Source organism: Lynx canadensis, chromosome F2, assembly GCF_007474595.2.
Source record: "Lynx canadensis isolate LIC74 chromosome F2, mLynCan4.pri.v2, whole genome shotgun sequence".
Lineage (NCBI taxonomy): Eukaryota > Metazoa > Chordata > Mammalia > Carnivora > Felidae > Lynx > Lynx canadensis.
This window is the reverse complement of record NC_044320.2, coordinates 63,816,512-63,888,600: the sequence shown is the minus strand read 5'-3', so window position 1 is coordinate 63,888,600 and position 72,089 is coordinate 63,816,512. Positions and strand designations below refer to the sequence as shown.

Here is a 72,089-nt window from a genome sequence, read left to right as displayed (position 1 = left end):
CTCATACTTGCAGCTGGTACCCTTGGGGATCCAGGCTGCCCACGGAGGCAAACATGCCTTGCCAGCTCGTTTCCTCCTCTTTCTCATTGGCACTTTAGTTAGATTTGTGAGTGGAGGACTGGGTTCAGAGGAAGAAGTGTATTTTTTTTTTACCCTGAGCCTTATTCTTTGGCTGTCTTTTTCTTTACTGTATCATGGTGTCAGGAGGAGGGCTTGTACTGCTACACCTGCACCTTAAGACCTTCCCTGGGATGTGGGCCGCACAGGAGGATGGGAAGCAAAGGGATGGTTTCTTCTTCCAACAGAAGTGGAGGATTGCCCCTCAAGGCTGAAAGGAAGCAGCAAGAGAAGCTAAATGGAAATGGGTGCTCACAGGAGGTGTTAGAGCTCCATTTTCAGTTTGGGTATGTGATTTATTACAGGGGCTCTGGTTAAGTTAATGTGAAAGCAAAAATGGGTTTGTATATAGCTGAAAGTCAAACACTGCATTTTAGGAGGAAAACATTAAAAAAAGAATAATAACGGTTAACACCTACTGGGTGTTAATTGCCGAGAATTTACAAAGTGTTTTCCCTGCATTATCTCATTGAATCCCCTCCACCCTATAAGATAAATTCTATAATTTCCGTTTTAACAAACAAAGAAGTGAAGCAAGACGTGCGACAAGTTTGCATTGTACAAGGTAGCTAGTAAGTGGTAGTGTCAGGACTCAACAAAGGCTGACTATGAGTATAGTCTGTGTTAGGTACCACAGGCCCAGCTAAAGCCCCTTCCCTCCCACAAATATTCAGAGAAGTTACTGTTCCTCCTCACCAAATAAAACATTAGAAAGAAAAACAAATTATTTCATTGAAATCTAAGGCAATAGTGTACCTACACTTGAATGGTGTATACAAATCTGTCCCCTGTCTGCCCATTATTTACTTAATTAAATATAAACTCCTCAATGGAGACTTCAAGTCCCTGTATAATGTGTCTCTCACCTACCTGTATAACCATGTTTTTTTTTTCTTTTTCTGTATTTTATTATTTTCTGTGTATTCTATATTCTGTATTTTCTGTATATTCTGTAGTTCTTTGAGATCTGGAGCTTTGCTGAGCCAGGGGAGACTACCCTTCCCAGGATTCCCGAAAACCTAGAGAATAAACAACTCAACTCCAAGTGCAATTTTCAACGTTTATTTATTTTTGGGACAGAGAGAGACAGAGCATGAACGGGGGAGGGGCAGAGAGAGAGGGAGACACAGAATCGGAAACAGGCTCCAGGCTCTGAGCCGTCAGCACAGAGCCCGACGCGGGGCTCGAACTCACGGACCGCGAGATCGTGACCTGGCTGAAGTCGGACGCTTAACCGACTGCGCCACCCAGGCGCCCCCCAAGTGCAATTTTCAAATGCAAACCAACCAATCCACAGCCCACACATCCAGCCACCTCCTTTATCAGGCACTCACACTGCAGGCCACTATTCTGCTTTAATTACCCCAGAGTTAGGTGCCAGACAACTAAGAGAGCCCATATGCCCCAGAGCCCACTGAAATTATTCAAACTAGCCCATGCTAAATCTGCTTATCCTGCCTCCCCCATTCCTTTCCAGAGAAATCATAATAAAGACTCTTGCCCACCATTCCCTCCCGCTCCCTCCCCCTGCCTCCTGATGGGCTCCAGGGCTGCCCCTGTGCTCTCTGCTGCATAGCATGCCAAGCCTCTGGTTTCTAGTTGCCCTTTCTGACTTAACTTTCCCCATTGTTTAGAGAAACCTCCTTTCTGGCTTCATGAATCACAAAATCATAGTCTAAACTGAAGTCAGATGCCCAATTGACTGAGCCACCCAGGTGCCCCAGGAATACTAATTTAGTAGGCATGTCAATCAGGATCCCAACAAAAAAGGATTAGCAAGATAAAATGATGCCATTTAAAGAGATATCAATATAGGTACTCATCCGAGGGGTAGGCAAGGTTGCACCAACAAGAAGAAATAGTCCAGTACCCTAGCATCTTATGACAGCATGAGAGGAGAGAGGACCCTAAAGGGGGAAGGGAAGAGTTGTTGCCAGAACCCCAATTGATTATCCTTATAGAAGGAGCTGCCTAATCTTCAGCATTGGACTTTAGCCAAGGCAGAGTAACATCACAGGAACAGAAACTGAGAGATAATGACCTAGTCTCATTCTCCTCCTGGCCTTTTCCAGCCACCGGTTGAGAAAATCTGCCAGAAACCAGAGGTCTGCAAAGTCTCCTTTTGCAATCCATTAAATATCAATTTCCCAGGGTGCAGAGCATGGTGGAGAAAGGTGGGCAGTGGATCTGGATGAGTATAAGGAAGATCTTTAACACGGGTGTGGGAAGGACCCTGGGCAGACGTGTTTTGAAATAGTTCCCAGGAGATTGTCCACTTTTGTGGCTCCATGGCCAATTGACTCTGTCATTCATTTATTCATTCAAGAGATATAATTGGAATGCCTACCATTTGTATGACCCAATGCTGGTTTCTGGGGAAACAAAGCTCAACAGGACAGATAAAACTCTTTTTTTCAACCATTTCATAATACCCTGGGAAAATGGCCATTGCATAGCCCCAGGTATTGCATAGATACGTTCCTATCATTACACCTGCACAGCTGATATTTGCTTCTCGGTTGCCACAAACCACAACACCATCATGTCTCAAGACCACATCTTCTATGTAAGTCACTGGCAGCGAGGACCCTACTACTGGCATGCTATCAGTCTGCTCAGGACAGCCCCAACTCAAAATGGACAAAGAAGCTCTCCTCCTTCTCTGTTGTTGAGGTCTTTCAGAAAAGTCTCATAGCAAGATGACTTAGAACTCAGGTTGTTAAAGTTCTTTTAACTTTTTAAAGTAGGTTTCCTTCCCTCAGAGCATTCCCTTGTCATTAAGATGGCAAGATGATGTGAAGTTCAAATAATGGCCATAACACTGTACATGAAACCACCTCTGACTCCGTGGCTGACCCTAGCTATTTGTGCCAATCCTTTCTTCGGGCTAGGTTTTCTGTCAGGCACCGAATACCCTTTTTTCTTTTTCCTGGAAATAATCTAGATGTAATTCAGTTCATAAAATACATACATCACAAAGAGATTAGGAGAAGCCAAACTCTTCCTTGGGCTCAGCTGGGACACCAGGCGACTTACACTATAGTAGGCTTTATCCCATAGACAGTGAGGAGCCATAAGTTAGGGTCTGAGAGAGACATCTTTCAGAGAAATTTGCAAACATTCATGTTCTACCATTTAGTGATTTGAGTAAATTGTCTCCTGGAAAATGTTGACACTGTCTACATTATGACATAAAAAATTAGTCTAAAACCACTAACCTTATTTTGGCCCCCAGGAGAGATTTAAAAATCATCAGTTTTGGTGATGGTTAGGGGACTTCAGGCTTTTATGAAGGGGAATTTGTTCAAAGGTCTCCCACGTTCAAGATTAAAGTTAGGGAAGCAACCATGACTTGATTCTCTTTCAATAGCACTAAACCGGAGTAGAGTTCCAGGCCTTGATAGGGTCAAAGGGATGTTTACACTGGAAGCACCTAAGAGTCTGGTGAAGGTGGTCATTGGGAGAAAATCTCTGAAAGAAGCATTATCAAACAACAGGTTTGAGACACAAGTAGTAGGTTTAAACAAGAGGACGAATGATGCAAGTTAAAATGATGAAGTCTTTTCAATAAACTGGGACTACATTGTTTCAAGTTTGTGTTTATGAATTCTCACCAAAACCTGTTATTCCCTCCCATTGGATGGGCCTTCAACTTTAAACCTAGCGTGTAAATCCTAAGGCACTGCTATGGCAATTCCTTCCAATTGTGATCACACAGACTTCTCTTTAATCTTCAAGTATACATTTTCTTCATGTATATTTGATATTCACATCCTGTTATCCACTCAAAGCCCGGTTTGTCTTTAAAAATTCTATTGTCTGTATATTTCTTATATGCTTTTACATGCAAAATTCTCCCAGAAAGCAGTGTCCATGTGCTGTATCTAGTTCACTGACAATTGTAATCAGAAGTTTAATAAGTGGATTGTGATGGAAGATGCACACAGGGCCCCCAAGGCCATCCATTTGCCTGTTTTGGTGATTCCTACTTTTCCACCACCTGCAACAATATAGGCCCTTTGTTTACCTCAACTCATTTGTATCTAGTCTGTACTAGATGTCCCCATGGTATCACAGTCAGTACTTTTTATGTTAGTTTTCAGATTAGTTTAACAAATATTGCAGTCCCCAGAATATTGGTATATAAAACTCTGATAAACATTTTATGACCCTAAGGTTGTCGGAGACGTTTTATTTCCCTCAATAATATTGGTCTAACATTAATGTCTAAAGTCACTAGTTTTTATCTTTTGCAATTCGGTAATTCTCGAGAGTCCATTATCTAAGACTATGAGATTAGAATGTTTTTCTATTAAGATAACAAGGAACTAAATCAAGATTCTTTTTTCTGTTAAAATGACAGCCAGGCCCCTTTCCAAGGAGTTTAATCCATAAATGCCGCATGCCTTTTGGTTGAAAAGCTAAGTGAAAAATAATTGATCAGCATATTTTATTTTGCAAGTGTAGGGGGCCCAGAGCAGGCTGCCGGCAAATGTGCCCCTTTAGCATAAAGATTATTTGAAATTAAAAGCAATCAAAGCGCAGCAGTTGCAGGAAAGGTGCTCTGACTTCACCATAACTGCCGAAATTTACATCGGAAAGGAGAGCCTGCAACAGGAAGTATTAATGAACCCCCCCCCCCGCCCCTGCCAATCAAAGAAACTCATCTGCATCATAGAGCAATCTTGTTTTCCCCAACAACTGTTTTTACCTTCTTGCTAACGGCCTATCTCCCCTTTGTATCCTGAGACCATACCCCTCTCCTTAGTTCGTAAGCTTCATATCGCCTCATTGTCTTTGGAATTTCCAGGTCCGTGTGGATTCCCGTACAAAAGCCTCTTAAATTTGATTTTCTCCTGTTCATCTGTCTCATGTCAAGTTGATTCTAAGTCCGGCTAGAATGACCATAGGGCAGAGGAAGGTCTTCCTGACACAAGGATTATAAACTTTTCACAGACACTTTTATTTATCAGCACTTTTGTAGCCAGTATTAAAAAATATTTTGCAGTTGAAATTTTATCAAAGAAGTTTAACAACAAAGGCAAAAAGATTTAACAACGGAGGTTTGGTTTACTTAAAAACCAAGCATAAAGTTGCTCCTAAGTTCCGTTTTCCATTCTTACTTTTTCTTCCTCTTCCCCGCCTTTTTAAAAATTGTATTTTCTTCCTCGCCAATGGCTCATAATAACAGCTTTGTCTGGCCTCTGAATTCTTCCTTGTCATTTAATGCCAGCTGGAGTCTTGAGGAGCCCTGGCTTCACTTCTAGCTTTTACCTTCTCCAGACGGTAGGTCATTAATTGTTCAGCAAAAGGAGCTGACGATCAGATAAAGTTGCTTAACCCCTCCCAGGCCAATGGCCCTTGTAGCCAGCAATCTGGTCTCTGCAAGTCTTTTGGCTTCCCTCAAAGTTATTCTACGGTCAGCCCCGCAGGGTTGCCAACAGTACTTTTGTTAAACTCAATCTTCCTTCTCTAGGGCATTAAAAGGGTTAAGGAACATTAAAATCACAATTTATTTGGCCTTTACCCTTTCCATCAGTGGTACTCTGGTTTGGATCTTTATGGTCTTTCTCTTTCCCTGCTTTCCCTCTCAGAGCTTCACTTTTCTGGTTAATGGATCTATTAAAGCGGAGGGTGAGTGAAGAGGAGGGTATTACATACTTAGGCTGTAATTTAATATAGTTCTTTTGTTTACCTAATTAATTAACTCATTAACTGCCTCTTTCCCCCAAATTGTTCTTGGTGGCTTAGAAGAATATACGCTCCGGGAGTGCTTGGCTAGCTTAGTTGGTGACGTGTGAGACTCTTGATCTCGGGGCTGTGAGTTTGAGCCCCACATTGGGTGTAGAGATTACTGAAAAAAAAAATCTTTAAAAGTAAATTAAAGAAAAAAGATGGGGCACCTGGGTGGCTCCCTCGGTTGAGCATCGAACTCTTGGTTTCGGCTCAGGTCTTGATCCCCATGTTGGGCTCTATGCTGACAGCCCCAGGCCTGCTTGGGATTCTTTCTCTCTCCGTCTCTCACTGCTCCTCCCCTGCTTGCTCTCACTCTCTCTCTCTCCCTCATTCTCAAAAATAAATAAATAAACTTAAAAATATATATCGATGTTAAGAGTTTTAAAAAACTAAGGACAAAAGAATATATACTATGGAAAATGGAGGTAGAGTGTGTGTGTGTGTATGTGTGTAACACACTACAGAAAAAAGGAGAAATATGCAATGCACACTCTAGCAAGTAGGAGACAGAAATATATATATTTATATATGTAACTATGTGAAATTAATATGCTAATAATGTTAACAATACAGTATTAATTCTATAACTGATTATATAAAATATTTTTTATATAATTAAGAACACATTAAATAGAAAGAGTATAAGGTAGTATAATAAAACCACTTCTCATATGAGAAACTGAAAATCAAGTATCTGTTCTACCTCAAGTAGATTTTCATACTGTAGTAGAGTTACTTTTTGAACAAAACACTCAGGAAAACCTATGCCGGGCCATGCAAACTGAGAGACAAGTAAAGCTGTCAGATCCTTTTCCCCAGTTTCCCCTCACCTACTCACATTTAATTTCCTTAATAGTTCTACTTTTTAAAAAGAGTTAAAGGACTTTGCAAAGATAAGGGTACATTAGAGCCCATTAACACCATTAGGGCAAGTGTCTTAAAGAAAGTCTGTTAAATATAACAAAAATGCTGGATTTCTACTCTCTTAGGCATTTTTTTTTCACTTAGCTCTTAGGACTACAGCCAGGAGGGGTACGTTTTAAAGTACCCTAATACTATTTATATTTTACTTGTAGGATATCATGACCACAGATAAACCTCGGGAAGACAGAACTGTTCAGTTAAACCCTGCATCGGGCCCTGTGACATAAACTGCACACAGACATTTTCCAGCTGGGAAAACACTTAACTTCCATTTACAGCTGTAAACTGTGATCCTGTCTCTGAAAGGTCTCCCTAGACCCTCAGCCTAATGTTTGGTGGGTTACCTGTATAAAGACTATCAGGGATGACACCTTTCCTTTTCTTCCTAGAATATTCCATGGAGTCTTAACAGTTTTGCTATAGAGTCACAGGACTATTGTCACAAGGTCTTAAATTTAATATAATTAAAGAAGGAAAATACAGTTACATGAAGGGAATGATTGTATTTAAACTCTTACTTCTATTTACTGACACTTCACTACTTGTTAAAAACCACAGACAGAAAAGTTTTATTTTGACCTCTAAGAACAGGCCTATAAAATGACTATCTCATGTTTATGAGAATCAGATGCTCAAGAGTAACAAAGACAGTTTTAAAAAGAGAAAGGAGAATGTTATTCTCCACTGCTAGAAAAAAAAAGCTCATGTGATTATTGAAGTACCTCCTTGAATAAGTAAAATCCTGCCCAGATTTATTTGAACCTCAACACCTGGCATTGTATCTTTTGTTGTTTGTTTCGGTTGCTCTTGTATTCTCACTTTTTTTTTAATCAGTTATTCTTTCAGCTATAAATTTCTTATTAATCATTCATAATAGTTACAGTTTATAGTAGTTGTTTATGACCATTTTCCAGAGGTCACTCATGAAACATAGATTTATATGCAAAAGAAATTTCCATTATTGACTTTTAGATAAAACATTACTCTTATATGTCCCTTAAAAAAATATCAACTACAAATTAAAGAAAGTAAAAGAGGGACAACCTTGAAAATGGCCTGCTGTCTTTATTGTAATCATTTACAAACCTTATTTCTTTTAGTTGTAAGACATGCCCAAGGCAGAAAGACAAACCCACTATGTCATGACAGGACTGATTAGGAGTGTAGACTAGTATCAGGCAGGACTGGGTCTGAGAGCACCTGTGCCATTTACTAGCTGTGGGACCTTGGGAATTTTTAACTTCTCCTGTTTTTTTTTTTAGTCTATAAAGTGGGGAAAGGAATAGTGCATGCATGAAAAGATTCTTGAGAAGACCCAAAGACCTAATGCACATAACATGCTAAGCACAGTCTCTGGCACATACAATGAAATGCTCTATTAAGATCCTCTGGTTTAGAAAAGTTCTAACATTAAAAACCTTAGCTCAAAAACATTAGCTAGGCATTGAAAAACTTCTGCTTCCATCCGTAGACATACCGTTCTGTCATAATCAATTAAAAAAACTGAACCAAATTTATTTGACACCTATTTTCAGATATTGGACAATAGATGGCACAGGACTGTGATCTTTGAGAGTGGGAACAAGTGAGACGAATCCTTTGATTGCCCCAGCTTTTTACTTGAAGATATTTTCCAGACTGTAGTAGAAGGAGGGAAGCTGAGCAGAGAATGTGGAGTTACAAAGACAGAGTTTGGAGTTAAGTATCAAAGTGGCTGGAATTTGTGAGTCCTGTTACTCTAAGAAAGAGCTCCAGAATTCTGCATGATGTTCACCTGACTCTTTGGCTGATTGCCAATCGGCACATGCTTAGAGCAAAATTCCACAATGCTGGACAGAGAACAACATCTGGTAAAAGACTATTACCAAAAAATCTGTAATACAAATGATTCCCAAAGCTCATACAAGCCCAAGAACCAATCGCGTTTTCATTATCCAGAGTGGAGAGACCCCATGGAATATATAGGCTATTCTGTAGACTCTTCACAAAATCAAACCACAGTAATGGGACAGAATTAGACTTAGAGTATCATCAACTCTAGAACTGCCCTAGCCTCAAAATAACCAAACTGATCTTCAAGTAACTTCACTGTCTGCTCCAACACATTAAAAGATTTTTAAAGTTATTCAACAAAATCTAGTACTCAAAAACTTACAACTGTAAGGTTTAGCATGCAATAAAAAACTAAGCATCTAAAGAAGCAAGAAAATGTGATTCATAACTAGGAGTAAAATAAGAAAATAGTAATAGATATAGAAATGTTCGACATTATAGAATGATCAGACAGATGTTAAAAACGCTACTATGAATATGCTCAAGGATTTAAAAAAAGATGAACTTAATGTGAATAGAAGCTAGTGGAGCAAATGGAACCTCAAAAATGAAAAATAAATTTTAATTTTATCAAAAATTAATAATAAAAATTTTACTGGATGAAATTCATAAATCGAGCACTTCAAAAGAAAAGGTCACTGCATTTATAAATATAGCAATAAAACTATCCAAAATCAAACACAATGAGAAAAAAAAAGATTGACACCCCCCACCCCCCAAAAAGAAACCCAGTATCTTAGAGAACTTTAGGACAATATCAAGCAATCTAACATTTATATAATTGGAGACCTAATGAAGAAAAAGAGTGGAGGGACAGAAAGAAAATGGATGAACTCCTGGGTGACAATGTTCATAATTTGATACAATTTATAATCCTACAGTTGAAATAAGCTGTTGTTGTATAAACCAAACAGCAAACAAACACATGAGGGTATATCAGCACCAAATCACCTAAGACCATTCACAAGAGAAACTATTAAAGGCAATAGTGGGGAGGCAGAGGCATATGACACACAGATATAAGCAATACAGCAGATTTCTCATTACAAATTCTAAAACCCAGAACATAATGTGACAACACCTTGAAAGTGTTGAAAGAAGAAAAAATGTTAACCTAGAAATCTTTCAACTAGGAAGCCAAAATGAAAGTTTAGTTTTCAGAGAAACAAAAGAAAGAATTTATCACCAGCAGACCCACATTATAAGAAATGTGGAAAGATGTTCTTTAGTTAGAAAGAAAATGATACCAGGGGATACTTGTATCTACACAAAAGAATGTAAAGTGACAGAAATAGTAGATATAAAATAAATTTTCCTATTTTTAACTTAAGTGAAAAAACAATTTCTTAAAAACAAAATCAATGTATAGTGGGGTTTATAATATATGTAGAAGTAATGTGTGTGATAACCATAGCACACAGGATGGTAGGGGTGAAATGGAAGTACATTGTTATAGGATTTTCATGCTATAGTTGAAGTGGTACAATGTTATTTGAAAAATTATTGTAATATGATGAAATTATATATTATAAATACTGGCAAAAACCAGGACTTAAAACAATAAAACAAAGAGTTATAGCTAATAAGTTATCAGTGAAAATACAATGGCAACTCTAAAGTGTACTCAATCAAAAAAAGGAATAAATAAAAGGAAATAGGCAAAAAAGAACAAATAGTACAAATAGAGAAAAAATTGTAATTTAAAACAAACCACACAGTAGTAATTTTAACTGTAAATAGTTTAAACCACAATTAAAAGAAATAAATCTGTCAAATTGGACAAAAGAGCAAAATGAGCATAAAATATCTATAAGAAATTCATTTTAAATGTAAAGATACAATTAGGTTAAAAAATTAAAATATGGAAAAATATATCATGCTGCAAATGATTATCATTAGAAAGTACAGTGGTGATATTAATATTTGACAAAGTAAACCTCAGTACAAGGAAAATTACAAAGATGAACATTTCGTAAACATAAACAGTTAATTCATCCAGAAGATAAAGCAGTTCTGAATGTGTATACCCATAATAATGGAGCTTCAAGTTGTTACAGCAAAAATTGACAGAACTAAGCTTCAAGTTGTTACAGCAAAAATTGACAGATCAAATAGAGTTAGATATGTCAACATTGTTTTCTCAGGAGTTGAAAGAAAGAGAAAAACTGGACAGGAAATGAAAATGGCTCAAGAAAACATAACTAACACTATCAACTAACTGGACCTAAATGACATTTAACAGAACACTTTACCCCAAACTGAATTATACAAAATGTAGACTATTTACTGGGACTGAACATATGCTGGACCATAAATATGACATATTTATATTAGAAAAGAAAAAGTTCAATAGCAATGATCCATAGCTCAACTTTGGGAATCTATGGCATTAAGTAGAATAAAGGCAATAATAATAACAATAGAGAAACAAAGAAGCAGCAAACAGATGACATAGAAAACTAATAAAACCAAAAGCTGATTATTTGAAACAAGAATAGTCAAAACTTATCAATGTGAGAAATAGAAAGGAGATATCACTACAGACCCTAGAGACATTATGAGACAATAAGAATATATTATGAACCACTTTATGTCAGTAAATGTGAAAAACTAGATGAAATAAACAAATATCTTGAAAGATATAAATTACCAAAACTTAATTCATAAGAAATATAAAATCTGTAAAATTTTATTTCTATTGAAAAAAATTAATTTGTATCAAAACCTTCCCCCCAAATAAAGTTTAATACCTAGAAGCTTTTGAGGAAAAAATAAAAATGCTATGAGAATTAGTATCTGAGTAATTAAGTTTACAGTATAAAAAAATCACCTTACAAAAGTCAATTGCATTTCTACATATGAGCAATGCACAATTGAATATTTCAAAATAAGTACCATTCACAATAGTATCCAAAAAACACAAAAAGTTAAGGATAAATTTAACAACAAAGGGGCACCTGGGTGGCTCAGTCAGTTAAGCATATGACTCTTGGTTTTGGCTCAGATCAGGATCTCAAAATCCCGAGGTGGAGCCCTGCATTGGGCTCCATGCTGACAGCACAAAGTCGGCTTGGGATTCTTTCTCTCCAAGTCTCTCTCTCGACTCCTCCCCTGCTTGGGCTCTCTCTCTCAAAATAAATAAATAAACTTCTAGAAATTAACAACACTGAAAACTATAAAACACTGCTGAGAAACATTAAAGAAAACCTATATATATGGAGATATACACCATGTTTATGAATTTGAACACTGAATATTGCTAACAACTCAATTCTTCCAAAATGGACATGTAGATTCAACATAATCCCAATCAAAATTCAATTCAGTAGTTTTTTATAAGCTTATTCAAAAAATCTCTATCTAATGAAAAGGAACTTTAGTCAATGTATCTTGAAAGAGCAAAAAACACAGTCAGAGAACTCAGAACACTTGATTTGAAGATTTACCACAGAGTTATATTAACCAAGAAAGTGGTGTATTGTCATAAGGATATATAGATAAATAGGGCAAAATTAAGAAATCCATGCATATATATAACCAATTGATTTTTTGCTAAAGGAGACAAGATAATTAAATGAGAAATCAATAGCCTTATCAAAAAATATGTTGAAACAATTAGATATTTATACCGAAAAAATAAAATCCACTCTTACTTTTCCTCTTACACATAAATTCATTTGAAATTGATCATATACCAAACATAAAAGGTAGAACTTTAAATCCTGTACACCAGAATTTAGGAGACATTTTTGTGAGCTTAGGGTAGGCAAAGATTAGTTAGATAGAACGCAAAAAGCTCAGAATATAAAACAAAAAATTATAAAATAGATTTTAAAATTAAAACCTTCTGCTCTTTGAAAACAACAGACTGGAAGAAAATATTCATAGTATGTTTTCCTGACATATGGCTTGTATCAGGAATATGTAAATGCAAACAACCCAATAAAAATAAGGCCAAAGATTTGAATAGACACTCATAAAGAAAGTATCTTAATAGACAATAAATACATTAGAAAATGCTCAACATCATTAGTTATTAAGGAAATGCAAAGCAAAATCCAAATGAGATCCCACTACACACCCACTGAATGACCAACAATAAAGGGACTGACATTACCAGATGTTGGTAAGAATGTAGAATAATCTTACATGCTTTAGTAGGAATTTAGTATGGTATAACTACTCTCAAAAATAGCTTGGCAGTTTATTAAAAAGTTAAATATACTCACCACATACCCCAGCATTTCCACTCTTGGGTATTTATCCAAAACAAACAAAAGCATATGTTCACCCAAAATCTTGTACACAAGCATTTCATAGCAAATTTATCCACAATAATCATCTGGAAGATAGACTTTACAGTGTCCCTTGTGATCCCCATCCCGGATGTTATGCCCTGGATTAATTCCTTCCTATCGAGTGTAGGTGGGGCCTGTAACTTGCTTCTAAACAAAGGAACATGGCAAAGTAATGCAATATCATTCCCATGATTACATTATGCTATTTACGATTCCTTCTTGACAGCAGACTCTCCCTACAAAAAGCATTGTTCTCCATTTCTGGCTTCCAAGAAGCAATCCACTAGGTCTTCTATAGCAAGGAAAAACCCGAGTTTGAAAGATAATCCTTCCCCAGTCAAGCTTTCAGATGAGAACCCCGTCCTGGCTGACATTGCAGGCTTCATTGCAGGCTTGTAGAGGACTGTGCTGAGCTGTGCCCAGATTCCTGACCCAGTATTCCATGAGACAACGAATGAGTATTGTTTTAAGTTGCTAAGTTTGGGACAATATGCCACACAGTCCTGGAAAACTAACAACAAGCCAAAACTTGGAAACAATCTAAATATCCAACAACTACATGGATATATGATATATCCGTACTATATAAAGGAAAATTTTACTAATACTAACAACAAGGATGAATCTCAAACACATTATGCTGAGCAAAGAAGTAAGAATCTAAAGAGTGCACACACTGCAAAATTCTGTTACATGACATTATTCAAAGAAGACAAATCTTATCTGTACCAGAAAGAAGATCAAAGCTCATCAAACTGCACCCATAAACCACACCATAACAGATATGATTTTTAAAACTTTATGGGGCGCCTGGGTGGCTCAGTCGGTTGAGTGGCCGACTTCGGCTCAGGTCATGATCTCGCAGTCCGTGGGTTCGAGCCCCCCATTGGGCTCTGTGCTGACAGCTCAGAGCCTGGAGCCTGTTTCAGATTCTGTATCTCCCTCTGTCTCTGACCCTCCCCTGTTCATGCTCTCTCTCTCTCTCTCTCTCTGTCTCAAAAATAAATAAATGTTAAAAAAAAATTTTTAAACTTTATGAACTCAGTAATTGTACACCTATTTCTAAATATTCAAATTAACCAAAAGATAAACAGTTTACATTTCTGTATGATACAGTATATCTGGCCATGGTTACCATTTTTAAGACTAGCAATCTTGCTCCTGATAGAGTACTTAATAAAGAATCACTACACGGGAATTTTAGAATCTTAGATAAAATTCTATATTGACTTTAGCTACACAACAGCAAATATAGAAATCTCAGGCTGAATAAGGGCTTTCACTTAATTTCATTGATTAGTAGCATTTAGATATGATTTTCTCCTGATTATTGATTATGTAAAAGACACACTAGATCTTTTGGACCATGAAAAAGATATAGACCCTGTACTCAAGAAGCAAAAAATGTTAGTAATATTAAAGGAAAATTGAGGGTATTAGGATAAAATACAGTACTATAAGTCATTCTTTACCAAATAGAAAATGAGGGTACAGATAAAGTTCTAGGTTCATTCACAGGAAATAGTGCTTGTTTTTGGAATCGCAAGCTCAAGCCAAACTAACGTAAAAGTGAGTGTTTGAGCTAGAATTTGAAGGCTGTATAGGATTTGGATGTTTAGAGAAGGAAAGAAACTGAATGAAAGGATATTTAAATGCAAGAATACTGAGAATAAGAAAAGTTTCATTTTAAGAATCATAGTATAGGGGCGCCTGGGTGGCGCAGTCGGTTAAGCGTCCGACTTCAGCCAGGTCACGATCTCCCGGTCCGTGAGTTCGAGCCCCGCGTCAGGCTCTGGGCTGATGGCTCAGAGTCTGGAGCCTGTTTCCGATTCTGTGTCTCCCTCTCTCTCTGCCCCTCCCCCGTTCATGCTCTGTCTCTCTCTGTCCCAAAAAAAATAAATAAACGTTGAAAAAAAAAATTAAAAAAAAAAAAAAAAGAATCATAGTATAAATAGTAGGAAATAGCAATGCAGATTATGGAGACATTTGAAGGATTCTACTCTAAATACACTATTTGTAGGTGTTTTTATCTAATTTCATGGCATTAGATAGACATTTATGCCAATGATTTCAAATTATGTCTTTATTTGGCCTCTCCACTGACCTCCAAATTCAATATCTAACTGCCTCCATGATACTATCTTGAACGGCTAATAGTAATCACAGGCTAACATGGTGAAAAAGAGATTTGATTCCACCTATCTCCCAAACCTATACTCTCAATCTTCTCCTTCTGAATAAATGGCACAATTTTCTACCTGCTTGTTAGGTCAAAGAACCCAGGAGTTCTGATTCTTTTCTTTCCCTCATATCCATCGCAAAGATATGGAAAACATCTTTTCCTTGAAAAGATAGCCTCAGTATCTGTCTCCAATGCTAGTGGCCTAGTCCAAGTAGACCTACTGTCTTATCTGCCAACTGGTCTCCCTGCTTTCATTCCTGGCTTTGGCAATCTCCTCTCTCATAGAAGCCAGAATAAGCTTTTTTAAAGTTAAATGATATTGTGTTACACCCATTAAAACCTTTTATCAGCTCCACATTGCAGTTGGAATACAATCCAATTTCCTTCTAATGTCTTCAAAGTCCCATGTGGCTGGGCCATTGGCTACCTCTTTATCTTGTTTCTCATAATTCTGCCCCCTACTCACTCAGTTTCAGACACGCTAGTTCCAGCTCAGTGTTGCATGGGCTTTTGACTTCCTATTCCCTCTGCCTGAAAACTAGCCCCATTTCTTCAAGTGGCTACTCTGCCTTGTCATTGTGTTCTCCCTCAACCAGGCTCCTTTTGATCAATGCATCTAATTAGTCCCCTACATAAGGTTGACACCAAAACATAAATGGTTTGGGGGACCCTCTTTAGAATCAGAGTGGAATGAGACAGCCAGGATAAAATATCTTACTTTGGTAAATATGACCATGTGAATACATTTGTAGAGCTCTCCAAGCTTTAAGAAAGGGTCTTTGTAATGGAAGGACACTTCAGCTTTAGCTATATTAGCTTCACAGTAAACCTTCCTTTAGTCCCACCTCGTCAATCTTTGTCACATCACTGTGTTTCTTCTCTTCATGGCACTTACTACTTTTCAAAATCAACCTTCCATTTATTTGCCTATTTTTTAAAGGTCTTTTCTCCCTTTCCCCATCAGAAGGTAAACTCCATGGGAGCAAGGACCTTACTGAAAATGTACAACCATAAATTCAGACCCTGGAAAAGTGCCTAATGCATGGTGGACCTTGTCCAACCTCCCACCAGAAAGAGGAGGAGGCATTTGCATAAACATAAAACAGACGATTCTGACTCAATAAAGCAAAACTATAAATTGATAAGATAGAAGAGATAAAGACCTGGGATGGAGCTTCAATAGGTCCTCATACAATTCACAGATTATCAGTGAAATATGAAGGACCCATCTTTCTCAACCCCTAATTTCACCTCTACAATTATGAGTATATAGAGACTCTAGAAACAGTCACTGAGACCTATCTCTGCCTTACATACACCACTTCCACCCACACCTTTCAAATAAACTTGATTTATTTTTCTATTCATATCTCAAACCCATGGGGCTATGAAGCCAGCTGCTTTGTGCTTTCTCAGAGGCCTCCATGTTCCTATCCAGACCATGATGCTTCCACTTGATGCACGCCTCTCCTCCATTGAGATGCATTTCATCCGGCTATAAGGAACCTGCCAAACTCTCTGTCTCTCATCCCCTCAACTCACCACCAATGAGTCTAACTAAGACTTTGACATTCATCTTACAACCTCTGCTTCAACACAATCCAAGTTTCATGATAAACGACCTCTGAATTCATATGTACAACTCACCCAACTCCCTGGTCACAAAACTTCTTGCTCTTCAAGAAGCCAGTGAACTTCATCTCCATTCTACTTCAGCAAACCATTTCCTTGAGGCTGGGATTTCAGGTTCTCTGACCATAACTCTCATCTCTTTCACCTTCTCACTCTGTAATTCACAACATAGGAATATTCACAAGACGAATAACTAAAGACTAATACCCCACAAATCAATAAGAAAAAGTTAAATCACCGGGTGATAATGGGCAATCAGAGCAAGCAATTTAGAGAAAAGGAAGGACCTCAGAATTCTCTTTTAATTCCAGTTCATCATCATCATCCTGTAATTTAGATCATTTCCATTCTGTTATTTGCATCCTCAAAACCCTCCCCACCACCTTCTCTACCAACCACCACATCTTTTAGTAACCCACCTACCATTTTTCCCAGTACATCATTCCTTGCTGATGGTACCGTTATAAAACTTTGTGGTTTGGTGCCCTACAACCTTAAGGCTTTTAACCTCAGATGGGGCCCTGAGCCCCACAGAAGCCATTCTAAGCTTTTACCACCTTACTAATATTTATTTGCAGTCAACAGATTACATTTCATGTTGTTTCATGGAAAAAAAGTGTAATTATCAGGTGGGAATGCCTTTTATTTCCTTATCATAAATCAACATTTTATATCCATTCAACAAAACAAAGTTTTTCGTAAAGGATCCCACACATTCATATTTTCTGCCTCAAATAAAACCACTTTTTGTTTTGTTTTGTTTTGGCTTGTGTCTTGAAATTCTTTGTGTGCATTTCAAATATATGTATTTGAAGTATATTTTATGTGTTTATGTTTCTACATAATTAGTATTTGTCTTAGTCCATTTGGGCTGCTATAATAAAATACCACAGACTGGTGACTTAACAACCAACAGAAATTTATTTCTCACAGTCTTGGAGTCTGGAAATCCAAGGTCAGGAGGCCAACGTGGTCAGGTTACAATGAGAATCCTTTTCCAGATTGTGAATTTCTCCTTGTATCCTCACATGGCAGAAGTGGGTGAGGGATCTTCCTGGAGCACTCATGACCTAATTACCTCCCAGCCCTCCCCACCCCCTTCCAATACCAGTTAGGTTTCAACATATGAAGAGGGGACAAGCACACATATTCAGACTAGCAGTGTTCTATGGATGCTACTATGATATTTCCTTTTTTCTGCTCACCCATATAGTATGAAGATTTTGCTACTTGAGTGTTTTATAGCTTCTGCCTTGTATTTCACCACAGAATTATACCACAGCTAATTTAGCTGCCATGCTATGTATGGACATATAGGTTGTTTTTAATTTCTTACCTTGGCAAATGAAGCTATATTAGAATGTTCTTTTATATACCCCTCTATGCACATACGAAACCATTTCTCTCTGGTAAGTATTTGGAAGTGACAATGCTAGGTATGGGTTATGTGACCTTTAAAACAATTTATTTGCTATTGCTGACTTGGTCTCTAAAGGGCACTTCCACTCCCATAATCAATGAATGAGAATCACTGTTTTCCCACACCTTCCACATCACTTGATATTTTGTACTTTTTGCTAGTCTGATAGGTGAAAAATGGTATTTCAGTATCTTAATTTGCATTTTCTTGAGAAGTAGCATGCTAACTTCAATTGTTACACGGACATTTATATTTTGTCTCCTGTAAGAAATTTATATCCTTTGCTTATCTTTTTGGAATGTTCTTTTTTTCTTATTGTTATAAATATATAATAGATAATATCCTGTGAATATTTTGAATATTATAGCATCTTTCTCCCAGTTTTTCAATTTTCTTCCTCTCTGTCCAGTGACAGATCTCTAACTCCATTCATTATGTTGATGGTTGTATGAAATTTAAAACTTTTGATTTTGATGTAGAAAATTAGACCAATCTTTTCTTTTGGGGCCCTGTTCCCTGTTGAAGACAAATTTTTTTAGCTTAAGTCAAGAAACAGAAACCTATACATTTTCTTCTAATTCTCTATGTATGTGCACATGCATACATGCACACACACACACACGTGTGTGTGCATATTGGTCTTTACCCCAGTTGAAATTTATCTAGTTAACAGTATATAGCAGATATCAGACTTAGTTATTTTTACCAAATTGTCACAATACTATTTCTTGAAGAATCCATCCATTCCACAGTGATTGATCACATTTGAAGTTGTGTTTATACACAAGTTTATTGCTAAGCTCTCTGTGCTATTCCACTGATTTATTTTATACAACTGCCATACAATATTATGTTTCCAAATTTTCCTAATAATTTTTCTCATTGCTTTCTTCAGATAAAGTTTGAAGTTTCCTTACCACATTCCTGTAAGAAATCCTATAAAATTTTCATTTGGACTGCATTGAATTTATAGATTGTTGTGGTGAATGTTGAAATATTTAAATATTGTGTTTTCCTATCCAGGAATGAAAATATCTTTTTCCATTCAGATTTTGTTTTGATACCTCAGTTTAATACTTTTCTTGTGCATTGTTTTTTTTTCCAAAATATTTGGAAAGTTGTGCTAGCTTGTGAATAAATTTACCAGTTCCTGCAGGTTCATAAGAATGCGTTTCTAAGCATCCCTAAAAGGAGTCTCATCATCCCACTGTGTCTGAGCTCCTCTGGGAGCACACTGCTTTCCCACGGTACTTTCTCTTCCTCTGGGTGTGGAGGACATGCCAAGCTGGCCTACTGTTGTGTTGTTGGGCACGGACACTCCACACTCCCTCCTGAGCAATCTCAGAAATGCAGTCTGATTATGGAACTCCTTTGCTTGGATGCCTCCAATGACATCTCATCACCTGCAAAATGATGTCAGAAATGTTTGTAGGGCATACACATGAAAACTTCCACATTCTGGCTGCTGTTTTCTCTCTATCTTTTTCTCTAGTTGTGACCTGTGTCAGGCACCTTGCAAGGCATTCGGTTCAGCAAACTCTTTGCATACTCCTAATGACACCATGCCCTTTGACTTCTTTTTATCTTAGCACACACATTGTTCCTTCTCTTTGAAATGGCACTTGTCAGCTTAGGTCACCTACCTCATCTTGGAAACTACCTCCTCTAAGAAGCTTCCCCTGCTTTTCCAGGGATTTTTCTCACTTCTCCCTGCCCCTCCTGCCCCAATGTACCAGGTTTGGGTTGCTCTTTCACACCTTTCTCCATACTTCCAACATCTGTATACATATCCCACCCACACTACACCATGCCTCTAGGTCTAGCATAGTGCCTGAAAAATACAGGAAAAAAATCTTCTGAAATATGTTATTATGAGTTTGCCTTTTTTATAGTACCTTATTGTTTGAATAATTCTGTCATATATAAAACTGATATGGCCAAGCTCTTTCTACTACTTAAGGAAAACAGATCATAGTTATAATGATATCACTAAATTTTAGCATTTCAAAATCACTCACTCACAAGTCACATTTTTCTTGAAATCTTTCTGTTTTACTCAGTATGAGAATCTTCCAGGGGTGCAAATGTCCCTGGGCTCTAACAGCTTATTGGTTCTAGGGGTGGACTCTTCCTTTGGCAGAGTTTCTCAGTAGGGTGGGGAGAAAAGGCACGTTGTCTCGAGTGTTAACAGAGTCCTTGCCTGTGATTTGTAGATCCTTCTCCTTGGTAGACTACAATGCTCTGCTCCACAAATGGGTCAGAACCATTCCACCTCAGGAGGCTCCAGACTCCAAGCTCTGCTGCTTATCTCCTCACCGACTCAAGAAGAGATTGCCACCTGGTGAGCAGCTGTTTCAGGGTTTGCTCAATAGGACTACTTAGACAACAGCGCATTGCCCTTCTCTTTAACACATAGCATTTTTCTCCCAGATCACACACGCATTCTGAGGACAGGGTAGGGTGGGGAGAGAGGGAGGGAGATGGTGGTCATGACCGAGCACAGACATTTTCCTAGGCATCACTCTTCACACATAGAGTCTGGTTCACCCAACTGTATCACTTCTTTATTCTTGGTGGTTTTCTCCTAAGGGCCTATCTTTCCTCCCAGGGAACCTCTCCAGTCTGTCCAACAGATCTGCCTATATTTGAATCTTACTTATGAACAAAGCTTGAAATCTTTGTCCCAGAGTTCCTGAGTCCCATGAGAGTCTTTTATTTTTATTTATTTATCTTTTTTTTGCGAGACAGAGAGAGCACACAAACAGAGGAGGGGCAGAGAGAGAGAGAGAGACAAAGGATCCCAAGCAGACTACTCACTGTCAGTGTGGAGCCCAGTGCAGGGCTCAAACTCACGAACCGTGAGATCATGACCAAGAGTCAGATGCTTAACTGACTGAGCCACCCAGGCATCCCTCCATGATAGTCTTTCTTAAATGAACTGAACTTCCCTGAACACATTAAGTTCCTTAAACATAATATAATGGAGGAACAACCTGCACAGAATATAGAGGACCTCTATATCTTGTGGAGATTGTTCTCTACCTCCACAACCCACCTCCATGACTTAGCTAAAACACACTATTGCAGATGGACATCTAGATTTTGACCCTCACTACAGTCATGACAGATATAACTGATATCCATAGAGTTTAAATGATTTGATCTAAGATAGCCAGTCAGTGAGAGAAAAAGCAGGGTTGACAACCAGGCTGTTAAGCCTTATAAAGCTTTTTAAGTTTAAAGCATGGGTTTTGTGGGGTGACTGGGTGGCTCAGTTGGTTAAGCTTCCGACTTTGGCCCAGGTGATAATCTCAGGGTTCATGAGTTCGAGCCCCATGTCTGGCTCTGTGCTGACAGCTCAGAGCCTAGACCCTCCTTCAGATTCTGTCTCTAACTCTTTCTACCCCCCGTCCACTTGCCCTCTCTCTTTCTCACTCAAAAATAAACATTAAATAATAATAATAATAATAATAAAGCATGGGTTTTGTAATCTGATTGGCAAAATACAAATACAATTTAAAATGTTCTAACATTCACATTAAAAATTATTTTAATTTATGAATTTAATTTAAATGATATATTTTATTTAATACAATATATTCAAGATGTTATTATTTCAGCATGTAATTATTATAAAAACTTATTGAGATGATTTAACATTCTTTCATTCATACTTTGCTCATTTTACACTTACAGAATATCTCAGTTTAGACTAGCCACATTTCAACTGCTCAACAGCCCCATGTAGACAATGGCTCTACTGAACGCCACAGTCAGAACTTACTGATAAAACAAACAATTTTATGTAGGCAGGAATGAGATGGAGATCAAAACTCACTTATTTCCACAGGTAAGTGGGAGGCTCAGTTAAGCATCTGACTTCGTCTCATGTCATGACCCCACTGTTGCTGAGTTTGAGCTCCACATCAGATCCTCTGTCTCCCTCTTTCTGCCCCTCCCCTGCTCTCTCTTTCTCTCTCAAAAATAAACATTTTTTAAAAATTCCTTACTTTTGATTGGAAAAAAAACATCCACGGTGATTCACAATAATGGAAAATATAGAATGTGGCCTTTTGTCTTTCCACCTTTTGCCACATAGCATGAGTAAGAAAAGACCTCTAAAAAGATCAGCATAAAAACGTCTCTAAGGAATTAATTCCAAAGTTAAATGAGAACACGGCACTGCAATTTGAGATGTAGTGAATATAGCTGACCCTTGAACAACATAGGTTTGAATATGCATGTGCATTTACAAATGAATTTTTTACAGTCCAGTATTTTTAATGTACTTTCTCTTCCTTTTGATTTTCTTAATAACATTTTTTTCTCTAGCTTACTTTATTGTGAGAATACAATATATATATATATAGAATACACGTACGTAATACGTGTTAATCAACTGTTTATGTTATCATTAGGGCTTCTGGCCAACAGTAGGCTCTGAGTAGTTAAGTTTTGGAGGAGTCAAAAGTTATACTTGGATTTGCAACTGTGAGGGGGGGGTTGGCCCCCCAACCCCTACGTTGTTCAAGAGTCAACTGTATGGTGAAGATTCTAATCATCTGGATGAATTGATTAGTAATTACCAGGAAGAGAGATCCCTTCTTGTCTTTATCACAAAGATATGGAGACACCAGTGCCTATGCCTGTTCCACCTACACAAAATAGGATCAACAAGACCCTAATGTTCACTGGATCACAGTTATATTCTTGAGACTGTGACTAATTCACAGTAATTGATGTTTTTTGTACTCTTAAAAAAAAAGATTGTAGACAATTGGGAATCTATTACATACATGTCATGAATAAAATTGATAGAATAAAAGCCCACATTTCCTTGAAAAATGATTAACCCTCAATCCATAGGTAGCCATCTTTTGAATAAACAGAATAAAATTTGGCGTAAAGACATTGCCGTGTCTGAAGTAAGTAATGCTATGAGAAAATGCTTGAAAGTTACACCTCCCCAGTGAGTTTTTCAGGCATTTCAGAACCACCCAATGATTATAAAATATGTCTTTCATTTCAGAGCCAGCACCAAGGCAAATTTATTGATTTTCTCCAAACAAGTTAGTCTATACTGCTTTCTCTTGAATTGGTTTAAAAATTAGAAGATTCTTTGCTTGGCTTTTGTGCATAGGTATCTAGCAATGTGATTTTTTCCTTTTAAAATACGGTTTCTCTTCCACTGGTTTCCATTGCCATAAAGGTCAGTTTGTTAACTGATGACAGCCTGCCCCTTGTGGCAAGTGTTCAATAAATGTCAGGATGTGAACAAAGAGAAGAGATACTGGAACACTTAGCCTTAATAGACTGAGAAGGTAGTAGTGAACAGAAAGTTAAATTCATTCAGAATAAAGAGGCCTTTAGAGTCAGTTTTTCTGGTTGAGAGATCAGAGCAAATGAATCTAAAACCTAAAATAGAAGTTGTTTTATTCTCACAGGTTCTGACATTTTAGTGGTGAGCTGCAAGTTATAACAACTGCTACTAAAAGCCAAATTGCTAGCACCATATGGAAAACAAAATTCTGCAATATGTCTTTTATCATTATAATATATATATGTAGAAAGTCTTGCACTTGAATTCTTTCAGAACTTAAAAAAAAATAAGCACAATAGCAGGAGGGTTGAAATATTGGGAGGCCGTACAGACTTACAAATAATGGGATAGCCACAGACCACATGCTTGCGTTGAATGTTTCAGCAGGCTGCCTTCACCTGACACTTAGTGAACTTGGTGAGTTTTAAGAGACTTATTACATCTCTTAATCAAATATCTCATGGCTGACTTGTGTCAGGTTACTTAGAGAGAATGTAAGGAATTTGAGCCTTTATTTAAACCATCATCAGCTGGTATTGGAGTTAAATAAATGGCTAATGCCCGAATGAGCTTAGTATTTTCTCACCAGACAGTAAATATTTTGAAAACTGGATAGATTTACTCCTTGCCTTCCCTTGGTAATGCCATAAATAAGGAATAAAAGTTTGAGACCATGCAATTCAACTGCACTATGAGATAATCAGGAAAATGATGCACAGAGGAGAATTTCAGAAAGCAGGTAGTTTATAGGTAGCAGGAGTGAGTGGGTACTTCGACAAATCTCATTTGGTGCTTTCACTCCTTCAAAAGCAACAGCATCTCATTCCTGTATGGGTGTAGGGCTTAGCTCTTTAACACTTTGGGGGAGACCCCCTCCTACCCTAGGATATACTTTGGGCTAGATTCCCAAGTAATCATTTCTTTTAGTGGTAATAATATCTGTAAGTTATTGAGAAGTAGTTAGATGTAGTGGTAGCTAATGAAAGAATAGGTTCAGAGCTTCTAGAGAATCTTTACCTTTGCTGCACATCAGACTCATCTGGGGAGCTTTTAAAATACCAATATCTGAGTCTCAACTCAGAACTAAATCATTCTGGGAGTGGAACCCAGGAAACAATATTTTTTAAGGGCTCTCAAGGTGACTCCAAATTGCAGCTTAGATTGAGACACACTAGGCTAAACTAATTCATCAAGCTAGTAAGTAAACTGGGAATAAAGTGTCGTTTTATGTCACTGCAAAGCCCTAGCTTTGCCCCCAGGGATTTCCCACCAAACCTCCTTGGGCATTCTTAGGATTAGGGCCAACATCCCTAGCAAACCTGTAGGACCATTACACATCAGTCAGCTACTGGCCCTGGGGAGAATTAGAATGTTGCACCTGCCATCAATTTCATCATCCCCATCACAGTAAAGCCATTTCTGGGCCAATCTAGGACAACATATACCATATTTCCCAGAGCTGTCTTCATAATAGATGAGGTTATCAGAAAATGCTTTGTATACTAAGATTCTGCCATCTCATGCCCTTGATTCCTTCCTGCCAAAACATTTGTTTATCATTGGGCAGATATTGCCTAAGGGATTCGATGGGGTGGCCAAGTGCTTCGAACTTAAAAGTTTATTATTCAGGAGTGTCATGTAGCTACCAAGGGGCAATGCTGAGAGTGGAAAAGCTGCGGTGCTTTTATGTAACTACCATAAAACTTTCCATATGATGGAAATTCAAAATCAGGCAGTAAAATCACTAACGGCTGAAAACAATAAATCTAATTAACTTTATTTCTTTAAAAAGAAATAAGCTATACCATTCCTAGCCATAGTTTGGTTTTGAAAGGTTTACTCTGAAAATATGTTCTGGCTGATTTAAACAAAAAATTATCAATGTCAATAATTTTACTGAGTAAGAGCATAAAAATTAGCAGACATAGACTAGCTATTTCTTTCCAATACTTAGCAAGAATGAAAAATACTTAGGAGGAGAAACTTTTTAAAGTTTAATTACAGTATTTGGCTGAAAGATGAAGTTGTAAGTAAAGAGCCACACTGGTGAAAAGAGTAACTATTGAGAAGGCTTGAATGCTTCTTACAGTATCTTTAGGTCTCATGTAATTCTAATCAAAATTCCATTTGATATTTTTAGAACGCGAGAATTTGTTTCTGACAAAAAAAATCACAGGTGGGTATTTTAAAGAAAATCCTCAAAAGAACATCACTGAGAGAGAATTAATTCTGGGAAATTAAACATATTATAAATCTTTCATTAAGATAGCATTGAACAGCAGCGCCTGGGTGACTCAGTCATTTGAGCATCGGACTCTGGATTTCAGCTCAGGTCATGATCTCACAGTGCGTGAGATGGAGCCCCACATGGGGCTCTGCACTGGCTGCGAGGGCCTATTTGGGATTCTCTCTCTCCCTCTCTCTCTGCCCACCTCTGCATCTGCATGCGCTCTCTCTCTAAATAAATAAACTTTAAAAAAAGATAGTGTTGTACACATAGAAGAAAAGATATAAATTGTAAAACAAAGAACCCAGAAACAGATTTTTTTAAAAATTTTTAATGTTATTTATTTTTGAGAGAGAGAGAGAGAGAGAGGGAGAGACAGTGTGAGCTGATGAGGGGCAAAGAGAGAGGGAGGCGCAGAATCCAAAGTAGGCTCCAGGCTCCAAATTGTCAGCACAGAGCCCAACGTGGGGCTCCAACCCTGTGAACTGTGAGATCACGACCCGAGCGGAAGTTGGACACTTGAACCAACTGAGCCACCCAGGTGCCCCCAGAAACAGATTTTAAGTAGGATTAATAGTATTTATTGTTTAAAAGTACAAAAAAATTGAGGGGGGAAAGATTAGAATTATTTAATGACTAGAAAAGTTAATTAATTTAAATCAGTTTAGACCTTGCCTTGTAACATGTAAATGAAACACTAAATACTAAAAATAAAATTAGAAGCCCTAAAGAGGGGTGCTTGGGATGACTCATTCAGTGGAGCCTGTGACTCTTGATCTTGGGGTTGTGAGTTCGAGCCCCATGTTGGTTGCAGAGATTACTTAAAAATAAAAAATTTTTATGGGCCTCTGGGTGGCTCAGTCAGTTAAGTGTCTGGCTCTTGATTTCCACTCAGGTCATGATTTCTTGGTTCATGGGCTCGAGTCCCAAGTCAGAGTATGTGCTGATGGTGCAGAGCCTGCTTGGGATTCTCTCTCTCCCTCTCTCTCTGCCCCTCTCCCGCTTGCCAACATGAGCGCTTGTGCACACAATCTCTCTCTCTCTCAAAATAAATAAACAACGTTAAAAAAAAAAAGAAACAGCTAAAGAAACATTGGTTAATATTTATCTTATTTGTAGATGGGATAAGACTCTTAAGGTATAAAAATAATAAGAGTTTCAGAAATAAAAAGAATAATACATTTTTAACTTTTGTATATCAAAAACTCAATAAACAAAATCCAAAGAAAAAAAGGGAAAATAGTTGCCAAATATACAGCAAAGAGTTAATGTAGAAAGTACTCAATTCTGCCCATAAAGAAAATTACTTTCATGGTAGAAAAGTAGGCAGCAGATAGGGACAAATAATTCACAGAAGAGGAGGAAATACAAGGAAGTCATAAGCAAAGAGGAGAGGGACAACCTCACAGTAATCTAAGAAGTATAAATTAAGGGACAAGATGGTACTTCAGTTCCACTGACAAATCAATGTTTTTACAAATCATAATATTCAGTGGTGATCAGGGTATCTGAGATTACTGCTTCCTCCGACTGCTAATTTACCTAGAAAACAATTTGGCAATCAGAAGACAAGCAGAAAGGGGAGACCAATGTTTATGCACCATGATCATAATCACATTACTATTTGTAATAATAATAAATTACAAACCTGAGAAATATTCAGTAACTGAAGAGCGGATGAAAAACGTGAAACCAAAGAATGAAATCACCCATTTGTTATATACTGAATGTTAGTATTTCCCCCTCCCATTTCCTATGCTGAGATCTAACCCCCAGCATGCTAGTATTAGGAGCAGGGGACCTCAGAGAGGTGATTACGTCATGAGGAAGGAGCTCTCGGGAATGTGGTTGTGCTCTTTACAAGAGGGCTGAGCGCGCCTCTTTCCGATCTCTTTCCACCGTGTGGGGACACAACAAGAATTTCAGCAGGGCTGCACCCCAGAAGAGGGCTCTCATTAGAACCTGACCATGCCAGCACCATGATCTCATACTTCCAATCTCCAGAACTATAAGAAATAAATTTCTGTTGTCTATAAGCCACCTAGTTTATAGTATTTTGCTATAGCAGCCCAAGCTAAGATAGCAGTTAATAAAAATCATGATTTGGGGGGGGAAATGTTTTACAAAAATAGCAGGCTATAAAGTGTAGTAAGAGAAGCTAGGTATAATAAATGCCATATACGTAAATCAGAGCCAAATATTTTTTTAAGTGTGTTGGGTCCAACAGTGTACAAATGCTCATGAAATGTCTTAGAAAAGGAGTACACTGAAGGAGCTCCCTGGGAGTAGAATTGGAGATTTTAATTTTTTCTTATCCTTTTCTACAATTTGCACGTGTTTTTTTTTTTTCTGTGAGAGTGATTAGATTTTTAGAAAAATATAAGAAAAATAAAAGCCATTCTATTTTTAAAAAAATTAAGTTTATTTGAGAGAGAAGCAAGAGAAGGGGGGAGGGGCAGAGAGAAGAGGGAGAGAGAATCTCAAGCAGGCTCAAGTACTGTCAGTGCAGAGCAAGATTTGGGGCTCGAACTCATGAACCGTGAGATTCATGACCTGAGCTGAAACCAAGAGTCGGATGCTTAACCAACTGAGCCACCCAGGCACCTGGATAAAAGGCATTCTTAAACTATAGATACCATGATGGATTTTTCTTAAGGGATCACCTAATTAAGGAGTCAGAATGAAAATGACCATTTACATCACCATTAGTTAAATCATGCCTTGAGAGTAATCACTTTTGGCTTCCTTTGCCACGTTATTCATACCTGATATGAATTTGAAAGAAAGTATTTCTTTCCTAAAGAGTCAAAAAACCTCCGTCACTGTAAACACCCCGCTACCCACTCTCGAGAAAACCCAACCACCGAGAGTCGCCAAACAGGCTACCATTACTAGATTGTTAGAACATGTACACGTGGTAGATCCTAATGACGAGGACCCAAGGAGTTCCCAGCACTGGCAGAAGGGTCATCCCTCACTCCTGAAGCCAGCACAAGATGCCAGATGCAGTAGCACAGTCTGACCAGTTTCCCCACTAAACAAGAGCGCTCTGCATTCGTGGAGAGTGGAGAATTATCTAGGGTCAATTTGACTTGCTGGCTATCTTCAGAAATACACAGAGTGAAAGGTAAAAACCAGACTTTTTCCACTCCCATTTGCTGGTTACCGACTGATGGTTGATTGAATTCTTGCCTTGCAAAATTACAAACTCAATGACCATGTGGATTTTAATAAATGATTTCTGAAACTAAAATGCTTTTGGATTTGCTTAATAACAGGTCAGAAATATAGGTTATTTCAATATGTTGTTCCAAGTAACGACAGATAGATAAATCGCCTATTAAAGGTCTATTTTCTTTTTTAAGATTTTTTAGAATACCTTTTATTTTTTATTTTTATATATATATTTTAAATGTTTGTTTTCAGAGAGAGAGAGAGAGAGAATGAGGGAGGGGCAGAGAGAGAAGGACACACAGAATCTGAAGCAGGCTTCAGGCTCTGAGCTGTCAGCACAGAGCTGGATGCAGAGCTTGAACTCACAAACTATGAGATCATGACCGGAGCTGAAGTCAGACACTCAACCGGCTGAGCCACCCAGCCACCCCAAAATGCCTTGTAAAAAGCAATGAAAAACATTGCTTGTATTTATTTAAATTGTTGTCTTATATACAATAATTTAACTGAATATTATATTATAAGCAGCACAGAACATTAAATTATGAAAACAAATTTCTAATTCTCCCACTTTCATTTTTCAAGATTCTTAAAGAGGAATTGTATATCTCCCCAGATATCTGACTGTCAAAAAATGTGTGATACATACATCTTATCAAAAGTAAGCCACTTGGTATATTTTCTTTAAAAATTTGCATTCACAATAAACATTTGACAATTTTTCTTCCACACACAGCTGGAATTATTTAATCATTCTTTTAATAACTGTAATTAATTTTTTTCATTTTTGTATTTTTTTATTTTAATTTTTTTAATTTACATCCAAATTAGTTAGCATATGGTGCACAATGATATCAGGAGTAGATTCCTTAAGCCCCTTACCAATTTAGCCATCCCCCCTCCCACAACCTCTCCAGCAACCCTCAGTTTGTTTCTCCAGATTTATGAGTCTCTTCTGTTTTGTCCCCCTCCCTGGTTTTTATATTATTTTTGCTTTCCTTCCCTTGTGTTCATCTGTTTTGGTCCTCTCAAAGTCCTCCTATGAGTGAAGTCATATATTTTTATCTTTCTCTGACTAATTTCACTTAGCACGATACCCTCCAGTTCCATCCACGTAGTTGGCAAATGGGCAAGATTTCATTCTTTTGAGTGCCAAGTAATACTCCATTGTATATATATACCACATCTTCTTTATCCACTCATCCATTGATGGACATTTGGGCTCTCTCCAGTACTTTGGCTATTGTTGATAGTGCTGCTGTAAATAACATTGGGGTGCATGTGCCCCTTCAAAACAGCATACCTGTATCCCTGGATAAATACCTAGTAGTGCAATCGCTGGGTCATAGGGTAGTTCTATTTTATATTTTTTGAGGAACCTCCATACTGTTTTCCAGAGTGGCCACACCAGTTGCTTTCCCACCAGCAGTGCAAAAGAGATCCTCTTTCTCCGCATCCTCGTCAACATCTGTCGTTGCCTGTGTTGTTAATGTTAGCCGGTTTGACAGGTGTGAGGTGGTATCTCATTGTGGTTTTGATTTGTATGTTCCCTGATGATGAACGAAGTTGAGCATTTTTTCATGGTCGGTTGGCCATTAAAGATCTATTTTCTTAATGCTTTGTAAGCATGCATACCAGTTGCCCTCAAATTTAAACTTGTGACTCATTACCCAAGCATTCTAGTTTACCTATATTGACTTCCTAAAAAGATTCCAAACTTCTTTAAAGCAGACAGGAATTCTTTGGTGTCCAGTATCCTCCTACTTTATGCAGTGTGATTGGAGCCACAGTGCCATGTTACCTTCCCTGGAATGTTTTCCTCAGATGAATGCCACCTGTCAGGAAATTTCCACTACTATTTAATTATTCATTGAGTCAGTCATTTACAAAACATTTATTGAACACCAAATGTGTGTGGCATACTATTGAATGACCCAGTGATACCAAGATGAATAAGACACGATTAAGTCTTGGTCTCTCCCTCCATATGATCACATCCAATCAATCCTGTTTGGCAGGACCAAAGACATTATCAGAACACATACGCTCATTCACTTGCATATGTTACTGGATACCTATCATGAGCAAAGTTGATGTGTTTTGAAGTAGAAAAGCAGTTTTATCATGCAAAAGGAATTCAGAAAATGACCCTACTCTAAGATAAGAAACATATCTTCATTTCTCTTACAGACAGCCAGATTTAAAAGTCACGTCCTACCAATTATGGGCCCATCTTACCATTTATGCTTTTGGCTTTGTGGACAGCACTTCTGTGACACTTAAAGTACACACTGATCGACATACTAGTTACTCTGGAATGAGACAGAATGCTTACAAATCGGCATCATTTATTTGTACATTTACTACAGTAATAAGATTTGAAGTATTTTTTAAAAATTCTTTTTAATGTTTATTTATTTATATTTGAGAGAGAGAGAGAGAGAGCACAAGCAGGGGAGGGGCAGAGAGAAAGGGAGACACAGAATCCAAAGCAGGCTCCAGGCTCCGAGCTGCCAGCACAGAGCCCGACACAGGGCTTGAACTCATGAACCATCAGATCATCATCACCTGAGCCGTAGTCAGATGCTTAACCTACTGAGCCACCCAGGAGCCTCAGTAATGAGATTCAACTAAAACCTCATGGCTCTGATGCTCATGAAATTACAGTTAGCACTTTAATCATCTTTAAAAATAATTGCTTTTTTCTGTAACACATTTCATTACATTTCAATTATCACTTCATTGGGATGGCAAAACATAAACAATTTTGTCAGTCCTCCCCTTTCCTAATCCAGGATTCTGTCTAAATGCTGAATTTTGAAAACGATTTGCTAAGAAATCAGCAGAAGACTAAGATGAAATTTATCCTACTGCAGATTTGATATGTTAATCTAAATTCATTTCTATTTATCTAAAAGGATGATTTCTGAAAGACCATAGTCTTTCTTTGTTAATTTTTTGATAATTCTATTTTTTTGCCATTCGAACTGTATTTTCTCAGAAGGAGTAAGATGCCAGCTCTATTCACTTATTTAATATTTTCATGTTATAATCAAGGAATTTAGGAATTATCAACTACTGTGTTTTGAACTAGTGGGTTTTGTCGTAACCGCCACCATCATTATTGTGCCATTGTGCAGTGATAACCCCGTAAATGAGCTCCTGAGGAACACACTTCTAAATCACAAACATTATGTTGTTATTGTTTCAAAAGACCCACCAAAGTCCTTACAAATTCTAACAAGTTTCTAGGCACTTCAAGTACATGTAAAGAGCACTAAATCAGTAAGAAAAAGAACATCCCCTATATTTAAAAAAATGGGCCAATGGACATAGAAAATAAATGTCCAGCTTTACAAGTAATGAAAATAATGCAAATTAAATCAAAAATTGTAATATTTTTTTTGCATAGGAAAAATACATTTTTCAAATGGTTACATGCAGTGTTTACAAGGATGTGGGAGAAAAGGAAATCCCTGATATTTGATGGCAGGCAGGTTTATAAATAGATACAGACCTAGTTAGGAGAAGTTAGGGAAAAAAATTCAAAAAGTTTAATGTCCTTCAGTCTATAAATTCCACTCCTTGGAATTTATCCCTTAAGACAGGCTGTTAAGTGTGGGGAAACAGACTTTAGGGCAACATTATGGTAACATTAATTATAATAATGTAAACTTGGAAATGAGTTAAGTACCCAATAAAAGAAAACTGATTAGTTTCATCCAATCAATCAATCAATCATGCCAGGAACTGTGTTTTGCTCACTCTTTCTGCCGCCACCTCCAGTAATGCTTCTCATAATGCAGGGATGGGTTCCCATATGACAGCAATGATTGGTATAATCTGCGTGAAGTCAATCTTCATTCCGCTGTGCGTTTTATAACCCACCGCTTCTGTACTGACTCTATTATGAGAGAAGGAGGAGTGGGCTGGATGGTAGAGTTTCAGAATCATTTCGTAATTATAAAATTGTCCTCTTGAGGGAGGGCTTGAATCCCCTTCGTGTAAACACAACCAAGATGTTACAATGACTCCACCTCCATTGCCAGTCAATTAGCCAGTTTTGCTTTCTTTCTGAAAATGTCCCCCTACTTCTCCTTTTTCCTCCTGGGACTATCTTGTACATCTGTGCTTAAAATAGTTTATTGAAGCATTTGAGGCATGTGGCTGGATTGATGGGAAATAAGGAAGCTTTCCCGGGCCTGATCTGTGATCCTTTCTTGCTCTTGGTTCTCCCTTATTTAGCAGTCTTTACTGTTGATTTGTACCAGGCTTCTGGCTATTCCTCTGTTTTTCCATGTGCACTGACAAATTTTACAGGGTACTAGCTACATAATTGCCCGCTGCTTTTATGAGCTCACTCATAGCATTGTTGGGGCCAGGTGCTTTTCCCAGCTAGCTGTTTTTTTCTTCTTCTTCTTTTTTGCTGTGGGTTTTAGATGTGGTTTCAATTTTTTCCCTAAGGCTTCAGAGGCAGTGTTTCTTTCAGTGTATTTAACTGCCTCATTATTGATCATTTTCCCTGGAATATTTAATATCCTTTTCTAGTGTCTAATGAGTTTGAACCATTCTTTCAGGTGTTTTCTTTTTTAAATATAAATGCCCCTTTGCTTTCAGACGCAGAATTAAAATTTATGGAGTCTGAAACTCTGCATGTCTCAGAAATGACAGCCATCCACTGCTACATGCCCTTTCCCTGAGTCTCATCTGTAATTAGAGAAGCAAATCTAACAAGGATATTTGGAAGAACCTAGAAATGTCATTTTATTGCACCTCAGTGGTCACATTTTTGGTAATTGGTATATATAAATATACAGACCTGCCACATGGGATGTGCCTTGAAGAAAGGGAAAGAAGATTTGCTTAAATAATTGCTCCTTTTGAGGATGAAATGTTAAAGAACACCTTAATCTCTTTTGAACCAACTTAAGGAATCTCTACACCCACGATGGGGCTCAAACTCACAACTCTGAGACCAAGCGTTGCATCCTCTACAGATTGAGCCAGCTGGGTGCCCCTTGAACCAACCATTTTTAAAATCTCCCTTGTTGAATCTTCAAGAACAGAAGCTCGGGGCGCCTTAATGGCTCAGTCAGTTAAGCATCTGACTTCGGCTTGTGAGTTTGAGCCCCATGTCGGGTTCTGTCCTGACAGCTTGGAACCTGGAGCCTGCTTTGGATTCTGTGTCTCCCTCTCTCTGCCCCTCCCTCGCTCATGCTCTCTCTCTGTCTCTCTCACTCTCTCAAGAATAAAAACTTAAAAAAATTTTTTTAAAAAGAACAGAAGCTGTACTGATTAGCAGAAATTTGCTAAGAATAGATTTAAGGTGTTCTTATCACATACATACACACACACGATGGTAACTATGTGAGAAGATATGCTAATTAGCCTGACTGTAATAATCATTTTAGAGCATATGTATGTCAAATCATCATGTGTACACCTTAACTATATGTACAGTTTTTTTTTATTTTTAAAATGAAATTAAATAAATAGGAAGGACAGGAAAATGCTTCAATGGATTTCAGAATTGAGAACTTATTGATGGTCTCAAAATGCAATAGTAAGAATATAAAGACAGACTAGTTGCTCAAAATTATGTTAATTTTAAGAATTAAAGCACAGAGTGAATTTTTAAAGTTTAGTCCTATAAGAACAAAATTTATTTTATAACCTTATGAGAAACATAAAATTTAAAACAAAAACACTTAGGACATTATAGACTGTCACCCCTTACCAAATAACCCTCAGGAACTTTATAAAAGCATGTATTAGGCTTAAAATCTGATATTTTATACATTTATTTATTTTTGAGAGACAGAGAGAGACAGAGTATTAGTCGGGGAGGGATAGAGAGAGAGAGGGAGACACAGAATCCAAAACAGGCTCCAGGCTCTGAGCTGTCAGTACAGAGCCTGACGTGGGGCTTGAACTCACAAACCATGAGATCATGACCTGAGCCAAAGTCAGACGCTTAACTGACTAAGCCACCCAGGAGCCCCTAAAATCTGATATTTTAGGATGTGTATGACATTCCTTTATCATGTTCACTATTTTCTAATTTATCTCTTTAATTATTTCCCCGGATCATCAATATTTTAAAGAGTATATGTTTATGCATAAGGAGAAGATGCTAAAAATATTTTATTTAAAATTTCATAGAACTATTACATGTTTCTGCAGGAAGTCTTGTGGATGTTTTCATTCATTTATTTATTTTGAGAGAGGGAAAGAGCAGGGGAGGGGAAGAGAGAGAAAGAATCCCAAGCAGGTTCTGCAATTCCAGCACAGAGCCTGATGTGGGGCTCGAACCCACAAACCGCAAGTTCCTAACGAGCCAAGATCAAGAGTCAGATGCTTAACCAACTGAGCCACCCAGGCACCCCGGGGCACAAGTATTTTTTAAATCTTCCTAGGTTTTTCCAATGTATATTTAAGGTTGAAATTGCAGTTCTGGACAGTGAAGAAGGAAAGGCAACTCAAAACACCCAGAAAGAGGAACAAATGGTCCGAGGAAGTTTCAGTGTGAAAAAGTGTAAAGTAATGCATTTCGGGTAATAGACTTCCAATCACATTTACAGGCTGACCATCTCTGGAGTATCAATTTTGACTTAGGAGAAGGCTAGGTACACCTTGAGCTTGTGTCTACTATGGTATTTACACCGTATCAGAATTACATATTCATGAGTCTCTCCCACTAAGCGCCAGCAATCTGAAAGGGCAGGGGCTAGATCTTGTTTACCATTGAATCCTAGCTCTCAGCAGAGTACCTGGTGCAGGGTAGGCATTCATCAAAGAGTCACGAATTCATGGATGAAGTTGCCAGGTGCCTATCTGATGTCAGGCACTGTGGTGGTAGGTGTTTTGGCTATAGTAAGAAGTCACACAAGCTCCCATTCTGGGAGAGATTAGGGGGAAAGAGGCAGTGCACAACTAAGTAAGTAAGAAGTCATTCAGTATTAAAGCATGCTGGGCAGAGAATCCAAACCTGGTGATACGATAGAGAGTCACTGTAAGGCTACACTGAATTGAATGAAATTATACGCGAAAAACTGAATGCCAGCCATTGATATGAAGATCCAGAAGACCCATTGTAAATACTCACAGGCAGAAAGAACCTTAGTGTTGAATGAATAAAATAGAGGGACTAGAGAATAGAGGGCAAGAGAAATATGGTAGAAGACGAGGTCAAAGATGTACGTAGGTAGAGAGAGTCCAGATTCGGTAGGATATTCCAGGAAAAGGTAAGAAATCTGAATTTTACTGTAAGTGTGATAGAGAACCATTCGTTGGAGGGCTTTACTCAAGGGAAGAACTTCATTGATTTATTTTTCAGAGATCCCACTAGCTGTTGAGGAATAAATGGATTGAAGAGGAACCATTATTGGAAGCAGGAGATCAGTTAGGAGGCTACAGCTTCGGTCTGGATGAAAACAGGTGTGCCATTTTTTGAGATGGGAAAACTGGAAGGATAAGCCATGTGAGAAAAGGTGGAAATCAAGAATGCTTCTTTGACTTAAGTAGAAATACCAAGAAGAGAGCTTCACATACCAGTCTGGTGACCAGAGAGAGCTCAAGGCTGGAGAAAAATCGTTTGGAGAAATTGGTATGTATGGAGCATCTTATTCCATTGGGTTGGGTGACAGTACATATAAAAAGTGTACGAACAGACAGAGAAGGGATGCCAGTACCGAGCCTGCTGTGCTAATGCATTGGGCAGTAACAGGATCGCCGTCAAAGGATGAAGAGTAACTGGAAGAGTTACTTAAAATTTACTTAAAAAATTAATTTTAATTTTGTTAAATGCAGAAATTAATGAGAATACTAGAGAAGGTACACAGAACATTAGAGAGCGTGGAACATTTTTCTAGATTAAAAGTATTTCTTACGTGGGGCTCCGGGAGTGGCTCAGGTCATGATCTCACAGTTCACGGGTTTGAGCCCCGCGTTGAGCCCCGCGTTGGGCTCCGTGCTGACAGCTCAGAGCCTGAAGCCTGCGTTGGATTCTACGTGTGTCTGTCTGTCAGTCTGTGTCTCTCTGCCCCTCCCCCACTCGTGCTCTGTCTCTCTCTGTCTCTCAAAAAAAAGTTTAAAAAAATTTATTTTAAAGTATTTCTTAGGTGTTTATTGCAGAATACTGTGATTTTGTCCCTTACCCAAGGTGGCTTTTCGTTTATTAATAGCTGACACTTTCAATTTTGTGAAAAAAACACTTCAGTTTAACATCCATTGCCTAAAATTTTTCTAGGCTTAAAAATAACTCATATATCTAAATATAAGAAAAGAGAAAACTGTTAGAAAAAGAAAAGTGGGTATTTTCCCTCATTTTTTCACATGGAATGAGAATCTATTTGTATACTCCGGCACCAAGCTTAAGGCAATAATTATTCATTATTGTCAGGGTTAGAGGATGGGCAGGACAGTCAGGATTTCCCCTTAGGGAGGCAACTCAAGATCACTTGGCAAGTAAACTTCTCCTCAATATGCTTCCCTCACAGAGTCTCTGACACATCCCGTCTCCCTGGTCCGCTTGTCAATCGTTGTACTGAGCTGCTATCACTCATTTTGGAGTATGCCATATCATCAAGTGGGCTAAGATAGCAAACAGTTGATAACCACCGCCTTTAGGCATAAAGAAATAACAAAGCCTACTTTGGTACCTATTTTTAAATGTACAAAGAAGCACTAGGGGAAAAAATGGATTTAAATTTTTTATAAGAACAACAAAAGAACAGAGCCACTGTATTCTTAATCTGTATTTCATTTAAGGATAAAATATATATAAAGAATTCTTACCCCCTAAACTGCTCTCAGAATACAAATGCATAACAAAGCTTAGCAAAGAATAACTGAAATGGAAAACTTTTCATCACGGAAAAAGACATAGCATAGTGCAATATTAAAAAACAAGCAAACATTGGGGCGCCTGGGTGGCTCAGTCGGTTAAGCGTCCGACTTCAGCTCAGGTCACGATCTCACGGTCCGTGAGTTCGAGCCCCGCGTCGGGCTCTGGGCTGATGGCTCAGAGCCTGGAGCCTGCTTCCGATTCTGTGTCTCCCTCTCTCTCTGCCCCTCCCCTGTTCATGCTCTGTCTCTCTCTGTCTCAAAGATAAATAAACGTTAAAAAAAAATTAAAAAAAAAACAAACAAGCAAACATAGATTTGGGGAATGCTAATGGGTTGAATTGTATACCCAGAAAGATGCATTGAAGTCCTAACCCCCAGGTAACCCAGAATGTGAACTTCTTTGGAAATAAAGTTGTTGCAGATCTGCTTAGTTAAAAAGAGTCAGACTAGAGCTGGGTGAACCTTTACTCCAATACGAGTAGTGTTGTTATAAGGGAAGGATACAGACACCAGGAGTTGATGGCCATATGACCATGGAAGCAAAGATTGCAGTGTTACATCTGTGAGTCAAGGGACAACAAAAATTCAGGCAAACATCAGAAGCTAGAAGAAACAAAGGATTATCCTAGACATGTTCCAAAGAGAGTATGGTCCTACCAATATCTTGATTTTGAATTTCTAACCTCCAGACTGTGAGCATTAAGTTTCTGTTGATTTTGAATCACCTGGTTTGTGTTACTTTATCACAGCAGCCAGTGGTAACTCATACAACCTCAACTCTGTCACTTACTAGTTCTGTGACCCTGGGAAGTTCTTCTACTCCTCTATGCATCCATCTCTTCTAATGTGAAGTAGGGATGGTGGTAATGATCCTTAATAGGAATGTGGTAAAGATTAAAGGAGTGAATATATGTAAAGCAGTTAGAAAATGTCAGTTCCTTAGTAAGGCTTATATATATTTTTATTATGATGAATCTGCAAAGGACCTACCATAGTACTTGACCCATGGACGGGTTTCAATGAAGAGTTGTTTCCTTCAATAATTTACTAATTATTATTAATTTTAAAACATGGTAGCTTTTATAAAATAATAGGAAGTCTTTTACTATCTCAGATAAATCTTTTGTCTTTTGTCTCAGATAGATCTTTTGAAGTTTCTGGGTTTGGGGTTTGTTTTTTTCTCAAATTTTGAATCCTGAGCTGATCTCTGAAGACTGTGAGCCCAGACCTTACTACCCAGTTCCTCAGTACAAGCACATGAAATTTAAACTTACTTAACTACAAGACAAAGAAAGTTTTAATTACATAGGTAACTTTTCAGCCCCACCATATCCAAATAATTTTCATTTCACAACTTGAGTCCACAGAAACCTCGGAATTCGTATTTTTGTTGCTGTTCCTTTGAAAGTTGATGGAATTCTTTTTTTTTTCCCACCCCTGAAAGTTGATGGAATTCTTAATTTGCATGAATGCTAATCTGCTTTTGGCCTCACATCAATATTTGTTGAGAGCTCTGTGATCTCTTAAAAACTTAAGGACATGTTGATAAATTTCAGAAAGTAACCTCTTGTTGCATATAATGTCAACTATTTACACGTTAACTTTACTTATATGGATCACCTCATTCTTGCCTCTTAAATTCATTCAACATATATTCTTCAGAAAGCATTTATTGAATTAATTTGTACAGATCACTGTTAAGGAAAAAGAGAATAGAGAAATGTAAGTGACGAATAATACATAAAAGAACAAAACAACTAATAGCACATATATGAGTCATCGATCCCTCTTAGGGCAATCGATAAAGGCTCTATTGTGGATGCAGCATTTGTTGGGACTCTTGGAGAATATGGATTTTTTTTAAAATCTAAAATTTTCTTGTAACTTTTATGTTTTCATAATAGTTCTACTGGCTTGCGAGAACTACAATAGAAAACTAAAACACTGATAATCTAAAGTAGATGAAAAATTTGTCCACAGTAAATCTAAAACATTTGTCAGAATCCTATGGAGAGCATTTAAAGTCCCAAAGCAAAGTCTGTTCCTTAAAAGTCAGAGTTCCTGAGAGTAACGGATGATGGGCCGAGGGTAACGAAGGAGAGAAATGTGTCCTGCATGTGCCTGTGAAACTGAGGCGGCCACAGAAGAGACTCTGACATGTATTCACATATCACCTGAAGGAGTGATGAGATTCACAACAAAGGGAAAGTTTATCCTTGCTTTAATTCTAGTGGCATTTGAAAACTTAATGTAAAAGACACCATTTTAATACAGTCTTCGTTTTGGAGCTTGGCGAAACAACCTCATAAGAGATACTGGATTTGTTTTCTTTGGCAGAGAGGTGCAGTCTGAACTTCTTTGATCTGAAACTCTTTACCATCTTTGGAGGAGAGCAGCTGAGCTCATGGCTGACTTGAGCATTCTCCCAGGGACCCGAAAGGGAACTGGAACAATCCCTGAAAATTTGGTGCTCAGCAGGAAGTTTCAAGGCCCATCACCAAAAAAAGAAGGAAGGAAGGAAGGAAGGAAGGAAGGAAGGAAGGAAGGAAAGAAAAGAAAGGAAGAAGAAAGAGGAGGAAGGAAGGAAGGGAAGGAAGGAAAGAAAGAAAGAAAGAAAAGAAGGAAGGAAGGAAGGAAGGAAGGAAGGATGGAAGAAAGGAAAGGTAAGGAAAAAGAAAGGAAAAAAGTGTATAAATGTATACACTCTGATGTATTGGTATAGATTAAAAAGCCTTTAACTTGCAACATTAGTCATCTAAAAATGTCCAATATAGAGTATAAATAGAGGCACAGAAAGCTGCTAACCAATACCAATTAGTTGCTTAAATTATGAATTCACAGCTAACCACAGCGTCCCTAAGGAGAGCAGATAATGCTTTCGCGGTGCCTAAATTTTACACAGGCTGAATTGAGTAATAAATTAAGACAATCATATAGATAATTAAACAAACAAAAAACCTGGCTACAGAGTCTTGTAATTTGAAAAGCCCATTTTGTCTACTTATATTTATCTAGATATTGATTTTTTTTTTTGGTTCAATTTTCAATTTCAGTTTGAATTAGGGTCAGATAGGGGACCTTTGAGAAACGAGGTCCTAAAGAACCTGCAAGGTGTCACATGCAGGGTCAGCTCTTTACCAACCACGTGACTCTAGCTGATTTACTTGACCTCTCTGAGCCTCAGTGTTCTTGTCCATAAAATGGAGTAAACAACACCTAATTCTTGACTGCTGGTGAGGGGTAAAGCACACTGCAGTGCTTAATAAGTAAGAGCCATTATTATCACTGCGTGCTCAAGTAGCTTTTCGACTTCTTGATTTAAGTACTGTTCACTAAGAGCTGGAATTAATGTCATTTTTTTTTTCTGGTCTGCACTGACTTAACTAAGAAACAAAAGAACATGTTTCAGCTACTTTTCTAACAACCACCTAAAATCCTTGGAAAGGCCTCTCAATTTTAGGCTTGAGAACTGGCACGAAAAAGGACATTTTTTAATGATAGAAATTACATGAAAAGCAATCCCCTTCATGCAGTCTCACAGGCTTTGCAGACACTAATGATCCTGGGAATGAACAAAGCCAGCACCTGGACTTCCTGCATTTCGATCCAGCCACCTTCCACAACTAGGCACAAAGGCTGGGAAGAAATGTGTAAGGTCACAGTAAGACGTACATGAATGCCTCTCAGACACGGCATTTCCTTTGGATGGGACATTAAAAAGCCAGAGCATTCTACTCACTGGAGACATTGGAACGCTTCCACAGGTGAAGATTTTAAATAACTTTTTATACAGATTTTTGATGAAAAAGCTAGGCAGAGCCCTTTTTGGACTGGTTTGAAGAAAGTCCCCTGAAAAAGATATAGTAAGGAGTGGGTCACTCCTTGTTGGCTTTTCCAGTATTACTCCATCAATTTTATTCATATCTTTCTTAGACTTATGGTGCGGAGACCTCATCCACAATATCCTCATCCAAGACCTCTATGGTGGGAGGCTGGATATACACGGCTGCCCGCTCTCCTGTGGTGCCTTTTGACTTACAAGAACAGTAGACAGGGGCGCCTGGGTGGCTCAGTCAGTTAAGCATCCAACTTTGGCTCAGGTCATGATCTTGTGGTTCGTGGGTTCAAGCCCCGCGTCAGGCTCTGTGCTGACAGCTAGAAGCCCGGAACCTGCTTTGGATTCTGTGTCTCCCTCTCTGCCCCTTCCCTGCTTGTGCCCTGTCACTGTGTCTCTTTCTCAAAACTAAATAAATGCTTTAAAATTTTTTTTTAAAACAACAGTAGACAGAGATGAACAGAGCAGGCTAGAATAATGCCACCCCCTCCACAGCCATTGTAAATACTGGCGCAGGATCGTTCTCACCAATCTTACAGAAAGCATCCGTTGCCTTTAAAATTCCTCATACCAAGGCATTATAGGAAGTTATAGGAAGGGTTATAATGGTGAGCAAAAAACCGACCACAGACTCGGCTCATGCCCTCAGAGATCAGCGAACCATGCCTATCTGCACAAGACTAGAACATACTCTTCAGGGTAATTGGTACAATGCTTGGTTTTCATGATGCAATTCTTTGTGATTGTGACGAATCGGGGAAAATGTGAAATGACAACCTTCGCTTCCTCACTACTATAAAGGTCAGACCAAATTATTCAGAGTATTCATATTTCAATGGAAAATATTTTTAACGTAAGGCAATTTCTAATCACCGTGGATTCTGATCTATATAATTAGACAACTCTAGATTTGGTTAAGGGTAGTAGAATTTTCCATTCTACTATTAAAGAAGGAACTTCTGCTGAAAAAAAAATGGACATTTATCCAGTCTTTAATAATTTTTTTGTATTCTTATCTCTAAAACCTCTCAGTAAACAAAACAAATAGAAAACAGAATTAGTGAGCCCATTGGCTTTCTTCCCAGCCTGAGTACTCACAGCAAATGAGATTTTTATATTTCTAAACATCTGCATTTCATTCACATCTTCTCCCAAGTAGAGAATTTGAGACAGGATAAAAGAACAGCTCTTCGTCTACAGAACAAGGATGCCCTGGATTGAATGGGCCAAATGTCTTAGAAAGTCCATCCACTGAGAGAAAAACCGTAAACCACACCTCACAATTGTGTGGAGTCCTGTGTTTCCTCCTCCTCAGCAGACTGTCCCGGGTAACTGCTTAAATTCTTTAGATTTGGTAATAAACAGTTGCCATTTTGACCATTTCCTTTTGTAGACCCACAAACTACAGAATAAATGAATAGCTTTTTTCCTTTGATGGCCTTGTCCAAGGGCTGTTTTAGCACCCCATAAATCCTGTAATTGTATAGGATCATTTGGCAGTGTGTGGATTTTTCTGCTAAATCACAGTGAGAAGAAGATCAGGAGGAAACCCCCAAAATAAAGCATTATGGTGGCATTAGAAGATTTATAGTGGGAGCGAACAGCACTGGCAAAACCCCAGCAAGGCCTTTATTGCTGGTGCGGAGAAGGCACGGCTGAGTATTAAGCATCTTCTGTGTTCGCTGCAAGTGAAAGTTAGAGTTAGATGTAGTTCTTTTTTCCTCCACACTGCTGGTGTCGGTGAGAGTGTGATGAAATTCCAAAGCAGGCTTAGCTGTCAAGGATATTGACTGAATAAATTTATGTTCTTTTATATAGATGTCCTGAAAATGGACTTATTACATGGAAGTGGGGAAAAAACAGGCATGGGAAACAGGGAGCACCTAACCATTTGTGCATGGTGTGTGTGTGTGTGGTGGGTGTGTGGTGGTGTATGTGATTTCCCCAGAGGGTCTCTGTCAAATAAATGTGTGGAAGGGGCGTTGTAGCATTCTGCCAATTTTTTATAAACATCTTCGTGTCTGAACAAAAAGTCAGTGTGGGGTTGAGGAGGTTGGGGTTTACTCTGCTGTAGCATGCCAACTCTTAGGGAGATCCAAATTGTGCCTTATTTAATCAAATCTGTGCTAGTCTCCGAATAACAAACTGCGATCGCTGTATTTATAAATGCTTCAAGGACAGGGAAGTGCAAAAGACATATAGTACATGTTCAGTTATGGTATTAAATTTAAATGTTTTTTAGCAAGTTGAAACCAGTATAAAGCTTCAGTAATTAACAGATTAAGACCTATTGACAGACTGTTCACATCAGAAATTAAAAGGAAAATTACAGGTCTCTTAAGAAGTTAAGGCCTCTCATAATGCGATGGCAAGGAATAACTGCACATCTTAACGGAAATTTTTTTTGGCAAAATAAGCACTCCTAAATTATATGGAATGTGTAATTCTTTTGAACTCTCTGAGACTGGGAATCCTATAAAATAGAAGTTTCAGGTTTTTGGAAGTGATTACTAATACAAAAGAAATGTATTAGTAACAACGATAATAAATGTCACTTGTGTTGGAATTTATCCAGGGCTTAGTCCAGGGACTACTTCCTCTCCATCTACGTTCTTTCCCCGGGGGATCTCAAACACGCCCAGACCGAAGATCATGTATGGGCTAGTGAATCCCAAACTCAGTATTTCACCTCTGAGCTCGTACCTCAGATCCGAACTGGTGTTGCTCCCTTGCCAACTCGATATCTCCAATGTCTAATTTATTATGCATCTCAAAGTTAACTTGTCAAAAACGGAATTGCTTATTTTTAGCTTCCCTACACACAAATGCACACATATTAAAATCATTTTTAGAAACTCTGCCCTTGTCTTCCCCATCTCATTAAATAGTATCACCTTCCTCCCAGTTGTCCAGACCAAAACCTAAGAATTTCCCATAATTATTTTCTTTCTTTCATACCTAATCCTTCAGCAAGATCTACTAGCCCTAACTCTACAATGTATAACAAAGAATTCCACTCCTCTTCCTTTCCTCTGCTACTACCTAGTCCAAAGCACTATTACCTTCCCTTGGCTCCTGAGAGGGTCTCCTGCTTCTGTTTTTATATGCTGTACAAGGAAAAGGATTTGGACAGTATTCTGTAAGAATAAGGGATCCGTTGAAGGGGTTCAAATGGGTGTATAAATTTAATAGGCAGTAAAGTGAATTAGCAGAATCAGAGGATCCTACCATGACACAGAACAATTGAAAAGGTGCAAGGAAGAGGTGGGCTATTAGTAATTCAGACAGTGCTAACAAAGCATAACAATTTCACTAAAATAAGAAGACTCCTCCAAACTAAGATAGTCACAGAAATTAAGACATCTCCCTAACTCCCATCCAACCTGTCTATTGATTGGCAGGTCTTGAAAATCTCATTTGAGCACTGTGCATCTATGCATTCACTGATGCAGCCAAATTGTCAATCAACAAACACTTACTGAGCAAGGCTACACCCAAGCACTATGGTCTGTCCTAGTAGTACAGAGTTACAAACAGCAGAGTACTCTCTAGCAGCTCACAAGGAAGACAGAAGTGCAAGTGATTACAATTCGATGTGATAAGTACCATAATAAATGACAAGGACAAGAATCAGGAGTAGAAACATCCAAGAAGACTTCATCGACAAAGGGACCTTTGATTTGGGACATGAAGGTCAAATGGGGGGTTTCCAGGTGGCCAAGGAGGAGAGGAATATTGCAAGCAGAAGGAACATGTGAATAAGTAAAATCAGTGTCTTGTACGATTAGTGATGACTTAAGTGGTCAAAAAAGAAGTGTTTTTTAAAACTTTTTTCTCTTTTTTTTCTCTCTCTCTGTTTTTTTTTTTTTTTTAGTGGTAAGGATACTTTCTGCTTTGGGTTTCAGGGGGTAAAAACAGTTTCTTTTGAGTGCTCTGAAAATTTTTATGCCTCCTGTCTCAGAAGCATTACACTTTAATAGCTCCATAGCCAATCATATATTGCAAATTGATAGTACCCACCACGTGCAAGGCACAGAACGGGGTGTACAAAGATGCATAATATAGCCACTGACCTCAATCAAGTCACAATTTAAATAAGCCATCCCGAATAGCAAGACGAATTAGAAAGAAGCCACTCTTTTCCATAAAAAGCAAAAATATCACCAAGTTTTAGAGAGAACTGTGTACCTTGTTGATTAAAAATGTATAATATGGTCAGTTGGTAAGAAAAAACTGATAGATGTTAGCATTTTTGCCACAGGAAAGAGAGGCAAGCGTTATGCTTTTATAGCCCATCAAGGGACATGATGTCAGTTTTGTAGCTCCAGCCTGCTGCCTGCTGTCTCACACTGCCAGAGAAGATCCCACCTATCCAGATGGGGAGGGCTGGAGAGAGCACCTAGTGAGGGTGAGATCGGGGTGATAGGGCCCTGGGGCCAGCAAACCACCTTTTCCTCAAGCTTTGCATAGGAGAAGCATAAAAGCAGGTCCTCTCGCAAGTCCATGTGGCCTTGGCAAATGAGCTTATCGCTAGTGATCAGCACGGACTAACACAAGACCGCATGTTTACCGGGCTCTTACTATCCTGAGGTGTTATTCTCAGCCGTTGACGGACTTATTTATTCTCATAACAACCCTATAGGGTAAGCACTCATGCTACATTCGCATATAAACATCAGGAAAGTGACAGAGAAGGTAATTGGCCCATAGTTAACCCCCGTGTGTTAGTTTTCTATAGCTGCTATAACAGATTACCACAAGTTTGGAGGGCTTAAAACAATATAAATTTATCGTCTCACAGCTCTGGAGTCCAGAAGTATGAAACCAAGATGTCAGCAGGACCGTGTTCCCTCCAGAGTCTCTATGGAAGTGTCCTGCCTTGCCTCTTTGAGCTGCCGGTGACTGTAGCAATTCCACAGCTGGTGGCTGCACCACCCCAGTCTCTGCCTCCGCTTTCACATGGCCTTCTCCTCCATCTGTGTCTTCTTTTCTAAGGACACTTGTCACTGGATTTCACATCAGGGTGATCTCATCTCAAGATCTTTAACTTAATGACTTTTTTCTAAATAATGTCACATTCGCAGGGCTGCGGTATTAGGACATGGACACATCATTTTGGGGGCCACCATTGAACCCACTAAAACTGCTATTAAAATGTGAGCTGAAATTCAAGATCTGGCAGTCTGGCTTTAGGATATTTGCTCTCCAAACCACTCCGGGACACTGCTTCTCAAAGACCAAGGAAGGGGTGGAAGGTTGGAACGAAGGGAACTTCCGTGAAAGCTCCGCATTGCTTAAGATGCCGTAAATCTTAACTCAGCTCTCACCAGTGGGAAGAGTATCCCAGTAATGACTGATGTTTAATTTCTCGCCAGCCCAAGAGGACAGGGGCTTATAACAAATTAAATTTAATTTTATTGAAAGATAAGATGACGTATCTTTTACCCCATATTGTGGAGCTAAATTCATACTCACAGCTACAGAGGACTGACACATAAGGCTAGGTCATTTTTTCCTCTTTCCCAGGGAAACCAAATAAATGTTTAAAGATCAAAATTCACACTGTGTTTCCCAGGCAGTCCAAGTAGCTACATGATTTTGCCAATTTCAGTGAAAGAACTTCTCTAAGATGATGGAAAAATGGAGTCTTTCAAGCTGGGAAGAATTCCCAATCTCCTGAGGAACATGGAGCCTTAAGTTAATGAACTATAGGACCTCTAGTTTGGGAATTGAGGTGCCTACTTTTCTAGGCACTTTCCTACATGACCCAGGCTTTGGGGCCTCCAGTTCCTCATCAATTAGGTAAGATGGTTAGAATAAATAATTCTAAGGGTTTATAATATGTTTAAACATTTTTACTCAGAAGGATTTTTATGGCCTGCCAACTTCACTAAGCAATAAGATCTTGAAGAGAAAAAAACATTGCATTTGAATATTCACTTGCCCATATAATTATATCATATTCCACTTCATCTTTAGGAATAAACTTCAAGAGAAATTTTCTCTAGAAATTCTTTGCAAACTTGAAACTGATTCTGGTTACATTAGTTTTGTTCTGCATTGAAAGTTCACCAAAGAATTTCCTTGTAAATTAATGGTTTTAATGTCTTCTGAGAAACTTCAACCGTAATCTAGCCCCTCAAGTCACAGAATAACTGGTTACAATTCATAGCAATAAATGGTTTCAGGGATAAGAACTCCTACTTCCAGGAAATCATTGGTGATTCAGTTACAAATGCTAAAGTATTTGCATAAGAAATTACAGAAGATTTCTTGAATTATTTTAATGCATTCAAATCCCTTCATTTTGGGGGCACCCAGGTGGCTCAGTCTGTTGAGTGTCTGACTTGAGGTCAGGTCATGATCTCATGTGTTCCATCCCCGCATTGGGTTCTGTGCTGTCAGCACAGAGCCCGCTTGGGATTCTCTCTCTCCTCTCCCTCTCTCTGCCCCTCCACCACTCACGTTCTGTCTCTCAAAAATGAATAAACATTAAAAACAAACCAAATCCCTTCATTTTTGCCCGTCATTTATACATATTTTGAAGATAGAATACACTTTGAATGGACCAGTATGTGTATCAACTTCTCCTATGTGCATCTATAAATAGTAACTTTACTGAAGCCAGGTCACTGGTTTTAGAAAACTGTTCCTATTCCTTCCCGGCACTTACTGGAAAGAAATGTTTAGTGAAATGATCATGTTTCACTCTACACCCACCACCTCATTGTAGGCACTCCTAATATATGGATTCAGTAAAAGTGGTCATTGAGCAGACGACACAAAAAACATTTAATCTGCAGGTAACATATTGAAACTAAAACTCCCCCTTCCCCATTTTCTCTTGACTCATTCAGAACTTCAAAACTCAGCCTGTGAGAAATAAGAAAGAATAGATCTGCAAGAACAGGAACTGTTTGGATCCTAGGAATCCTGTTTGAACAAGTGCCTTCTTAAACTAACGTGAAGAGCTTCACCAGCTCAGACTGCAGAGCTCAAGGTTCCCAGCAATAAACAAAATTAACTGGAAAAATAATTTTTTATTTCCTAGGAACCAATTTCCCTATTTATCTCTCAGGCAACATTATAACTTCACCGCCATCTTTTTTATTTGTTTTTCCCCTGTCCCACCTTGATCATTCAGTGAACCTTCTTCACATTGACTTCCTGTAAACCCCTCCCCATTTCCACCACTGACCACCCCCTCCAGAGGAAAGAGGTGAACTTTTTAACTCTCTGTTTGCTTCCTTACCAGTTGTACTGTCTAGATATCATGGGGGAATGTTACATTTATAATCCATGGATTGCATCCATAGTAAACCTCTTGACTATATTACTGTGTGTATAATTTCCTTTTCCATATTCCTTAGAATATAAATCCCTTGGGGTGACATTTCCCTGTTTATGTCTAAAGCCAACCTCACCAGAATAGGGAATGAGAAATTATGTCATAATTCATAGCTTGGTATAGCTACACTTGTGAAATATAATTCTCTGTCTTTGAGAACTTAAAAATCTCCTCTGGGGTGGAAATAAGAACCTGGGGTGGGTTGGGTTAGAGAAGGCTTTATACAGAAAATAGGTCTGGAGTGACATCTGGAAGAATAAAGGAGACTCAGATCTGGTCTGCAGAGGTCTGTGTCTTCAACGGGTACTGGGCACTAGTGAAATTTATAGGAACAGCATGGAGTTGTTACCCAATCCTAATTTTAATCTAGCCTCTGCCACTCTGCACTTATCAACTTGTCATAAAACTTTGCGCCTCTGTTTGTGCACCTGTCAAGTGGAGATGACAATATCAAACACCATCATTCTAAAAATCCAGGTCATTGCTGTTCCGTCCTGGTATTACTCCGTCTTTCTGTGACTCTTGATATTTTGTTAGACCATAACTCCTGTTTGGAATAGTCTTTCCTCTTGGCTTCTGAGATACCACTGAGTTCTTGATTTCTTCTTGGTGCTAAGGTGGCATCTTCTCCACCTTTAAAGATCAAGGTTCCCAAAATTCTCTCTTTCACTCACTTTTTTGGTTCCCAGAGTAATCTTACCCCCGTGGATTTAAATAACATCTCTATAGTTATGGTTCCCAGATCCTGGGCTCTGACTTACTCCTGTCTCCTCCATTCCATGTTTTTTTTTTTCCAATTTTATTGAGAAGTAATTGACATACATCACTGTTTAAGTTTAAGGCATACAGTTTGATGGTTTAATTTGCATATGTTGTTAAGTGATTATCACAGTAGATTCAGCTAACATCCATCTCACATAGATACACTAAAAGAAAAAAGGGAAAAAAATTTCCTTGTAATGAGAACTCTTAGGATTACTCTCTTAACAACTTTTCTGTATATCCTACAGCAGTGTTAGCTTAGTTGTCATGTACTTTACATCCCTGGTGCTTATTTACCTTCTAACTGGAAGTGTACACCTTTTGACCATCTTCCCCCAGTCCCCCTCCCCCACCCTCTCTATGCCTCTGTTAACCACAAGTCTGATCTCTTTTTCTATGAGTTTGTTTTATTTTTTCAGATTCCACATATAAGTGAGATCATACAGTATTTGTTTTTCTCTTGTATGATTTATTTCACTTAGCGTAATGCCTTCAAGTCTATCCATGTGTCACAAATGGTAGAATTGTCTCATTTCATTGCTGAGTAATATTTCATTGTATATATATATACACCCCATCTCTTTATCCCTTCATCCATCAATGGACACTTAAGTTGTTTCCATTGTCTTGGCTATTGTGAATAATGCTGCTATGAACATGGGGTGCAGGTAATTTTCTAGTTAGGGTTTTTGTTCCTTTGAATATATTCTCAGAAGTGGAATTGCTGGGTCCTATGGTAGTTCTATTTCTAATTTCTCAGGACCTTCAATATGTTTTCCATATCGGCTGTTCTACCAAGTTTACCATACGACCGCACCAACAGTGCACGAGGGTTCCCTCTTCTCCACGTCCATGGCAGTGTTTCTTATCTCTTCCCCTTTGGGTGATGGCCATCCAATAGCCATGAGATGATGTCTCATTGTGGTTTCACTTTGCATTTCCCTAATGACTAGTAATATTGAGCATCTTTCATGTCCTTGTTGGTTCTTTCATATTTTTTTTTCTTTAGAGAAATAAATATTCATTCAGGTCCTTTGCTCATTTTTTTTAAATTGGATTATTGGTTTTTTTTTTGTTTGTTTGTTTGCCTTGAGGTGTAGGAGTTCTTTATATATGTTAGATGTTAACAACCTATTAGGTAGATGGTTTGCAAATATTTTTTCCCATTCCATAGATTTTCTTTTCACTTTGTTGATGGCTTCTTTTGCTGTGCAGGAGCTTTTTAGTTGATGTAGGACATTTGTTTGTTATTTATTTATTTATGCTTTAGATGTCATATCTAAAAGATTATCACCAAGATCCATGTCAAGCAACTTTGTTTCTGTTTTCTTTAGGAGTTTCGTGGTTTCAGGTCTTAATTTAAGTCTTCAACCATTGTGAGTTAATATTGTGAGTGGTATAGATATGAAACTATTTTCATTCTTTTACATGTGAGTATCCAATTGTCCCAGCACCAGTTATGGAAGAGACTGTCTTTCTTTTTGAGTATTCTTGGATCCCTTTTTCAAATATTAATTGACTGTATATGCTTGGGTTATTTCTGGCCTTTTTCATTCTGCTTCCATTGGTCTATATGTCTTTTTTTTTATGCCAGTAACATACTATTTTGATGACTATAGCTTTGTAGTATAGCTTTAAAATTAGCAAGTGTGATGCCTCCTGTTTTTTCTTCTTTCTCAGCATTTCTATTTGAAGGCTTATGGTTTTATAGAAATTTTAGGAGTGTTTTTTTTTTTTTTACTTCTATAAAAAATGTCATTGGAATCTTCATAGGAATTGAATCTATAATGGCTTCTGGTAGTAATGACAGTTTAGCAATATTAATTCTTCTAATACATGAACAAAAGTTTACCTTTCCATTTATTTGTGTCTGCCTCAGTTTCGTAGACAACTTGTAGTTTTCAGAGTAGAGATCTTTCACTTCCTTAGTTACTATTCCTAAATATATAATTTTTTTGATGCCATCATTAATGGAATCAGTTTTTTTTACTTTTTCAGAAAATTAGTGTATACCAGTGCTACTGATTTTTGTATGTTAATTTTGTATCCTGCTACTTTAGTGAATTCGTAGGTTAGATCATACAGTTTTTTGTTTGAGTCTTTGGGATTATCTATACATAAAATTACTGTCATCTGCAAATAAAGGCAATTTTACCTTTTCCTTTTCAATTCTGATACCTTTTATTTCTTTTCTTGCTAGATTGCTCTAGTTAGGACTTCTATAGGAGTGATAAGAGTGGGCACTCTTGTCTTGTTCTTGATGTCCAAGGCCCCCACCATAAATCTCATTGTTAGCATAAACTATCCAGCATGGCCCAAGGCCTCAGTTAAACAAAGACACTCTCAATGGCCAAGATATTCCAATGGCTTAGAGGTTGTATTTCAGAAGGTGAAGTAGGGCTAAACTTTTCTTTGGAATATGCAGGGTTTGAACAAGTCAGATCTGCTGAGTTAATCCTTTATTGAACACTACTCCAGGCAAAAAACTTACCAATTATAATAAATTCCTGTCTTCAGCACACATATCCAATTGGTAACTAAGTTCTGCTTATTCTTACCTCTATATATCCATATATCCATACAGTCATCATCATCCCCAGCTTCCTTCCCCCGCCTCCGAATTAATCTATTACCAAAACGTATCCTTCCCCCGCTCCGAATTCATCTATTACCAAAACTAATTCAATCTTTTTTTTTCTTTCCCACTTCTACTGCCTCAGTTTTGAACTTCATCATGTTTTATATGGCCTCTGCCATGCATCCTGCTAATCTTCTTCATATTGCTTTTAGAATAATTTTTATAAAATAGAAATTTGGCTACATCATTCTGCTATTTAAAATCTATGAAGTATTTCTATTTTATTCTCTATTTTTTCCTTAGCATAGCCCTGAATAATATGGCTGCCAATTACCTCTCCAGCCTCATTACCCATTGTGTTCCCAAACCACAAAATGCTTTCTTTGTCACCATGACTTTGCATATTCTGTTTCCTGTATCTGAATTTTGTTGCTCCTTCCACAATCCACTTAACATCTAGGCAACAATTTTCCAAGCTAAATTCCACTCATGTATATGAATCAACTCAGGTTCCAGTTGTCGTAGGTGACTTACCTGCCTTTAAAGTTAGGTCAGGTACCCCTTCTCTGTACTTTGAAACATTCTGTGCATGCCTCCGTCATTTCATATTTTACCTTATTCAACTCATCTCTGTACTTCTCCATCTCCCACACTGGACCTGAGAGACCCTCAGTGGGCACAGTTGTGTTCCATGTAGGAATCCCCCAAAACCCAATGGATCGTAGTCACAGCGCCTGAAAGAAATGCATTGCTGAAGACTTGGCAGAACCCAAATCTGTCACAGTAACAAACTTACTCTTAACAAAGGATGGCAGGTATGTTTCCAGACAACAATGCCAATAGCAAAAACACATTTGCCAACCTTTTAACCTTTGTAAATATACCATATTTTGAACAATTTTTAATTTGGGAATATTTACGTCATTTTTAATTTTACACAAATGAAAATTGAATATGCACATCATATCATTTCAAATATACAAATTTAGGGGTGCGTGGGTGGCTCAGTCAGTTAAGCATCTGACTTTGGCTCAGGTCACGATCTCGGGGTTTGTGAGTTTGAACCCTTATCCAGCTCTGTGCTGACAGCTCAGAGCCTAGAGCCTGCTTTGGATTCTGTCTCCCTCTCTCTGCCCCTCCCCTGCTCACACTCTGTCTCTCTCTTTCTGAAAAGTAAATAAACATTAAAAATTTACAAAATTTAAATTCACAATAAACGCAATGTCCGGTACCTTATTAATAGTAATATTTAAAGTTTATTTCCTTCCCAACCAATCCTCCTTCTATCTATCATTATTTTGGTTCACTTGCTTAATCATTTTCTTACTCATCACTGTAGTCATCACGTGTTATTTTCTGAGATCTCAAGAAATGAAATATATATCTTTTCTCTCCTCTGTTCCAAATATTATAATTTTTCAAAAAATATAGGTGCAGAAGTACCAACAAAAACACTCTATATTTCATATTTATAATATATATGCTATTTGTCTCTCATTTATTCTGTATGGTTTAGTCTAGAATAGTCATCAGAGACCATGCTTCTAAATTCCATAATGAGCCCGACATATCTGATACCAGATAGAACACAAAATATAATTTCAGTTAGTGAGATCACATGATTAATTAACCTAATCCAGATAAAGCCATATCTAAAAAGTGCATTTAAAGAGATTTTGGATTCCTGCTACTATTGCATTATTTTTATTGGTTGTTGGGTCTAGAGCTGTTGCAATGTATTGTAGAGATGTAGCAATTTAAAAAGTAATAACAAACTTTTATCATCAAGACCCCTAAAATGTATAGATCTCTTCAGTCTAAGCATGAAATTTTTCATTTGCGTTATAGCCTCTTAAAAAAAAACCCAAGGGATTCTGTTTTAACTTTATTGCCCTCTGGCAGAACAACAGGATAAAAATTGGAACAAAGAAAAGGGTTATTTTTTTTACTTTTCTAGCATATAGATTAGTATTAATTACCATGTAATGAGCTGAAAATTCCTGCCAGAAAGCTGAGGCTTGTGGTTCCATTAATGAGTATTTTCTTTCCACTGGGTGAAGTAAAAATTTTAAAGTGTTAGGGATTTGCACTTGGAAAACATCTCTAAGCTATTTATACAAGCAAGTCAATAAGAAAAGCACATTTTCCATTTATAGCCTTTGTAGTACATTCATGGATCTGACGTTTTTGGCAACGTGTTGCTTTCAGTGGTAGTTCAGAGTTGTGGCCTTGGGCAGACTTCGATGTAGCAGGAGTGAGACCAGCATTCTATCCACCATCCAGCCTTGGACTGGCTGCGGCGGCCAAATCTACGTTAAGAGTTCCCACTTACTTTCCAAACTGGGAGAAACCACTGAAGTGTGCTCCCTTACTCTGACCTCCAAAATGGATTCAACCTACAACAGGCACCCCAACCGTTGAGAGACACTAGTAGCAAGATGCCACCGAGACACAGGTTTGGGTTTGTCCCAATTAAAATGTTTTTGGGCAGTTGGCCACCACCGCCATCTCTAAGAATATTTTTGAGGAAGAGGAGTCTACACATAAATAGACATCATCAAAATTGAACCACTCTGGTGGCCATGAAATGCACCTCAACCAGTTCTTCTGTGAGAAGTGGGATGCAAACGCCTAGTTTCTGACCTCACCACTGCACTGATTGATCCAAGCCAAATACTGCCCTAAGCCTGTGAGGGATACTAGGGCAGGCCCCCTGCCTTGAGAGAAGCAGCTTTGGTCTGACCAAAATCCTCTGTAGAGCTGCCCTGCAGAGTCTCACTCTGCTACCTCTCACTCCTGCTCCTTCCCTCTCTCTTTCCAGGGGCTTCCTCCCTTTGTTTTCTTCACCGACCTTGACTTTTACCATGATAAATCTCTCACATGCCCAATCCTGTCCACTTTAATGAGGACTCAGATTCATGCAGCTGTTGTCTTGGTTGAGATGATTATATATATATATATATATATATATATATATATATTATCTTGATATTTTTTTAGGAAAACCCAAAGAGCACTGTCTCAATGATCATCAAATTAATTTTCCTCAAGTCCAGAGGTAGAAAACCCAGTACTGGTATAACCAAGGAGTCACCTATCCTTTTGCTCCAGCATCCTAATTCTGGCTTTCATCCTCAAGGCCACCACACCGTACAAAATGGCTGCTAGAGCTCCAGTCGTCCTAGCTGCTCCAGGCAGCAGGAAAAAGTAATGGCAGACAGACCAACACAGTATATTCTTCTAATGATCTAGCTCCCTCTAAGAGCCTTCTTAGAAGTTCCACACAACTTTCCTTTTTGGTTTCATTGTCTTCAGCATAATCACGTAAATCACATAAACATAACAGCAAGGAGGGCTACTAAAATTGCCATGAACATTGACATCCAGATTAGCATTGGGTGTTCTATTACTAAAGACAAATGAAAGAATGGATATTTGTGGCAACTCTCAGTCTCCTGCACCCTACTTTTCTCTCCATTTCATGGAGACAGGGAAAAACGTGATGTCTGGATTTCTGAGAGAAAGGGTCCGACCATGTGCTTTATCCATCTTTGTCCAGGGCTGTAGGAGAATGAACCTATGCTCACTTCCTTCTTGACTTCTTCAAGGGCCTAGGCTCAGGATGTCAGGACACAAATGAAAGTCTTTAATCATCCTGACTAGACCCAAGTACACATTCTACATGTGTTCAAAATTGCAGTATAGCGGTTAAAAACAAATGGACTTGGATGTCAGGAAGAATTAAAACCAAATCCCAGCTCCTTTGTTCACTAACGGTGTGAACTGATGGCCAAGCAATTAAACTTTCTGCCAGTAAATGTTCAAGAAATGTTAGCTGTTGGTATGGTATTTTTACATGAGGTAAGGACTGAATGCTTAAACAATAGGCAGGGCATAAAAAACTACCTAAAATCTCTTGGTTTTTAACTTAACTCATCCTAAACTCTGTGCCTTGGAACACCAAACTTGTTTAAAAAAAAAAAATTTTAAGGGGCACCTGGGTGGCTCAGTCGGTTAGGCTGCCGACTTCGGCTCAGGTCATGATCTTGCGGTCCATGAGTTCAAGCCCCGCATCGAGCTCTGTGCTGACAGCTCAGAGCCCGGAGCCTGTTTCAGATTCTGTGTCTCCCTCTCTCTCTCTGACCCTCCCCCGTACATGCTCTATCTCTCTCTGTCTCAAAAATAAATAAACGTTAAAAAAAAATTAAAAAAAATTTTTTTAAGTTACAAGTACCTTTCCTGACACCTCTATTTTAAATATTTCCAGTCGTTTTTCTCTTTTTTCTCTACCACTCTCTCTTTCTCCATCTCTCTCTCTCTGTCTCTCTTTGCGTGTGTGTTTTTTTGTTTCTATGAGCATTTTTTTCCCTGTCTTTTGCTTTTCTTCCTTTTATGGGTTCCCTGGTTTCTAGGATGCTTACCAGATCCTCTTTCCAAGCTCCACTAACACTGCCATACATCCTTGGGTTCCAACTGGCACCTGACATCTGGTGCCATAGTGTGATAGCCCAGACTCGCACAGCCCCCATGCCTTCCTGCAGTCTATGAGCAAGTGGTAGCTGGTAACCACCTATTTCCTGCATATGTTTAATCATTTCAGCACTCTGAGACCAGGATACATATTTTCAGCTAATTAATTCAGATATCGTAAACAGTGAATAACGAATTTGAACTTAAGTCTAGATGAGTTAATGAAGAGATTGGAGAATCCCTGTCTAAGCAGCAAAAGCTTCTTGCAAAATCACCCAGGATGATCTTAATAATCTCTAGGCTTGTAGATGGAGTGTTCACTACACTGTATGCCGTAAGGCAGTATGATCACTCAAAATACTTCATTTGTTTGGATATCTATGGCTAAAATGATCTTTTAATTTCTTGTCTATAAATAACATATTCTATCTTTCTCTACTGATAAACCCTGCTGACAATCACTTGCTCACTCATCACTTTATCAATTTAAAAGATTTTTTTAGTTTTTTTCTCTCCTAAAGAAATTATATTGGACATAAATAACACAGGATCCTAGCTTTTGCCTACCTACAAGGTTGAAATGATTTCTCATCCAAAGATAGCTCTCTAGGATCCTGTACTTCTTATCTTTGTGGCCTATGAGAATTGCTTGACTTTGCCATCTTATTCGTCAAGTAGAGTTAATGATTTCTACCTGCTAAGATTGTTGTAAGGATCAGAGACAATGAATTTGAAACACTAAGCCCAGGGTCTCCTATTTAAGGGACACTCAATAAAAGGGGGCAATAGTGGTGATGATGGTGGTAATGAAGATTATAAGGAGATTGTGGAAATGAAGGAGATGAAGGGAATGGAGAAGAATGTATTAATTTTCTATTGCTGTAATAACAAATTGCCACAGACTTGGTGGCCAGAAGTTTGTGGGCTTGGTTGGTTTGCTTGCTTCATGTCTCATGAGGTGAAAGATGTCAGCAGGGCTGTGTTCTTTTGCGAGGCCTTAGGGGAGAATCTGTTTCCTTGCCTTTACAAGCTTCTGGAGACTACCTGCATGCCTTGGCTCTTGGCTGTCTCCCTTCATCTTCAAAGACAGAAATGGTGCCCTTCTGGGGGGGCTTCAAATATCTCCTTCCTCTTCTTCTATCTCATCTCTCTGACTTACTATTCTCCCCTCCTCTGACAGTTTTATAGGCCCATGTGATAATATTGGGCGCATCCAATAAGCTCTGTATCTTAAGGTCTATAACTTTAATTCCATCTGCAAAGATCCTTTTGCCATGTGAGGTAACATAATCACAAATTCTAGGGATTAGAGTATGGACATCTTCAGGTGGCCATTGTTCCATGTACATGGAGGGAAAGTGTAATGCTGATCGGTATAGGAATAATTGGTAAATTTAGACACTAGCTTCTAAAGAATAGAGGCTTTTTCAGTATTTATAAGGAGATAAAAGCTTACATGATAAAGTCAACTTGGTGTAGTGTAAAGAGCACTGACCTTGGTTCCATCTCTACAGTCCTGTCTCAATCATTAAGCAGTTTTAGATTTCTGGTCGCTTATTTATCAAATAAGAAAGTCAGTTTAATGATATAAACTTTGTTTCCAATTACAAAATACTATCATTCAGTTAGAATAAATTTAATACCCAAGCAAGAATCTCCTGAATCTTGCCATGAATTACATGACAGTATCTCATCAAAACTAAAGAGGAATGTAGGATTGCATCTTGTGATTCGTAGCTCATATGGAGAATTGTGATAAGGAAGAAGCCAAGCGTTATTTTTTTAAGGGATCAGAATCTCATTGAAAGGCGAGCATGTGTTGTCAGTTTCTTAGCATCAAATTCTCCTGCTGTGATCCATCCTCCCTTTGAAAGAGCAGGAAAGACAACCAAAGCATGGTACATAGCTAAGCTTGAGCAGACAAGAGCCATTATATACACAAATCTATTACTTCTGCGCAGGAATGCATCAACATCTGTAAAAATATAAATGCAATTTCCTCTTAGGCAATTCCTGAACATAAAAAATGTCTGGTCTCTCACCGGTGAGACCGAGATGCCGGCAAGTCCCACGCTCTGTCCTCTCAGCCTCCCTCTGCTATCGAGGGAGGCAGCATCCAGGGCCCCAACTATCTTTGTTGCCTCTGACCAGGTAGCCGCTAACAGAATTGTCCAGATGAAAGACGATCATGACAAGACGTTTCAGAGGAGTGAAGAAATCTTATTCTTATGTGTTGGAGAAACTGGAGACACTGTACAGTTTGCAGAATATATTCAGAAAAATGTGCAACTTTATAAGATGTAAAATGGTTATGAACTGTCTCCCACAGCAGCAGCTAATTTCACATGGTGAAACCCGGCTGACTATCTTCAGAGTCGTATCCCGAATCATGTCAACCTCCTCCTGGTTGACTATAATGAGCATGAGGATCCAGCACCCTACTACATGGCCTACCTGGCAGCTTTGGCCAAGGCCTCTTCTGCAGCCCGTGGCTTCCTGACTCACAGCAGACTGGACCGATCCTACACACCAACTGTCTCTCGTGAGAGGGCATGTAACATCTTAGGAAATGTCTAGAGGAGCTCCCGAAATGCTTCATTCTGATTGTGAATCTGAATCCTGAATCCAACACCTTCAGTGTTTGAATCATTGACAAAAACAGCATTCGTGACCTGGACAAGTTTTCCTTCCCTAAACAGGGCTCTTAACCTCATGCCCTCCTTCTCACTTGCCAGGGAACTTTTTTAAATGCCATCCTTTATCTTTTTCTACTCTTTTGATGCTCATTCTTGATAGATGGTTAATTCACAATAAAGCTGAATCTGAATGAACTGAAAAAAAAGAAAAATGTCCTGTATGGGGGATGGGTATTTAGACTTTGTCCATTCAATAATTTGCCATTTTTCTTCTGGTAGCTTTTCCAAAATTAATGTTTACTGTAGGTAGAATTTTGAATAGGGGTTTACAATAATAAGTGCAGCACAAATATGTTGGTTTATTAATAACAGTACAACTTCTATTTTTCAATCAGCTAAATGATTCTGAGTGGTGGTTTTAAAATAAGAATATTTAGCATCAACTAACTCGGAGTGACTTCTTCCCATTTATGTGCCCTTTGTTATCATGAGAATTTGACCCATCTTGAAAATTGCCAGGCAATAGGAAATAGTCTCATTGATCATCTTAATTAGACCTTTATTCAAGACCTCACCATCATTCACTGATCATCTTATTTATACTCTGCACTGGGCTAAGCGCTGGAAATACAAAGATGACTAGTACAGAGATTTTCATTTCAAGAATCCCAAAGACAAGTAAAAATAAGTAAGTAATGTAAGAGGTAGCTGCCATCGTAATAACATCTACACAATGCAGAGATAGTTCATGAGGAGAGTCAAGGAAATATAAGGGTGTGAGGAAAGCTTCAAAGAAGTAGTTGTATATAAGCAGGTTTTTATTTTGCCAGGTACACAGAATAGAAAAGAGTCTTTCACACAAAATTAACAATAAGCACACACAGGACAGAAAGAACATGCATGTGTTTGAAACTTCACTCTTTTTGAAATACCAATGTACATTCATTTATTTCTTTCCTTTTTTTTTTTTTTTTGACATTCACAAGAAGTCATGGTCCAGTATAGGCAAATTGCTAGAATTACAAGTTACTTCTACTGATGATAATCCCAAAAAGAGAAAACCAAAGTTTGAAAAATGATAAATACTATGGTAGAGGAGTGGAGATTTTACATTAAAACCTTAGGATATATAAAAGAAAATAAGAAAAAATCTTGCATATATGTCCAATGCCTTATATGGAGTTAGGAAGAAGCTGTGTAAAGCAAGCCGACAGAGGCAAAGACAGGAGATTAGAAGTGGTTTAAGGAATGAAAGATGGGTGATGGGGAGAGATATACGAACATTCCAGAATCATAAAATCTGAAAACTATGTAGATAATAAATAGATCATAAAATCTGAATACATTTAGACAGAGGACTAGACTCAGGAAAAAAGAATGTCTCAATATGCATATTATTTGCAAAAGAAAAACTGATAAGCATCTCATTAGAGCTGCTAAAGAAAGATTTTTTTTTAATTTTTTAAAAACATTTATTTATTTTTGAGAGGCAGAGCACAAGTGGGAGAAGGACAGAGAGAGGGAGACACAGAATCCAAAACAGGCTCCAGGTTCTGAACTGTCAGCACAGAGCCGGATGCGGGGTTCAAACCCACAAACCTGAGATCTTGACCTGAGCCAAAGTCAGATGCTTAACTGACTGAGCCACCCAGATGCCCCAAGAAAGATTTTTTTAAATCTCTAATCAATAAAAGATGATAAGTGGAACAATTCTCATCATTAATAATTTAAGTTTTATCATTACTACTACTTTTATTTAGCCTTTTGTCTCTATAGCAGCAAACGTGTTAGAAAGGAAAGCTTATATACTACTTTTAAAATTTATTTTTCTTTTGATTTTTATTTTAGAGAGAGAGAGCATGAATGGAGGAGAGGGGCAGAGAGAGAGAGAGAGAGATGAGAAAGAGAGAGCGAGAGAGAGAGAGAATCCTAGGCAGGCTCCACACTGAGTGTGGAGCCGGACGTGGGGCTTGATCCCACTACCCTGGGATCACAACTTAAGCCAAAATCAAAAGTCAGATGCTCAACTGAGGTACCTCCCAGGTGCCCTGATATACTATTTTTATTTATTTTATTTTATTTTTTGTGAAGGATGCTGCAAGTTGGTTCTTTGCTTAAATGAATACAAAAACCTACCTTGGAGCAGATTTTCTTTGTTTTTTTCTCCAACTCTGGAGTGGTCACCTCTTGGCCATGATGATTTGAATAGAGTGTATCAGGATCATTTTTGGCTTAGTGGAGACCACCTCTTCCTTTGAATTTACAACTTGATAATGCGGGAGGGGAATGGGAAAATCTTAATAACACCAAAAGAACATTCCAGAAGAAAAAAACTAAGACCTGGAACACCTATTCTTTGGGGCTTCCATATTACTAGACCTTCCCTCACAGTGGGTTCTCATGGTCTTAACTAAGGTTTGCTGGTAAGAAAGGACATCAAGACCTCCAATGTGAAATTCACCAATAGGGTTGGAAAAATACAGCTCAACCTATGTACCTAAAGTTTGGAGAAGAGCTAGTTTTGCCACAGCCTTGGACAAAAGCCCTCTGATATAACAGCCCACTTTGGGAGCAATGATTATATATGAGAGTGTATTTTTTTAAAAAAGCTCTAAAGTTAGGAGCTCACGGATTGAGCCCCACTGCAGCCATGCATGTGAGTAGCCCGGTAAGGTCAGCCCCAGTGAGCGGGACTCATCAAACCAGGTAAGACCAAATTTTCACCAGCCTTAACTCAAGAAATCTAACCAAATCAGAAGTTTGGGTGTGTTTTTTTAGGATTGTCATGTAATGGGGAAGTGAAGTAAGATCAGGCAGAGAGGGGAAGTGAAATGTGATACAATCTCAACAAAGGCTGGCCCAAATCCACACAGAGCTCTGGAGCTGTGGCTGTTGCCCCATGGAGTCAAAGAGACTGGACCTTCACTGGATTTGGGCTCCTTGAGGAAGAGGGCAAGGAGAACTAGGAACAGGGCAAAGAATTGGAGGAAGCCCTCGGGGGATGTGCCTCTCATTGGCCTGGGGCCATCCCACAGAATGACTTAGGTGACAGTCAGCCTCCCATGTCCCCAGAGCTGGAAGAATGAAGCCACCAAAAACAGCTACAAAGACCTGCACCTCATGAGCAGATTACCCAGTCCTCTCTTATCTGCGATACATCAGGAGATAAAATCAATAAATGGGGGCACCTGGGTGGCTCAGTTCGTTAAGCAGCCGACTTTGGCTCAAGTCATGATCTCACAGTCTGAGTTCTAGCCCCGCATCAGGCTCTGTGCTGACAGCACAGAGCCTGGAGCCTGCTTCGGATTCTGTGTCTCCCTCTCTCTCTCTGCCCCTCCCCTGCTTACGCTCCCTCTCAAAATAAGTGAATAAACTTTTTTTTAAAAAAATCAATAAATGGTATAAGCAGGATAGACACATTTTCTTATTTTATTTCTGACAAATATGTGGGAGTTAGACTATATAAAAAGTAGTGTTCTAGGAGATTACCCACTGATTAGTTGTCCATAGTTCTCATAAGGACTAAAAGTCTAAAGAACTTTCTGTAATTTTAAATGATACCTCTGCAGTCATGAAACATTAACTATAAACCACGATTTATTTTCAGTTCTATGTTATGATTCCTTCTTCTATTCACTGGTCCTATGCCTCCTCTCCACTACCTCTTTTCTTTTTATTCCACGCAAGGCAGCTGCATTTTGCCCCTCCTCTATCTCAGCCCTATCATACGTTTAGGGCGAAAGCGGGCTTGCAATGAAATTTTTCAAATCATTACCCATTTCACCCGCTCTGGTGGCTTCTAGTGCTCTGTCCTTCTTTTTGAAAAAGCTAACAGGTCCGAGCCCTGCACAACGATCGTCTCAAGCGTCAAGCAGAGATTTACACTAAGCCATGTGGTACTGCCATACAACAAAGCAGGTAGACGTGTGGACGTGCCAGTGAGTGGAAGGGATGTCATATGGGGAGCTCTGATCGGAACTCAATGCCTTGAAGCCCATGGTAAAGTCCTTCCTGGAGTGCCCTTGTCACTAGACCAAGTAACTTACAGCAAAAATGACTGAGATGATAGAGATTTGAGTAAATCAGCATTGGAAAGTAAGGCTGGGTAAATAAGCATTAGAACCTTATAGCTAAATAGCTCCTTGCATTCCCTTACACTGGAAACCAAGGAACAAATGTATATTCTGTTATATTTCTTAGCATCTATACTCCTCAGAAGCTGCCTTGCTTCTCATAGCATAGTAATAGCTTCCTGCTCAGCTATGAAAACAAATCTCCAATTCAAAACTAAGAACACACTCACTTCATATCCAACTTTTAAACATAAAGCATAATTTTATTCAAGCTTACTTTTATAAACAAAAATATACACAGAAAAGCATTTTGAACTAAATTAATTTATAATGTAAACTCTACAGTATATTAAGCACATTTAATCAACTGAGTTGAATTCATTCTAGGAGGAAATGAGACAGTACCTAGCTTTGATAGTCAACATATGTCAGGATATTTTTATGATAGTATTTTCATGAAGCCCAGGTATGAATTACTAATCTATTTGCCTTGGAGGGAAATGGATGAATAGTTGAGAATGTTATACGAGTTGACAGGGCTCTGGTCTAAGCATACTTATCATATAAAGAACAAGATGGAAATAATTCTACATTGGAAGATCTGCTTTGTGTTAGGTAGTTACACGAATTCCTTCTATGCTTTATGTATCAGTCCTTAATTACCGTGCTGGATTCCTGGCAACCTTGCTATTTTGTCTTTTTTTATATTATCTAAAACAAGAATTATATGGTAAACTTTTTCATTTTTTAGCATACTACATCAGTGTAATTTAACAACGTTAATCCGACAAGTCCTATTTTTCCTACAATGTTCTATCTTTTTACTGATATCTTTCTTTTCACTAATCAAGAATCTTTTCAAGTTTAAAATCCATCTTTTTAAGAGTTAACCAGTTAATGCCATGTTAGTAACACACACACACACACACACACACACACTTCTTTAGGTATTTTTACCCAGAATATTTCATTTCTCTAATTGGATCAATGCTCAGTAACATAAAATCTCTCTACTAACCATGAAAAAGAAGAAACAGATTTAAGAACATTATATCAATTTCAACTAAGTAAAGATATTGATTTCACAGTGTGGTGCCCAACACATAACTTTATTTAGTTATAAGATGAGTATCAAATGGGTAAAATGAATAGTCTCCTTTGAGGGGAAAACTCATAATCTCTCTAAAATTATTTTTTTGGTTTAAAGGATTACAGGAAATGACAGCTTCAAAGAGAAGAATAACCTAATAAAATCAGTGTTGCCCTTTGACCGAGGCAAGAAGGGCAAGAGTGTTTCAGAGGGCTCAGATTATCACAAACCCAGGCACAAAATAAATTTATTAAAGGTCACATGCTCACCACTGTCACTCACAAGCCAACACTCAGAGCAACCCATAACCAGTGCTGTTCAGATGTTTAACAACTAACTCAAGGGGATAGCGGGAACCTGGTTCGCATCATGTGCTGATTTCCAAGGTGTAAGTACTCCCACCAGTGACAAGTTTCAGACTCCCAAAGTGATGGCACTGACCACAGAATTGGGAAAGGTGCCATGAATGGACTTTCTCACGCCCATACCAGCTGGTTCCAGCACACCACTGACTGCAGCTCTGACCATCCCCTCCTGTGACTAATGCAGCCAGGCTATCTCCATATCGCTTGTCTTCTGTCTACAAAATAAAAGATGGCTGTGTCCAATGCCATGAAGTTTTCTGTATTTGGTTTCTGAATGGTGCTAGAGACAGACCTTACTTGGGGTGTGGGCAAGATTTAAGAGGTAGAAACCTTAACTTGAGAATAAAATTAAAATAAATATAAAAATAAAAAATAAGATAAAATAAAAATAAAAGTTAGAAACATTTAGACGAAGGAAAGGACAAATTAATTAGCTTGTCAAATCCTTCCTCTCTGATAGCTTGAATGCAATAAACTCTTGCATAAGAAAATGTCATAATTTTAGCAAAAATAGCATAAATTAATACTTTTACAATGTTCTAGTAAAAAAGAAAATATATGGGGTGCCTGGGTGGCTCAGTCGGTTGAGCTTCCAGCTTTGGCTCGGGTCATGATCTTGCGGTTTGTGAGTTCGAGCCCTGCGTCAGGCTCTGTGCTGACAGCTCAGAGCCTGGAGCTGTTTCGGATTCTGTGTCTCCCTCTCTTTCTGCCTCTCCCGTGCTCACACTTTGTCTCTCTTTCTCAAAAATAAACGTTAAAAATTTTTTTAAATAAATAAAAAAGAACAATGTAATGATTTCGCTCAGAGAAAAAAATAAATCTTGTGCATTGAATTTATAAGAATTTATAAATTCTATATGTTTTCTTGTGATCACTCATCCAAGTCAACAGACCATTTAAGTAAGCAAGCACAAGTATAAATCAGTCATCTTTGATGTTTTGCCAATTTTCAGTTATATTAATAATGTAACTTCACACATACATTTGATTTGTTATATTAAGTCCTATTTGCCAACATAGAAAGCTAGCATATATTTTACTTAACAGGTTAATAGTTGATTTATAACTTTAAATATTTGGACATTACTAATTAATTGGCTGTTACTTAGAAAATTGCTTTTCAATACTATCACATCCAATATTATATTTGCTATGCAAAAGGACCATAAGTTAATCCTTTTGGGATGAAATTTTTTTAATTTGTCAAGTATTGTGGAAATATGGATTGGAAATACAGATTTGTTAAAGCAAGTTTTCTTTTCCCCCCACAGTAATTAAGCATGGTTATTGATTATAAGTGAAATCATTTAAGCATTTACATACAGAACATTTTGATGTCTGGAAATAGAGTCAAGATTTTGAAGACAGTAAGCAGTATTTTTATTTTCTTCAAAGATTTTCTGAAAACCCAACGCTTCTCTTTGGAAAATTTTTTTTCCTAAAGACTGTGGATTTCCTTAATTAAACCTAAGTCGTGTATAATTGTGCTATAAAATTCGAAACGAATAATTGAAACTCCCTGAGTCTTAACTATCTTATCTGAATAGGGAATTAAGGATAGCACATATATATATCATACCTACATTGTGATTTTTGGTGTTTTGCAAGACGACATATTGCAGAATCCAGCACCAGCTACACCTTCACTAAATGCTCGTCGCCTTCCCCTCTCTAGTTACTATTTAATTAGATTTCGATCCATGAAAGACAGACTATGCCTCATTCATTTTTAAATCTCTAACTTCAAGCTCAGAGCCTGATACATATCCCAGTATTGGACAATGCCAACACCTTAACCATAAATTTGTTATGTTATACGTTTAGGTTGAGGAATCTGAGACATCAGCCTACATGTAGGCAGAGTAAGTGCTTACCTAAGTGACATGAAGTGATTTGAAACAATCCAGTTATTTAAAAAATCTCCATTCCACAACATCTCGCATTCTATCATTAGAATTTAATTACTTTTGAGATTTTCTTGTTTAGGTCTTCTTTGAATATACAAATAATCCTAAGAGCTTAAAAACAAATTCATTGCCCATAAGGCTACAGGGGCAGGACCCGAAGCCAGTAGAGAACTAAAGCTGAAGCTAAAAAGAGATTTTTTAAAACATTTTTCAAGAACTAGCTCTAGGTATTTACACTGGATGATTGAACAGTCTATCACACAGAACTTTCACAGATGGTAACCTTGAAACTTAAAAAAATAGGCATTACCCTTTGGAAGTCTCAGTATTTACCAGCATCTCAAACAAAAGCTATTTTTTGAGCCCTTTATTTTTGTTCCGCGCTGCAGCCACTGTATGCTCTCCCCTCCTTCTGCAGTCGTGAAAAGGGTTCAAGTGAAATAACTCTCCATCATCACTCATCACTCAGTATCATCCCGCATAGAAATGCACATCAAACAGGAAGATAAAAAATATAAGACATAAAATGTCTACCAGGATCTGGAACATCGCAAAAATTAAGTGAAAGATGATACAACAAACGAAGTAAACGCGAAGTTTCTTTGTCTTGGTGAGGAAGAGGTGGGTGGAGTGGTGAGCAGGCGAGTTGTAGAGCGGGAGCGCGATGTCCATTAGACACATATGTTACCTGAAAGGGGCAACATGTCTAAGATCAGTTCATTTAAACTCATATTAAAGTGTCCTAGCTTCTTTGTTTTTTAAGTTATTGTTGATGCTGTTTATCAAGCTATTTAGAGCAAAGTCATTAAACACAGCCCCTGGTTTACTCTGAACAGCAAGCAATAAAGTTTTGGCAAGGAACGAGCCTGTTAATGTTGTCTGGAGGGTAAGTGTCTTGAAATAGGACCATGCTGAGTCCTCTGAATGGAGCCGCCCTCTGGTATGAAAACATGGCGTCAGCCATCTAGATTGTGACTGTTCTGTACACGCAACCATTTGTCTGTTTAGTGTCTGCCCAGGGAACTATCCTCTTTGTTTTGCTTCCCTGTTACAGCCTAATTTAAAGAAATTATTTCATGCCCCCAGGCACAGAAAACTCCCCCCAAAAAGTCCCTCTCTGAGGGTGACCAGGAACAGATATGTAGAACTTGGTGAGATAGTCTGGATTTCCTTGTTGCCTCATAAAAGCAGATAATGTAGAAGGGAGGTTAGGAAATTTTCAAAGGCGTGTTGTAATTACTTAGCGTAAAATATTAGATAAAATTACAAGTACTGAGTAAAATCTTTAGGATTCTCAATGCATTTCCATACAATCCTCGTTCAGTCCTCACAGCCACCCTGTAATGTATCATGAAATGTTTTATTCTGCAGAGAAGAAAACAGAGATTTGAAGGAATGATTTGTCTAAAGCTACACAACTAATGGGATTCAAGCCTAGCTTCCAACTTCATCAGTCTGTACTCATGATCCCTTATGTGCAAAACCCAAGTAATCCTGTAACTTGGGACCCCTTGGGGACTTTGTTTCCTGGTTTTCTTTGCCATTTTAAAATCAACTTAAAAACCTCTATTTTATTATTCCGTTAGTTGTTCATCTTTTCACCTCCCTGTTTTTGTGCCTCGTTATATTTTCCATCTAAAATAGTTACCATGACCAAGGAATTTTCTGTGGAACCTGTAAACTAGTCAACTGAGAAGGGGTGTGCAATTGTAATTGCTGTTTTCACAGTTTATTCTTCAATTTTTTTATTAATAAATGTATGGAATGAAATAACACGCTCACTTTTGACCCTCTTAATTGCCTGAGGCAGGCAGAAAAGCAAAGGTACATGCATGGCCAGCATGTACAAAGAACAAGTGTGGCCACGCCTGCGTAGGGCAATCCTGGGTATGTGTAATTAGTAATGGTGCTCCCCTCCATCTCAACAGTGTCCTTTTTGAACAGTAAATTGTTCTCTTAGGACCAAGCAAAACGAACCACCTTCTACATAGGCAGAGGATAAGAGAAGATATTCCTTCTCCTTTACAAAATCCCTCAAAGAAATTGCCTTTACAGGGTTCTACCTTCTGGTAACACAGATACCACTCACTGATCTGAAACTGCAGAACTGATATATATGCTCATTTTAATTTGATTAATTATAACCATGAAGGGAGGGGTTGCCCATATTACAGAATGGCATGTTTTCCAAGGTCATTTATATTTGATTTTGGACTACAGCAACCCTTATTTTCACACTGTTTTTATTAGGCAAGGGTATCCAGATTCTATTCCACAAAAATCCAGAATCCAACAGCATGTTAATCGCTATTCTTTGAAAGCTGTTTCATTATTAAGCCTGGGAGACCCCAAGTGAAACAAGTTTTTTTTAAATAAATACTTATTAAAGCATTTAATATTCTCACGTGTATTGTGCATCTCTGGAGAAGGTGGAGAGATAGTGTGTATAGAATGCTTACCAACCACAGAAGAAAGTTTGGAAAGGAGTGGTTTTGATAGTGCTTGGTATATTATAGTAATTAATAAACACTTTCATTGATTCTACTTCTCAATCACATACTAGCTTCGTAATGACGAATAACAACAAAATAGGTTGGGTTGAGTAACAGTGTTTTCAACCAAAGTGGGAAATCTGTCCCGTGAAATCCAAGTAGAAAATCTTAGGAAATCCTAGGAAATCTTACCAGGAAGAAAATTCATCTGTAACCACCGCATGAAAAATTCACTGCTTAGCTTTGTATTAAAAAAGATGTTCCTCACGAATTACTCTGCTAATATGAACTGCCAAACATAGGCCAGTAATTGGATGAAAGTGTCGAGAGGTGAAATCCCACTGCCTTACTTTCAAATTCACAAATGAAACAAGATTCAGAACCAATATAATTTATCTGTACATATATGCACTTGTATGTGTGCGTGTGTGTGTGTGTGTGTGTACGCGCGCGCATGTGTGACAGCACTCTGTACGTTAGTTTTGTGGCACTTACCACACTTTTGTAATTGCTTGTTGCTCTTTTGTTGTTTCCAACAAGTCTGGAATAGATTAGAACTTTTTAGTCTTGGCATTCCCCCAAAGTTACAACAGTGTGTTCCACAAAAGCACATACATTATGTGGATATGCCAAGAATCTAACAAGCATTTTTAGGGCAAATAAGATCACTAATTCTTGTTGTTGTTTTTTTAAACATAGTACCCTCTATTCTTAAAAATGACATGAATCTTTAATAAGTATACAATTAAGCTCTCCTTCTTATTCGATTCTGTTTTTATTAATTTGGTAAAGAAAACGTGTCTTTCACAAGCATTTATCACACGGGTATATCACTTACCTGAGTCTTTGCTGTTGTGCCTTTTATAGTGCGGTATTTTGAAGTGATGCTTAATTTCTTTGGTGTCCCGGAAAATTGTATCTTGTTCCAAATTAAACTTTACAGCCACAAAGCTAAGTGAACTTTGTTAAGATAGACTTCTTCAGTTTGTGTTACGTTTTACTTTTCCATAGAGTAATCCAATATATCTTATCCTAAGTGAATTAGAACTCTTCATATTTGTATTTCAGACATATTTTCCATATCCCATTCTTTTTTTGTTTAATGTCTTATTTCTATTTCCATCAGTTAAGTTTAACTAGCTAAATTTTAATCTCCTAATTACCACCATACATCATTTTTAGAATGAGGCTAGGCATAAATAGATATACAAACAAACAGAAGAACAGGTAAATATTCTTAAACATTTTTCTCATTAAAACATTTTCCAACCAATTTGGCAACTACCCATGCTCTCTCTCTCTCGCCGATATATGATAGCATCTTTTGAAATTGTCTCTAGAAATTATACATTCTACAAAAGTATAATAACAAATATAACAAGAAATCTAAATGTGAAACATTCACTCATTTGTGACCATACCAGATAGTTGATCAGAAAAAGAAAAACTATTCTGCCCAGTGTATGTTGAGTTTAGCTTGAAGAGGTTACTGTGAACATTGACTTTCTGGGTTTTATAATTTTCCTAATTAAGCTTCTGCATACTTAAGATAATAACAATAGTCATGAGAAGAGCATGAGCATTGTTGTGTTTTTTATGTCCCAATTGCATACGTGTATTCTTTAAGTTAATCCTCAAAGCAAATCAATGAGACAGGCACTAGTATCATCTTTATTTTATATATAAGGAAAATGAGGCTGTGAGAATTTAAGTAACTTTCCCAATGTCGCTCAACTTAAAAATTATAGGGTCAGGATTTGACTCTGACCCCACGTTCCATAGTGTAATGGTTAGCACTCTGGACTCTGACCCTCTGACCCCAAAGCATATAGTCATAACTCAAACAAGTAATATTTTCATATAGATTCCAGTACATATGGTTATACTTTTTAAATTATCTTTTAAAGAAGGATTTTTTGGGGCGCCTGGGTGGCTCAGTCAGTTAAGCGGCCGACTTCGGCTCAGGTCATGATCTCGCGGTCCGTGAGTTCGAGCCCCGCGTCGGGCTCTGTGCTGACAGCTCGGAGCCTGGAGCCTGTTTCAGATTCTGTGTCTCCCTCTCTCTGACCCTCCCCAGTTCATGCTCTGTCTCTCCCTGTCTCAAAAATAAATAAACGTTAAAAAAAAATTAAAAAAAAAAAAAGAAGGATTTGTTAGGGGTGCCTGGGTGGCTCAGTCATTTGAGTGTCTGACTCTTAACTTTGGCTCAGGTCATGATCCCAGTGTCGTGGGACCAAGCCCCACCTAAAGCTCCACATCAGGTTCCACACTAAGTGTGGAGCCTGCTTATGATTCTCTTTCTCTCCCTCTGCCCCTCACTACCTCTCCCCTGCTCATACTTGTGTATGCTCTCTCTCTCTCTCTGATAGGTAGATGATAGATAGATAGATAGATAGATAGATTTGTTAGGTTTAATTTTTACTATCACACAAAAAGGATTCTTGTCTCCTAAAAAATAAATAAAACCACTTAATATCTATAAATTTGAGGGAAATGTTTGTTTTAATCAACAAGACCCTTTCACTAAACAGAGAAACTGAAGTCAAATGTTTTCTTTCCCAATAAAAAAGTAATGAAATTTTAAAAATTATCTTCCCATAAAAGATTAAGAAAAAATAACTCATAAAAATTCTATTAATACATTGTTAAACTGGTCGCTAACAAGATTTTTTTTTCATTCCGCTGACAAAAATCGTATTTTTCCATCAAACACTAATGCTAGCTAGGTTTGAATTTCTTTCCTTTGGTGAGGGTATTGAATTAATGTTAGAGCCCTGGGGTTTGGCAGTAGGTAGATTCAATATCATGTTTACACACTAAGCC

General features: G+C 38.1%; 1 pseudogene; it reads left to right on the top strand.

Moving 5' to 3' along the window:
• Window positions 1-53,041: 53,041 nt before the first annotated feature.
• LOC115506050 lies at window positions 53,042-59,411 on the top strand (annotated as a pseudogene).
• The last annotated feature ends 12,678 nt before the right edge of the window (window positions 59,412-72,089 follow it).